The following is a 71,622-nucleotide window of genomic DNA, read 5'->3' as shown; positions in this document are numbered from 1 at the left end:
TGATAAGAGTCCTCCTTCTACAGTGTTAAAGAGGTATGTCTAGTGGCATGTACTGTAGGGACAGTGACTAATCCAATCTCATTATATTATATTAGGAGTATAAACATCTTCAATATTAGCTGAAAAGAGAAACCCAGATCAGCAAAGGCTGAAGTATATACAGCTTTGCAGAGGTTTATTAATCTTTTTGAGATCTAGACATCTGAAGTCCCAAAACAGAATAGACATAAAGGGATAAGAAATTAGAAATAAAATTGGGGGGGGGAGGGGGGGGAGCTAATTTAGAAAAACCACCCAAAGGACCTAATAATAAAAAATGCAATGACAGGCAAAAGACTGGAAATGTGTAATGGTTTATTGACAGTCATTGAGAAGTGCATTACACAGAACTTTGCAATATGAATAATACTGCAAAACAAAATAAGCCAGTGACTTCACTGAGTCATGATCTAATGGCTCCAACTTGCAGCCATTGCCCCTTGTCCTGTCCCCACAGACACTGAGAAGGGGCTGCCCATTCCCCCTGCATCCCATCCTTCAGATATTGATAAACATTAATAAGGTCCCCCCTTAGTCTTCTTCTCTCCAGGCTGAACAGCCCCAGTTCCCTCAGCCTTTCCTCCCAGGGGAGATGCTCCAGGCCCTTCAGCATCTCTGTCCCTCCTCTGGACTCTCTCCAGGAGATCCCTGGCTGTTTGATCCCAAGGAGCCCAGAACTGGACACAACACTCCAGGTGGGGCCTGAGCAGGGCAGAGCAGAGGGGGAGGATCCCCTCCTGTGACCTGCTGCCCACACTCCTCCTGATGCCCCCCAGGATCCCATATTTGACACTATCTTTGAACTCCCATTAACACTTTGCCATGTGCAAAAATTTGTTCCCCCAGCATCTTGGGAGTTGTGTGGCAGCTTCAAAGGACGCAGCCTTTTGCCATCAAACCAGTTGGGTTAAGAGCTGGAAGCTGCTCACATAGGCATGGGCACTGCAATGTCAGCTTTTACAGACAGGTCTGGGGGATGCTTCTGCTGCACATTTAAAAAAGGGGAGAAAATTCAGGTTTGATCTCTAAGACTGTGAAGTTGTCATGGTGAATGGCTTAACGCGCTCTGCTTCCAGTGGCATGAAGGGGAATGGGCAGAGCTTTTTCAAACCCAAAGAAAGGAGGAATGATGTGACCTTCTGAGTATCTTGATCTCTTATGACCTTATTTTTTTATCTTCTGACTGCCCCATCCTCCCCCCAACTCTGAACCAGGTGGTTGACAGAGAACAGCACTTACCGGTGCATATTTGGACACTGGGGTACAGTTTCATAACAAGCAGCCCTCCAATGTATTCAGCTTGACAAAATGACTGTGGACTAGTTTTGGAACTGGGTTTTAACCTGAACAGAGCAAAATAGAGCATCTAGGTTATTCCACTAATTAAGGCAACATTATACATTTATATAGCTACAATGCTACTTCTGCTCATTTTTCCAGATATGTGGACAATAAACACATGCATTGGCCAAATAATTTGCTTTTAGCCTGAACTGGTAAGGCAGAGAGGTTTTCTTGTTAATCATCATCCATTAATGCTTAGCCAGCTGAAAAGAACCCTGAATATGACACTCCTTGCTTTCCAGCACTAATGCTATAAATTGAGAATAATTAAAGGCAATCAATGATGAGAGAAATAGATGCTGGGATGCTGCAGTTTATTCTCAGTGTGGCCAAATATGTACATTTCCAGAAGGGAAAAAATGCTTAAAATTCAGATACAGATTTTTGTTACTTGTTTCATCAAAGGACAGAGGACAGAGACAGGAAAAAAAGAATATAAATGAAGTGGCAGAAAGATAAATAAAATGCAAATAAGCAACAAAACCAAATGACCTTAAACTGGGCCACCTGGACATCGTTTCTCCCAATTAACACAGATTCTTCTTCCTCATTCAGCATTTGGATTCTAAACTTTCTTTTTGTTATTTGTTTCTCTTCACATTTTTTGGGTTGGGTTTTTTTTTTTTTGCTACTTGAACCAGAGGAAAGAAGCATCAGTTTAACCAGGAACAATGGCTTGTCCTTGCCTACAGACCCACTTGGAAAGGTAAGGTACATGCTTAGTCACTCCAGCTTAATCTTGCTGAGTGCCTTTGGGAACCAGGAACCTGAGGCTTCAGCAGAGCCGCTGGCTGAAGCTCTGCTGGAGAGCTGCATGGCCAGCTGAGCCTGGAGTAAGAAAAGGGAATGGGTGTGAGCCCCTCACCTGCCTGGTGTCGGGGGAAACAGCGCGCCCGGGTCTGCCCATCATATTGCAGTTACCTGGAACCAGGAGGGATTTCACCCACTAAAGTGTGCAACCCTGGGTTTGTGCCAGACTCCAGAAGGAGCCAGGATAAAGCTTGTGGCTCAGGAAGCCGCCCTGTGCCTGCAGCAGCCACCAACATCTGAAGAGTGCTGGTCTCACAGGGCTGCACACCCAGCTCTGTGAGCTCCAGCTCCTGCCTCTGTTACAGGAGTGCCCCTCAGAACTGCCCGGCCTGTCACTTACATTGAAAAGCATCATTTGGAGATTCTGAATGTAGCACCAGCCAGATTTCAATCACTCCTTTCATAAAAGTGGGGTTTTTTTTCTCCCAACAATGGAATAAGGTTGTCAGTTTTTATTTGTGAGCTAGTTACTATGAAAATCAATTTACATAAAAGGCGCTTTTAAGTTGAGAAATACCCTCAAATGATTATGTTTCCTAGAGAATACCATGGGAAATTGGTTTTGGTCTGCAATATTTAATACTTTGATCAGGGACTTGGGAGATAACACAAGATCACTGATAAACGCTTCAGCTCAAAAAGAGAATGGAGATAAGTAACAATGAAGAGGAGAGGTCTATAGCCTGGAGTGGTCCAGATCCCCCAGCATATACTTTCAAACAGCCAGGGTGAAATCATACCTGTAGGGCCATTTAATTTAGTTTATATTGATAAGAAACAGCCCTCAGAACTTGGGAAGAAAGTACTGGAACAAGGATTTTTCAAGTAACTATTGAAATTGGGCAGCCTTGTGTAGCTCCAGGCTGGAGGTTGGTGTCCCTGCCTGTGGCAGGGGGTTGGAGTTCTGGGACCCTTGGGGTCCCTCCCAACCCAGACCAGTCTGGGATTCTATGATTCTATGAAATCAACTGCATCTGCTGCCATAGGATGATGCTGTTTCATACAACCCTTCAGCATATAATTGAGCATTCTCCATAATCAGTGTAGTTTACAGTAGCAGAATTTAGATAAGTGACTCTTTAATCTGGGGAAGTGTATAAGCAACACCCTGGCTAAAAACATGCTGCTCAGAAACAAGCCCTACCTTTTTCAACAGGGAAAGCAGTCAGTCAGGACAGATTTGGAAGATCACCTGCAACACTTTCCTTCCATAAGACTTTTTTGTCATAAAAATTGAATTTTTATCTATGCAGTAGTCCAAGCAAGATAGATCATAGCCATTTTTGATGGACTATCAGAGTATATCACAACTGGTCCCTCTATTTGGTCCTGTGAGCTATAAATCCACTTAATATACCTTGATTATTGATTTTTAACATTAGCTAATTAAAAAAAACCCCACAACTTTCAAGGCAATGCTGTTCTAAGCTGTTATACCCATTCAAAGTTAGCAAACACCTTGTTTTCAAATGTAATTATACAATATAATTGGAAAGGAATAACACATATATTATCTCAAAGAGCATGGGGGATTTTATAAAATGAGCTTAAAAAGTTGTCCTGGCACATTTTTACTAGAGATATCCATTCACAACCAATGAGAAATGCAGCTCCTAAGCGTCCTGGCTATGGAGGCCAGCAGTCAGTTTAGTTGACATGTTGCACATGGGCCTCTACTCCATGTAGTTTGCTCCCAATCCACCATAACTCATGTTTAAGGTCCATCCCTGCCCTCCATCCAATGCAGCGCTCAGGGTCTATACACTGAGCAAGTGGGGTGCCACCTGCTTCTCCTCTGAGCAAAACCTGTCCTCACTGACCCTGCACGTTTCTCACCTGGCAGGGTGTCTCCTCCCCACCACTGACCTTCAATGATCAAGCACATGACCAAATGTGGCAGCATCTCATGTTCACAGAAGACTATTTTTAAGGAATTTACACATTAGATGTGTTGCTTGAGTAGCACGAGCTATAATGATGTGCTGTTTCTATCAGGATAATGTATAGGGGCCCCACCACAGTGGCACCTTGCAGACAGAGGCTGAAGTCAGAGATTAACAGTTTACTGCTGCACTCAGATTTGAGAGATAAATATGAGGTGGGGCACGACAAACTGTGTGAGTGAGAGGAGTGGGAATTCAGGGAAGGGTGGATAAAAACCATGGAGAGCAAGCAAAGTGCAGGCTCATGCCTGCGAGTCAGGAATGGGCAGGAAGCAATTTTTAGAGGCATTTCAAGATGTTAAATGTGTTTCTCCTTAACATCAGGACAAAATGTGGTCTTTCAGAAAACTGAACTTTTCACTGAACAGTAGGCAAGAAATGGTAGCTTTCTGTTACCCAGCAATTTGGCTCAGCCCTGTTTGGGTTTAAGAAAGGCAGAACTTTCCCCCCAGCTTACTTGAGCAGGCTAGGTAATTAAACACAAGGTTTTCCTATCCTAGACTTACATCTGAGTTAGCCCAGCTAGTGAGGGGGTTTCCCTGGAAATTTGTTGGGGGAGACACCCATTTTTCAGATGTCTTGTCCTTTTTGAAGTTCCAGCACCTGAGCCAGTACTGGAGTAGAAGGGAGAGGTCACAGCAGCTGTAGACACCGGTTGCCCAGATCTGCTCTGTGTATGACAGACAACAGAACAGTCTGGTTTTCCTTGCTCAGCCCAAAGCATGAAGCTAGATGGTGGTTAAAAATCTCTGCTCAGCTGTTTCCAAGACTACTGCTATGTTAATGAAAACAGTTATCCCAGAAAGAGACAAAACCCTAAATGACCTGCAGAGGTACAAAAATGAGCATAATTATCAAAAATAATAATTCCTAATTCAGAATAAATGAATCATTTGTAGCACACCTCCAAAGACATTGCAGAGGTTACAAAACTCGGGGAACCTCATCAGCATAAGGAGGAAAAAATGTTGTTCTGAGAATAATTGATTTGCATTGGGCTCCTCAGAGGAGGTCAGACAGAGCACAGGGTGCATTTTCTGGTACATCACAGTGGCTGTGCCTGGCCAGGCACTGCAGAGAGCTTCAGCTCTAGATAACCCCCCAGAGCCCTGCAGAGAGGAGAAGCACATGACATTTCTTTGTTTCCCTTCCTATAAAAAAGGTCCATGCCCACCATTGTCCCTCAGGACCAAGGTTTGAGGGTGCAACATGCCAAAAAGCTAAGTGGGAAGCAAGGAAAAGTCCAGACCAAGGGTCACTTAGTCCCTGATGCCACAGACATGAGACAGGTCAGGGCAAGGTTATTCCAGCACAGTGTTTTATGAAAGAGAGCCTTTCCTGTGGCCTTCTACATAGCTGGGCAAGTGTAAGTGTAGGAGGTATAGGAGGAATGGTTTTAGAGGGTCTTCATCCCCAGCTTGTGTTTCAGTTCCCTACCCCTGTGCATTTCTGAAGATCTTATTGACTTCCACAGCATCACAGACTGGTTTGGGTTGGTTTTCAGTGGGGGTCCTGGCAGGACTGGAGACCAAGTTGTCCCACGTTCTCCAGATGAAATCCTATCTCAGGTAAGGGTGAGAGTGAGACCCACACAGGGGTGTGATTTTCTTCACTCCTGTGTCTCTGGTGGGAGACCAAGTCTCTCCTGCTGCATAATCAGAGGGGATGATTTGGGGCTACATGTTATTATTGTTCCTAAGCAACATCACTTACTGAGGGAACCCCTGCTATGCCAGTGCGCAGAGTTTGCATTGTACAGTGTCAATTTTGTCCTGGCAGTTCCTTGATTTTCTTTCTTTACCCTAATGAAAGGGAGGGGGGTGATTGGGAGGGGGGGTGCACCTCAGTGCTGGTTTTGTGGGGTTTTTTTAATACACTCAGTGAAACATGCAGTGAAAGCTGCATGATAATAGAGACTCCGAGATAACTGTGCATGCACAATAACCTGTGTTCACATTTAAATGTCTTAGCCCCAGAGAGTGTTTTTGTGAAAGCAGCATAGTGCAGGCCTATTTATTACCTGCCAAAACCATTTCTTAGAGTGAAGTCACTTCTGAGCCAGAGCTTTTTCTGCAAGAACATGTTCCTGTGGATGGATGTGGGGGTGGGTGGATGGGTGGGTAGGCAGGGGAAAGGGATGGGTGTGATGGGAGGACAGTACCTAGATATTACAGAATTGCTGTAGAAAATATCTTACTATTTATTCCTCAGAGCAGATGGTGCCAGTTGATTACCTTCTCCAATAGAAGCTGTACCTGTTAGTGGGGGTGTGAAAAAAAAAACCCCTCTCTGCAGTGCAAGCTTAGGGGAAGGCAAAGTATTGTTTAAAGTATTCAAGCAAGAACCTGCCCAGAAAGATTGAGGAGTGAAGGTTAAAGGTCCAGGGCAGGGGAAGCACTCTGTACAGCACGGGGCTGTTGCCCTGAATTGCAGGGCATGTCCATGAGGAGAGGGGTTATGTGATGTATCTGTCCCACAGGAGCAAATCTGCAGAGCCAAGAGGCACAGTGCCCGAGCAACCTGCCCCTCTGGGGCTGCTCTGAGTTCAGCCCCTGGCACCTCGCCCACCCTGCGAGCCCCCTCTCTCTGTCCCTTTGCTTCTCTGTCTGTTTAAACTACTCATCCCAAGGGCAAGCCTGCTTTGTGCAGCAGTGATCTCTGTCAGAGGAGCCCTTCCACTGCACCAGGTGGGGCTAAATTTGGTTTGATGCGCTTGCTGAGAGTGCCCTGTGTAATAACCTGCTGTGACCAAAACGGGCCCCGTCATAGAGGCCTCGTACTGTTCCTACAGCCTTATCATAGAATCCCAGACTGGTCTGGGTTGGAAGGGACCCCAAGGATCACACAGTTCCATGCCCCTGCCACAGGCAGGGACACCAACCTCCAGGCCTGGAGCTACACAAGGTTGCCCAGGGCCCCATCCAACCTGGCCTTGAACACCCCCAGGGATGGGGCACCCACCCCCTCTCTGGGCAGCCTGTTCCAGCCCCTCACCACTCTCTCTGTAAAAAACTTCCCCCTAAGATCTAATCTAAACCTTCCTTCCTCCAGCTTCACTCCATCCCCCTTGTCCTGCCAGTCTCTGCCCTTTAACAAGCCCATTCCCCTCCTGTTCCTCTGCTCCCTTCAGGGACTGGGAGGCTGCAATGAGGTCCCCCCACAGCCTTCTCTTCTCCAGGCTGAACCAGCCCAGCTCCCTCAGCCTCTCCCCATAGGGGAGCTTCTCCAGCCCTTGAATCATCTTTGTGGCTCCTCAGAACCCTCTCCAACAGCCCCACATCTTCCTTATATTTGACTGCTTTCATTTCCACAGGGTTGTTTTTTCCCAGTGGCTTTAAGGGGCTTATCTTGGGTTTGCACCGACTCCAGGAAAGCCGAATCCTGTGTCTGTGTAGGGTGTGGGGGGGATTTTGAGCAAGTAAGGCAGGAAAAGGAGAATTTCTGCTGTACAGCAGAAGAACACATGCTGGGTTTTTTCATATGTTGGCTCCTGGAACTTCACTGCAACAGTAAATAAATTGCCTCAGCAGTTTCTGAAAAATGCCATTTAATGTTTGTTGGCCCCTGGGAGTGCTAAACATCGTCACATTTGTTGAAAATGCCAGTAAAAGACTCCTGGGAATTTCATCCACATGTCTGTAGCTTTGATAAGTTTTATAACAAGCTGGTGTACAACTGCTCTGCTAGTATGAACCACTGTGTTTGTGAGGCACTGTGGAAAAATAGCAAGAAAAATACACTTTATCCTTTATTTCCATCAGGTAGACAATGGCAGGACAAGGGGGATGGAAGGAAGGTTTAGATTAGATCTTAGGGGGAAGTTTTTTATAGAGAGAGTGGTGAGGGGCTGGAAGGGGCTGCCCAGAGAGGGGGTGGGTGCCCCATCCCTGGGGGTGTTCAAGACCAGGTTGGATGGGGCCCTGGGCAACCTTGTGTAGCTCCAGGCCTGGAGGTTGGTGTCCCTGCCTGTGGCAGGGGGTTGGAATTCTGTGACCCTTGGGGTCCCTTCCAACCCAGACCATTCTATGATTCTATGATTCTATGTGGCACTTAGGGACATGTTACAGTGGTGGACATCTACATGTCTTTTAAATACTTCCAGGGATTTAACCAACCACTTTCCTGGGTAGTCTGTTCCAGTGCTTGATGACCCTTTTCATGAAGAATTTTTTCCAAATCTCCCATCTAAACCTCCCCTGGCACAACTTGAGGCCATTCCCTCTTGTCCTCTCCATTGTTACTCAGGAGAAGAGACCAACACCCAACTGGCTACACTCTCCTTTCAGGTAGTTGTAGAGAGTAAGAACGTCACCCCTCAACCTCCTTTTCTCCAAACTGAACAACCCCAGTTACCTCTGCTGGTCCTCATTAGACTTGTGCTCTAGACCCTTCACTGGCTTCACTGCTCTTCTTTGGACATGCCCCAGCACCTCAATATCCCTCTTGTAGTGAAGGGCTCCAAACTGAATACAGTACTCAAGGTGCAGCCTCACAAGTTATTGTTGTGGGTTTATTACCTGTTTCTTCAAACCTCAGCTCCATCCTCCAAACCCAAATATTTTCTGCTCAGATTATGATGAAATAATCTTTTGTAGGCTTCAGGAATATGTCTGGTTTGCATAAACACAAACATGAGCCAAAGGATTTCCCTAAGTGTGTAGTTCTAATTTAACTGCAAGATTATCTGTTGAACTATGAGATTCCTCATCACAGCACTTAAGCAGTTTTGAAGTCATTTCATTCTGCAAAACTGCTACATGGTTGAGTTTCATATTTATTTTACTCTTCCCCCTTCCCAGGTAGTGAAGATAAAATACACCTGCATTTTACCTGCAAAGTAGGGGGTCTAGAGGAGGAATGTGTAGACCTTTCAGTTTGGCTCTACCCCACTTTAGGAATATTTTTATGACAAAGCTATTCCACAGGTGCTAAATGTGCCCACTGGGATTCTGCCAGGGGAACAGGGCAGCAGAATTGTGTGAGATGGATGAGTCAGGCTTCCCATCCTTTCTGAAGAGACTAACAGCATGGCAGTTATTACATTACTACTATCTGCTTGATTATTTCTCTTATTGTTCCAGAAAGAAGAAAAGCTATGTTAGTCTAGCAGGTAAGGATGCCCTGCTTCCTCATAGACCCTATGGTTCAAATCATACTAAAGCAGGACTCTGAAGAGGGGATGAAAAAGAACAAGGGGATTAAAAGAAAGAACAAATTGCTGCTGAGTCTTGACATACTGAAGGACTTCAGCTTCACTAAAGCTTCATTAAGTAGAACTAAGGTGACAACAACAACACACCTGCTACCATTGTGGTGGTGAGAAGGTACTTCCATGTGCTTGTCAGGAAATAGAAGTACCAGAGCTGTTCACAGACCACACTGAGAAATCTCATGGGTATTGACCATTCCTGCTCATTTTTTAGATGGGTCACTTATTAGCAAGTGATGCAGAAGTGAAAAGCTTTGTTCTTAACATGAGCTACCTGAGTCATTCCATTTTCCCCCATATTGGTTAATCTAGTTTAATTTTCATCTCTTCACCTATCATAAGACAAGCTGGGGGAAAGGGTTGTTAGAAAAATATCTGATGTAATTTGTTTGAGATCTCCTTCTTTCATGGCGCTTTCTTAAAATTAGAGCCAAATTAACTGTGTTCCTAGCTATCCCAGTACACATTGATTAGACCTGAATTATGCTCAGTTGTGATCTACACTGAAATTTACATGACACATCTCTCCTGGAGTGAAACTAAAAGGGAATTTGAATCACTCCCTATTCCTTTCCAAAGAATACAGTCCATTAACCATTAAATCCAATAAGTTGTGGTCAATATTTAGAACAGATGAATGTGAAGATTAAATGAATGATGCAGCTATGAGAGTGAAAGTCTCAAGTACTTACCCAATCTGTGCTAACTGAATAGTCTATGCCTGTTAAAGGATAATTAATGACAAGCACCTCCTTTTTTCCTTTTCTTATTTGTATTATAGCAGTCTCAACAGTTCCCAGTCTCAATCAAGACAACATACTTCATTATGAAAGCAAATACTGTAAGATCTTGATTGGCAAAGCATGTATGTTTGGTGACTGCTGTGAGTGCCTGCAGTGATTTATGTATCACTGTGCAAAAAGGTGGCATGAATCTATGTGTTTTCAGGGGCAGATGCTTCCTTTGCAGACCTTCTGGTCCCATGCAGGTGACTGTTTTCAGCTTCCTAAGTTGCAAACGGGCGTTTGAACATCAGACTGAAAGGAGACTCGCATACAGTGTTATGGGTTGCTGCCTGTAAATGGGAAAGGGTCAGCAGAGGACCCACATCCCACAGGACATTGTGCCTGTCACACTGACAAAGGTTTACTGAAAACAAAGGTGGAAACCTAACCATGATGTTTCTACTAGGTTATTTGGGCCCAGAATCGTGTTGCAGAGGACTGTACAACTCGCCACACATGTGAAAAAGCAGAATATTTTTTCCTGGCTTTCTGCTACTTGCCACCTTCTTTGTTTCTTCTTTGACTTGTTTTGATGTGTTCTTTCTCCATTAGTTTTCAGAAATAATTCATTCTTCATTTGAAAAGGGCTGCATTAGAAAGATTGTGTGTATGTGTGGAATAGAGGGACAGAAAGAGAGACACACGTGGCCTTCTGTCTGGACCCAACCAGAAATAGCTTCTCCAGTAGCTATCACAGGAAGAGGACAGCACGTCTAGGTTGTCTCTGTGATGATATAAAAGAGCATCTGCCCCACCTGACATCAGCACACAGACAGCCTCTAATCCCACACGGCTAACATAAAAGCTCCATAACCTTGTGATGCTATTAAATGAAAGGGAGGTCATGGATGGGTTCTGACTAGTAGGAATCTTACGGATTGCTGTGGTGAGAGAGGGAGTGATTGCAGAAGTTCTGCTCTGCATGGATACAGCCAGCTTCTCCCACGGCAGTTCGGTTCTTCCCAGCCCTCTGGGCAGTGTTTGGCTCTGCAGCGTTGGTTCCCTGATGATAGAAATGCAACAACTGAGCCCTAAGAGAACTGGCATTGTCAAGCTTTTATAGATTTTTTTTCCTCAAATGCTTACACAGATATATATTGGATTTTTGTTTGTCAAGCATAAGTACTGTCAAATGTATCTGCTCCTCTTCAACTTGGGCAATGACAGCTTTCTGATCAAAGAAAACATTTGTTTTCTCTCCATCCTGAGGAATAACACAGTAGTGGTTCTCTTCCAAATAACACAACTCTTTCCTTCAGATATAAAACGTACTATAGCAAGCTTTTCAATTAGGGCCTGATCCAAAACTTGTAACTGCTGCTGGGGAAAGGAAAGCATTGCCTTCAGGCTCTTTCAAGCAGTCTTGTGCAGTTATTGACACAGTGGCCACACTCGCGTGACAAGGCCAGACTGTGGGGACAATATACACAATACAGCGTTTCCTTAGGACATCAATAGTCATTTTGGATATGGGGGGAGCTACCTTTTCTTCTTCTTTTCTTCTTTTTCTTCCTGTCAGTTCTGGTGATCAGCTGTAAAATGTGACAGTGATTAGATATGGCAGCTATTTTTCTGTCTCAGTGTTTTGATGCACCAAAACTTATTCTCTCTTTGATGCACCAGAACTTATTCTTTCTTTATTTCTTTTTTTTTTATTTTTTTTTTTCTGGTGGGGGTAGGTTTGGTGGCCAGGGATTTATTTGTGTCTTTTTAAATCTAAGACAAAGGTTTATGGCACCTTTGGGAAATAGCCATGTAATCCTCTTCCCTGGCAGGGGCAGAATTTTTAGCCTCTTTCAGGCTTCTCTGTTCAGCTTTTCCCACAATATGATAGCTGGAAGAACGTTTCTTACCACTGCACTGTCATGTTAACAGTGGAAAGGGAAAACTGCAAGAGAGAGACAGAATGTGCCAGCACCACCTAATGTGGGCTCTTGTTCATCCATCTGGGGCTCTCAAAGTGCAGGTCCAAGTGGCCAAAGTGAAGTCTCTAACCAAAACAGCATCATTCCCCTTATTGCTGGCGGAGGGGAACAGTGTGAATAACCAGAGGACAAGCACAGCTCCTGTGGGCATTAGGAAATAAAGGGGGAAAAAGGGCAAGTAATCCCTCAGATGGACGGGGGGGAACTCCCCAAGGGGCACAGACGGTGTCTTCTTCAGACTCCAGGAAGGCTGGATGCAGCCGGTGCACTCAGGGTGTGCCTGGGCACAGCACAGGGATTAAACTACTAACAACTTCGTCGCGGGGTCTGATCCTTCCCGAGCTGCGCATCAGCGGAAAGTTGGGCTTCCTGTTGCGCTCGCCTGCGGTCCGGGAGGGGATCAGACCGACTCCGCGATCCCTGGCTGAGCCTGTGCCTCGCAGCCGCTCGTCTGCGCATGAGTCGCCGCGGGAGGCTCCGCGGCTGGAGTATTTCAGGGGCTGGGCACCGGGGGAAGATGCTCAGTGCCTGAGGGAGGCCGTGCGCCCGGCGGAGGGGGGACCGGCGGCGGGCCATGGAGAGGGCGCCGGCGCGGGGGGCACCGCGGACCGCGGCCTGAAGCGAGAGCAGCGCGGCCGTCGGGGCAGCGCCCGCTTCAGCACCGCGGACAGCGCGCAGCCGAGCACCGCGCCCCCGGCTCCTGCTCCCGGCTCCGCTTCCCCGGCTCCCGGCCCCGCTAGCCGTGGCTTCGGTCCCCGGGTGCCCGACCTACCTTCGGCTTCGGTCTCCGGGTGCCCCGGCGCCCCTATCCTCGGCTCCAGCCGCGATCTTCCCAGCCCCGCGCTCCCTCGCTGCCTGGCACCGCTTTCTGGGTACCCCGGCCCCGCTTCCACCCCCCCCCCCCATCCCCGCCCGGGTCCTCTCCCCTCTGCCCCGGCCGTGTGCCCAGCCCCCGCTCCCCTCGCCCTTCTCTCTACACCTTCGTCTCTGCTCTCCGCCCCCTGCTCCTCTCCCCGCACCCCGCTGCCCCCGGCTCTGCTCTCTGTTCCCCCGGCCCCCTGCCCCCCGGCCCGCGCCGCCGGCATCATGCGCGGGCGGCCGCGGGCGGCGGCAGGCGAGGCTGCGGTGCCGGCTCGGATGCCCCCTTCCTCCTGCCCTCGCCCGCTCCAGGCGACCCGCTGAGAGATGGACTTGGCAGGCGTGCTGCTGGCGTTGCTCCTCGTGCTGGTGCTGGTCGTGTCTCTGCTCTCCAACCTCCTGGTGCTGCTATGCTTCGTCTACAGTACGGAGATCCGCAAGCAGGTCGCCGGGGTTTTCCTGGTGAACTTGTCCTTTTGCAACCTGCTCCTCACCGTCCTGAACATGCCTTTTACCCTGCTGGGGATCCTGAGGAGCCAGCAACCCCTCGGGGGCTGCATCTGCAAAGCGGTGGGTTTCCTGGAAACTTTCCTGACTTCCAACACGATGCTGAGCATGGCAGCACTCAGCATCGACAAATGGATTGCCGTGGTGTTCCCTTTAAGCTACACCAGCAAGATGCGGTATAAGGATGCTGTGATACTGATGGGCTACTCGTGGCTCCACTCCCTCACGTTCCCCTTGGTATCCTTGTTTTACTCGTGGGTAGATTACAGCAGCGTTTATGCTTCTTGCACCTTGCACCTGAAGGAAGAGACAGAGCGGAGAAGGTTTACAGTGTTCACCATCGTCTTTCACTCCACCAGTTTCATGCTGTCGCTGGTGATCTTGTGTTTCACCTATTTAAAGGTGTTGAAAGTTGCCCGGTTCCACTGCAAGCGGATAGACATTATTACCATGCAGACTCTGGTTTTGCTGGTGGATATCCACCCCAGGTAAAGCGTGCGCGTTCCTATTCACCCCCGCGGGTCACTTGCGGTAGGTACCCCGGGCGGAGAGGATGCCCTGCCGCCCCGGCCCCTTTTCCGGCGCTCCTGCCCGCCCGGCCACATGGCGAGCCCTTCCGCTGCCAGCTCCAGGCGCTGCTTATCGTGCCAGAAGACGGTGGCTGGTGCATTTGTAGCCTGCTCGGCTTAAAGGCTAGTCCCGCTGGGTCGAGCTCCCTCTAACAGGGAGCCAGGGCTGTGGTGAGTGCAGTCGTCCCCGGGCTCGGCGGGGCCGGGGCTGCCCTTCCCTCCGCCGGGACCTGCCGCTGCTCCGGGGCCGGGGCTGCCCTTCCCTCCGCCGGGACCTGCCCTCCTCCCGGGCAGGCTTCGGGGCAGCCGTGCCCTGCCCTCCTGTCCCCCGGGGCTGTCCGACCGGGAGCGAGTGGTGCCGCTGCCCTCGGCTCCTGCCGTAACCCCCGGCTGCTCTGTTCCCTTCGCAGTGTGAAGCAGCGCTGCCTCAACGAGCAGAAGCGGAGGAGGCAGCGGGCTACCAAGAAAATCAGTATTTTTATAGGGTCGTTCGTGATCTGTTTTGGTCCTTACATTATCACCAGGTTAGTATCGCCTTTTGGGGTGTGGTGGGGGGGCTCTTCGGGCCCGGTACGTCCTCTGATGCGCAGATGCCCGGGGAGAGGGTGGGGAGCGTCTGCGGCTGATGCTGGGGTGCCAGAGCCTGAGGGAGACCCGGGGCCGACCCTGCCCGCACCCCCAGCCTGCTGGGCGAAGCCTCGGCAGCCCCTGGCTCTCCTTTCCTCATTGCGGCCAGGTCTGGGCGCTTCTGCCAAGAGCCAAGAGGCTTTTAGGACAAGTACCAGGAATTAATCACATGCCAGTGGGAGATGAAATCAGTTTAAAAGACTAGCCACCCTTCCTGAGTAGCACAACCCGAGTAACAGAGGGGAGAGCAGACAGCTTTTCCTGATTAGCTCTGGGGTTTGTTTGGGGTTTTTTGTCTTTTTCTTTCTTTTATTTTTAAAGGCACAAAGCCAAGTTTGCTGCTATTGGAAGTTGAGGGGACATAATTTAAATTTATCCAGGCTGATAATTTGTCACATAAGCTTTGTGTCTGGAAACGTTAATGTCTGTAAATATACTGCTAATGGTGCAGCGTGGCCTTGTGATGAGGTGTAAGATTTACCTCCCAGGAAAACCAGTAATTAGACTTCTGAAATGTATAGGAAACATCATGCTCCTCATCTGGCCAGAATTACTGGCATCCACCCTGGTGGTTCACACCTTTTTAAGCAGTCATGCATCATTTTCGTTCTGTACTTGCAGAGTCTTGATGCAGCATATGGTTATTATTTTTAAGTCCTGCGTAGATCAGTGAGCTGGGAGCCAACGTAACTGTAATCATTTGCAGCACCTCAGGATTTGGCCTTTCATCTCTAAGCTAAAATGGGCTGCATCTTTCACAAGTGATGGGGTTTTTTACCATTCCCCACTTCACCGTGCACTCAGGACACCCTTGGTGAGACCTGACTTCTGTCCAGGAAGGTGCACTAGTCTGCACAACCACTCTGGTGAGGGCTTCCTCGAGCTTGCTGCCGAGCTGCCAGGGTCTGCAGCCGTGCCACCTTACAGCAACTGCCCAGTTTTAGTGCCCTGATCCTACACAGTCGCATATGTGTACATATACAGGCCGTTCACCAGCACTGGCATTGCCCTTTTCTCACGCAGGGAGGGGAACAGATTTAACCCAGTGCACAAAAAGGGTGGGTTTTAACCTTTAGGATGGCATCCATTTAAGTCCCCATTTATATGTTGAAAGGGGTTCCTGACTGATTGCCTGGATAACTGCAATTTTTTTCTGTAGTTGAAAGGATTATTACAAATATTAACATTACATCACAGAGTGAAAAGGTTAATTGATCACTGTTCAGTACATTCTGAGTCATTTTCTATTCACTTTTGCCATAATCAGGATATAATTATATTGAGCAAAGTGGATTTTGCCATCTTCTTTCCATCTGAGCATTACCAAGCCCAGCAAGTTCCAGCACTGACGCATTTTTCAAGGTGGAGATGTTTCTCAGAACTTCTAAAATGAAAGAACTTCTGAAATAAAAGTGACTTCCTTCAGACCTTGCATTTGGCAAATTCTAGATGGTGCATTTTCCACACGTCACAAGCTGGGACCTCCTGTGTCACCAGAGAGAAGACTGAGGGTTGGTTTATGCTGGTGTGTGCATCGAGGTCCAGCTTCTGTCAGAGTTATTTCAGTGGCAGCAGAATAAGACATATTTGAGGTGGACATCCTGAAAGTCTCTTTGCCTCACAGGCAAGCGCTGGGTAAAAGGTGGTGGGGGTGAGGCTGGAAGATGCCCGTTTCTCCATTCTTCCCCCACTCTGGCTTTCGGGGGGGCGGCCCTGGGGGAATCGCTATGGAGGGGATGTGAGAGACACCCTCCCTGTTTTGCTGTTCCTTGGCTTGGTGACTCAGGTTGTGCTGTGAGCTGGGTATGTGCCTCTCACTTCAGCAACGTGGATGAGATGATGATCATTAGCAATATATTCGTCTGTTCGCTAAGAGCCGACAGATGAATTTCATTTTCCTGTAAGAGCACTGAAAACAGGAAAATGACACTAAGATGCATTCAGATGGATATTTCTAAGGCTGACTTGATTTGGCCAGGCCCTTTATCTAATTAAAATCTGTGTAATTTTTCTTCTGTTGGCTTCAGTGGAATTATGTTTGGGGCCATAATACATTAAAAGGAACACATAGTAATACATCTGTTTTCATGATTGAAAGATACCTTACCCCCCGTATTTCATGTCTTTATAAAAACATCAACTGTGTAAACATCAAATGTATATTTCTTTTATTAGGACAGTATACAGGATGGGACAAACCAAAGCAACCATGCAGCAAGTGTCATTTATTGTACGTTCATTTATCTCTCACATTTTGTGTCTTCATGTTCTCTGGTTTGAATTTACTGCAGTTTTTTTCCAAGCAGGTTCAGTCAGAAGTCATCTGGGCTTTAAATGCATTTGTCACAGGAATGATTTCACTTTCATGCATACAAACAAGAAATTTTCCAGTCAGAGTTCAACCACTTGTTGGAGTGCTCAGTCCTAGTAGTGACAAATCAACTTGTCTGTGTGGAGGGACTGGAACAGCTTCCAAAGTTGAGAGCTCTGTCTTTGCAAGGTGGCCAAAAGGTTCTTCAAGCCTTGAGAAGGCTTGTGGTCTTACATCTTCAGACAATGATGTTTTAGGGTACAGAAAAGGGCTGTTTTACCTCATGCTGCTGCTGTTTCTTTTTCTTCTGGAATTAATATAGAAAACTAGAATATTCTTGCTCCTGCAAAAGGCTTCACAAAAGATGCACAGTTAATCAAACCTTCTCACCCTGTTCTTTCCACCTTCCTGGAGAGTTTGCCCATTGCAGATGAGCTGTGTGTGCCAGACACTCTGCAGGTTTGCTCTCACCTCCAAGGATAAATTGTTTACCTTAGTTGCAGTTTCTCCCACCCCCATGATTAATACACCCACCTCAACTGAGGTGCTGAGGCCACTAATCATCCGTGAAGCACAGACCGAGACACACAGGTCTAGAGACATCTGGCTGGTCATATAATGATGATAAAACTGTTGTCTCCTTGTTTTCTGTGGCCAAACTAGTGGTCAGCCAAGTGCATACGGAAGCTCTCAGAGGTAAGTAGATAGAAGCTTTTCTCCTAAGCATACTATGGGATTGCAAGCGCCACCCAAATCTCTCTGAGATACTGCTGTGGTGTTCTTCATGCTACAGTGGTCTAACATGAATCCTCCTTGCATCTATGGTGATTCCCAGCAGTGATGTGACACAGGTTCACTGCTCTGTATCAGAGCAGGTGGACTCAGCGATCTAGACCAGGCATCTTTTGAGATGCTGCATAATATTCAAAACCTTTACATAGGCTGGCAGGTATGACACAGAACCTAGAGAGGAACTACAGCTCCTAGGAGCAGCAGCCAGATGACAAGGGGATTACACCCAAATGCCTCAAGAGGACGGCTGTGCATAGGCACCTGCAATGCGTGAGCCTGGATGTCCAATTCATGTGTTTAAAGCTTGCCACAGGGGAAGGGTACTCAATTGTGTCACCAAGATTTTGACCACTTAGGAGTACAACTCTAAATTGAGAGCATGAGCAAAAAGCTGCAGCACTTTCCTGTCTCCAGGGTATGGGAGCATTAGCATTGCAGACACACTGTTTCTTCCTTTCCATGGAGGCAGTGGTGGTTGTCTCCCAGTGGCCTTGTTAGGAATGTTACCTTTGCCTTTATTGACTCCAATGAGTAAGTACAGGGGCCCTTCTCCTGCAGGGACCCTGGTCTGTAGGAAAATAAGTGTTCCTTTAATGTTTCATGAAGCATGAGTTGAGCACTGGGCTCGGCGTGAATATAACACTCAAGTGTTCCCATCTCTCTTTAATGTTTAACAGGTTGATAGAGCTCCTTCCTTTTGTTACCATCAATTACTACTGGGGAATTATAAGCAAGTGCCTCACCTACAGTAAGGCTGCATCAGATCCATTTGTTTACTCACTTTTACGTCAACAGTACAAAAAAGTTCTGATCAACATCGTCAACAGGATACTGAAGAGGGACCTGTACCCATCATCGGGGTACAACAGCTCCCTCGACACGGAGAACGAGTACTGCTTGCACAGAACAAACTAGCAACGGGAGAAGCATTCCCCTCCCACCGAGACAGGTGTTTGCTGCTGCTTGGAAAGCTGCCTGTTCCTTCTCATGCCAACAGCGATGACGACAGAGGCTCCAGGGTGTGAAAGCTGCAGTCGTGAAAGTCTCTTCCCCGCTCTGCGGCCAAGTCCCATACACAGCAAAGCCTTCTCCCTGGGTGAACAGAGCAGGACTGAGGGGTTTTAAGAGAGCTTTTACAGGCTTTAGAGAAGCTTAAAGAGCTTTTAACGTTTCATGGCTGAAGACTTGGTATGTTTGGGAGCATCCCACATCAGACGTGATATTCCAGCATCTTCTGGGACCATGGGAATCCCCAGGTTGGACAGCGTGGTTCAGAGTCCTCCGTGCTGCACATGGAACTTGGCAGCCCTGGGTCTGCTCTGTTAGTTTTGAACACTAAAAATAAGTCTTTTAATTGATTGATTTATTGTATTGGTGCCTCAAGTGAGTGATATGGGTCAGCACTTTGAATCTGAGATTGTTATTATTATTATTAATTATTATTACTATTATTTATTACTAGGCATCATGATTGTAACATAGCCTTTAGGAAGTGGTACATATATTTGATATGACAGTATTCTATCAAGCATAACCAAAGTCCACATATCTGAGTTACTAATATTTAGCACTTCAGTGGTATGTGATTACAATACTCGCAGCGACAGCAACCAAGACATATATGGAATTTAGTTAAATAGCACTGTAGTTCCATCACTGAGCTAGTAGTCCTATTCCAACAAGCTTTCATTCAGGAAAAAAAAAATCAGTTAGGCAGTAGAAGTGAGAGATACCACTGTATTTAAGGTATATTACTTCAGAAGCTATCTGTTTTCAAAGAACAGGCTGAAATATGTTAATTCTTTTTAAGGGATGTATAATGTGTAAAATATTTCATGCATTGGCTCTATTTGGTGGATTGTAATAATATTGTACAATCTTTTCTTTTATAATGATCAATTAATCTGGTGATTATAACGGATACCAAGAGGTGTCTGAGAGATACTATAACAGACCTGCTGCCAAATGCCCAGAAATGCAAAGCTGCTTTATTATTATATGTATTTTTCTCTTTTATTTATTTTAAAATCTAAACAGGCTTTGGTAAAATGTGGGAATTATTTTTCAATATCCCTTTGAGTATATAAGATGTGAATCAAAATATTCTATGGCATTCAGTAAGCTACTATTTTCTAACCAAGTACCTGAGGGGAAAATTAAAGCAATTCTAAAATATATTTTAAGAAAAGAAAAGAAAGAAGTCAGTAAAGTCACTTATTTTTTATGTAACAATGGACTTGACCGTATTAAGAATTGAGAAGGCTATTCCTGGTCAAACTAAGTATATGAGCATGTGATTAGGCACAAATATCATTTCCTTTGAAGTTAACAGCTCTGTTCCCATGCTGAAAATGAAGTACACGCTTAACTGTTTTGTAAAATCAGTGTTGAGCAGTCAGCAGGTGGGGAGGGATTTTCCCAGCATCCACAATGTGGAAGGAGAGAACCTTCTTGAAGTCAAGGGAAGGTGATGCTGCCTAACAAATACAATGTTTGCTTATCTCCTGCTTCTAACCTCTGAGGCCTTTCTGATGGGTTTTGGGGTTTGGTTTTGGGGGTTTTTTTTGCCATGCAAGTACCTTAGGCCTCTGTGTTTTGCATCTATAGTTCTGCCTGTGTTTAAATTGAATGTACTACAATGGTTTTGTCTTCTTAGTAAAGTATTTGTACTCTCTCCCATTTTGTGTAAATACAGTATTTCAGAAAAAAGAAAAAGAAAAAAAAGTTGCCTGTGGAATCTTTGCAGTTTTAGTGTCTTCTTGTTCTCTGGCACACGCCTCCCCCCTCTGCCACACCATCACAATATCCAGTGCTTCAGGCTCTCATTTCAGCTGCCACATAAAGTCCAAATGTCTCAAGGGGTGGTGAGAGAGATGCTAAAATTTCAGTTATTTTTCAGTTAGCTTTGTGCCAAAAAAGTTTTGATATATCTGTGAATAAAGGTGAATTTACTGATGCCTACAATTGTTAGCTTACCTTTCATTTCCTAAAGAAAACGGCACTCACTTTAAGAAAGGAACATGGTACATACAGTCTCGTGTATTAACTTGTCACCCCCGAGACATACAAATGAAATACAGATTTACTTTGGGTTTTTCCTTAGTACCAAGAAAAGAAAAAAGAAACTTTAAAGGTATTACAGTAATAAACTTCTGAAGCTATTAAAATACAAGCCACATTTTAAAGGTATAGAACAGAACATCGTTAAACTGCTACATCTGCTATTAAGTTAATTAATGAAGCTTATTCATGTCAGTTGAGAGTGCTGTCATGCACACACTTCACAGTACCACTCAACCTCACAGAGCATTGAACATTTCCAGATCACATTCTAGATGTAATTTCCATGGAGGATTAGGAAGCCAAGAGGTACAGTATGCTCCAAATGCAAAGGCACCAGAAGCTAAGGGAGGGTGAGGACACCTGCAGTCCTCTCACTCTTGCTTTCCAGTGCATTTTAAGTGCCTTGTTTAGCACTGCCAAAGGCATCTTCCTCTGCTTAGTATGTCAAACAAGTTTGGCAGGTAAATTTTCCTTTATCCCTTCTCCTCAGCACCCCCCACCAGAGAAAGGCTTCTCCAACACAGCAGGAAACATTCAGTGAGAGGTCTGCTTCATCCCCCCAGCTGCCTGATTAGCTTAGTGCTGCATTCACCATGCTCTGGGTTACTTGAGTATAGGAAGGGGGAAGCCACATTTTCCCCTCCATTGTTGGGGATGCTGCAAAAAGGATCAAAAGATTTAGTGTTAGACTGGAGATGAGAACTTAATATCTTACATGGTGGGAGCATTCACCAGGGACTGCCAGGTTGCACATTCCCTCTGACTAATATTGTAGATAAAGCAAACTTTGGATACAAAGTCCTGACAGCAGGGTTTAGTTTGCACCAGAAGGTTTCCCAAAAAGCTGAAGTGTAACATCCAGAATGGCATCCTGCCATTGGCACACTCTTGCCAACCAGAAGGTAGTGCTCCAGAAATCTGGATTTCCTGCCCAATGGCCTGGAGTGGCTTTTTCCAGGAGACAAGAGACTGGCAAATACCCAGAAGGTGTGCTGTGAAGTTGGAAGTGCCATGGGGCAAGCAGGAGCTGCTGGATACTGCAGGAGCTGCTTTCACAGCTGGAGGGGTGACCCACCTGTGCCTGCTTAGGGGAAACTAGGGCAGGTTGTTAAAAGAGTGTGTGAGAGAAGCATTGCTTTCTTTGAGGAGCAGCAGTGCCCAGAAATGCTCCTGGGTTCTTCAGCTCCTGGTTGTAATCTGCATCAGCAAAAAAGCCCTCTCCCCTTCAAACTTGTATTTTTGGTTGCAGAGACTGGAGTTAAGAACTGCACTGTCCTTAGGTGGCACCCTTGTCCTAATGACAGGGTGAGTGTCAGCTCTGCAGTACAACAAGCCTTTAACTAGTCCACGTCACTGAGGAGATCTTCAACTTTTACTTGTTTCTTTCTTAACACATCTCCACCAAAGTATTTCTGAGCTTGGTAATCTGGATGTTCTCTGGGAAGATGCAGGATGGAGTTTGGAATGTGCCTGTACAGAGAAAAGAAGCAAGTCTGTGTGCCCTGTTTCTTAGGTGAGTACTGTGACATCCATCTATCTATCTATCTGAGAGCCACCTCTTTCCAAGAAAAAAAGGATTTTAAATTTTTTTTTCTGGCATCTGTATTGCAAGGGAACTCTGAGACTGACAGAGTTTGAGGCACTAAACGTGAAGCAATGCTTAGGCTACAGATTCCCAGAGTTTTATGTACCAGCTGCATCCCAGCCTGCTAAATCCTGACAGGATAGATGTGCTCTAGTCCAAGTGCAAAACCAAAACTAGTTTTCTTGGGTTGTGCATTGTTGAAAACTTACATGTCTCTGAGCTTAGATGGCAGCTGAGCAATGAGGACCTTGGGTTCTGTACATTCTCACTCCGCTAATTCCTTGAACTCACTGAAGAGCAGGCATGTTTTCCAGCTAAATCAGCACCTAATAAACTTTTGCAAATAATTTGTGCAGCTCAGTGATTGCTGAATACATATTTACCTTGCCTTAGCATGAGTACTGGTGGTATTGGACTTAAATTTCAGAGCTAATTGCAACATTAGGCTTATATGGTTAAGTATGTGGGAAGCAAAAGCCTTTAATGCAGGCGCTCCTGCACAACCAGAGAGCAGTCACGTTCTTTGTGGGTTAAAATCTGAGCTCTCTGAGAAATTTAGCAGCATTGAGCCTTGTTGAATAAAAGGACCTGTGACAAGATGCTCAAACTCATCTAGGTAAAGTGCCTTGAGAAAAGCCCCAAAAGCCAAAACCAACAAAGCCCCAACTGAAGAGAACTATCCTACGTGAACAGGAAGGTTTAACTGCATCACCTGGAGGGCATATTTGCTGCTGTATTTAAGGCACTTTTCTTCCCCAGAAATTAATTTGGTGCACTTTTGCATGCAGAATGAACGAGCAACTGTGTGCCTGTCTCAAAAGCACCGAGCATGTTTCAGAATAGTGCAATGCAAATGGCTGGTTTGGCCTGGTTCAGCAGGACACCTGGCTTGTGGGAGGTGTTAATTACACAAGTAAATTAGCGTTTCTGCTTTTTATTTTTGGAAAGCGGGTCCAATTAATATTTAATGGCTCAGCTGGAGACACAGCACAGATGACCTTAAGAAAGGTTGTAAATGTATTAATATCTCTCAGTGCCAGCAGCTTGGGAGAGCAAAATGTCACCTGGCGTGGTGTATGCAACCAGCTCCTTCCCTGAGCACAAACCACGTTTTCCTGTGGCTTAGGGAACACAAGCCAAAGACTGGTCCCGTTTCTGCATATGCCTTGTTCTTCTCCCTTTAACAGTAGGTTTTCCTTGCCAGGACATGAGGGTGCATGATGCTAACTAGGTGCTTCTCCTCTTTCCTGTAAGTGAGCAATGCATGAGCCCTGAGTTGCTTCCAGCCAGGCTTCTCATACGTTCTCTATGCAAATGAAACATATTGCAGAGCATGTATGTTAAATGCCATAGGGTCCATATAGTTAAAGGTGGGTTTGAGTGTTGAGAACTACAGATCATTCCAGTCCACTCACACTGCTTTTTAAGACAGATGCCTTTAGAAATGACACAAACTCTAACTGCAGCATCTTAATTTCTGAGTGAAATCCACTCTCTCATACTGCCTATGCAAGCTGCTGAGCAGGCCACTGGGGACAGCAAAAAGCCTCCAGATTGAACCCACACAGGGCTGGACAGGTTGGACACAACCTGTGACTTGTGTACGTTTTGTCCAGTTCACTGCATCCTGTTGTTTGCACATGGCATATATATATATATGTGTGTGTGTATATATATATAGGTTTGTACCCAGCAAATTTAGATCAAACTATCCAGCATGTGTTTCAGTTTCCTAACTGGAAACTTTATCCGAATGGATTGGAACCTTGAAATGCTTTCCATGAAGACCCCTGTTCCTCATGCTAACCCCAGGGTAGCTTTACATAACTCACTTTCTCACTTTCAATTATGATTTTTTTTTTCAAACTCCAGGCTTAACACTCTAATTGTATTTCAGGGGAGCTTGACCTTAAGTGGCAGACTCATTACTACCTTCTTTTCACTTCTATAATGCCTGTCTTTACATATCCAACCACTCTGTTTTCTTCACTTGCAGCTGTCAACCCTGAGGCTCATTTTTAGAATGTTTTAGCAAAAACCCAGTAAATTGCTCAGTCCCTTGCTTCATGGCATGGGACCAGAGAGTGAGTTTCCACGTGCATCTTCATAAGAATATTTTAACAAGTTTTAGGTCTTCTGTTTCCTATTTGTCCTTATCCATGATAAAACAAAATGCCAGTTGGTGTTACATGACCTTTGCTTTACCAGTGACTGCTCATCACTCCTCACAGGTGCATAACTCAGACTGGCTTTCAGCTTCTAATCTGAATTTTCAGCTAATCAGGCTCTTATTGTTGTTGCTACTGCTGAAGCCTGCTTTAGGCATTGAAAATGTCTTTTGGGCTCTCCACAGAGTAGTCTGAATACTTCATTATCTTTTTATTCTCGCTACCTTGCTGAAAGCCAGGGAGGTACTAGCACTGCTTTTCTGAGGAGACCTGAAGTTACAGACAAATGAAAGATCATGTAGCCAAGAAAGGATTGAATTGCATGAAACACAGGCTGAGAAGATACCTAGGAATAGAAGACAAACACTTGCATCCTTAATCTGTCTGTTGTTCTATTGCTCAAAGTTTCTAAGGCACATAAAAAGTGTTTTTCATGATGGCTGGGGGGACCTCAGAGTTGACAGTGGAGCTAAATTTCTGAGAGAAAGCTATTTCAGATACAAGATCAAGATGTTCCTCTTCGTATCCTGAGGAGCTTGTCACACCAGCACTATGTGAGAAGGATTGACAGGAACCTCTTACTCATAAAACACAGCTCCATGTGTTGAAGCCACAGCTCCCTTTCATTCTTCAATGGTTTCCTGAGGCTGGGATCTCTCTTCTCCTCAGTGGGGTCACTTTGGGCGGGCTAGAAGCTGGGTAGAAGGGGGTCCTGCCCTCTCTCTGTACAAAGGAGCTTTTGAGATGCTGTGTAGGAGAAAGCAGCGTGCTCAGTGTACCTCATGTTGAAGTTTAGCAGGTAGGGAACTTGTCATAAAAGGGAAGATGATGCTCCTGTTCTGAGGGCTGCTTATATGCTGCATCCCACTCCTTTTGTTGGTGGGTGGAGGCATAACTGAAGGGGAAAACGTTAAGGGCAAGACCCTGGCCTCACTGGCTTCAGGTGGAGGTTGGCCAAGATTTTACTTGGAGGTTTTAATCAATAAAATCTGAATGTGCAGAAATCTTTCCAAAAGACCATTTAAGAGCTGCTCAGTTAAGGAGTCTATTCACTGAAGTAATCACATTATAAAAAAAACCCAATCCTCAGGTAGTGATGGGGGGGTTCCTCAAATTTGAACCCAGGTATTAAGCAGGCTGAGAATGCAGCTAGCCTGGCTATAGGGCAAGCTGCACTCCAGTCCTCTCACAGGCACACCTTGAGCCTGTTTTCTGACTAAGCTTTCTCAAGTCTCTCTATATCCCCCTGCTGTCCCCTCTGATGGGTGCCTGGACTTGCTGAGCACTCGTAGTCACGCTGCCAACAGATTTTGGCATTTATAAGCTCCTTTCTTCCAGGCCCAGAGAAAGCACAGTGGCAGTGGCTCTGAAAAGCAGGGAGTTGTTCCTTCTATAAAATCCTGTTTATTCACATTATTCACAAATTCCCACCTAGTCAGGTATTCTCATCTCTGAGTTTAGAGCTGAACTCACTGAGGAACAGCAGCATTTTCCCTTTGCATCTCTGCTAGTCTGTTCTCCCTTTGCAACTGCTGAAAGCTCAGTCAGTCCCCATGCCACCTCCACCTTCATCATCTTTTAAAGTCTCTACCTGCCCTCTGGTTGCTTATGTCACCTGAAAGCCAAGCTATTCAGACCTGTCCCTTCCTTGATGCGTTCCCTCAGGATACTGAGGTGGTGTTCTCGCGTCTCCTGTGCCTGTGGTTCTCTGTGGGGTCTGTTGTTGGGGTTATCCTTTAATTAGCTTTCCAGTCACAGCATTTTCATTTTTTTTTAATTTTGTGCAGCTGAGCAGGATTGTAATGTGCAAAAATAATTAAACTGGAAAGAAAGCTGTGCCCCTCACTCTTTTGGTGCTCATTAAAGGAAACGGGCAAAGGATTCAAACCAAGAGTCTTACTTGAAACTATTCTGTCCCCTGGGATTACAGGGTACCAATTTCTGCAGTCAGTGGCTCACAGAGCAATGTAACTACTGTTATATTTTCACTTTCAGATACAAGTTACCAGGTATCCATTTATGGATGAATCAAGAAGGTGTTCAGCATGAATTCTTCCTAAAAATAATATTCTGTCTTTTGGAGCTTCAATAAAACTTCCCACTTACCATTCCAGGAAGCCTCAGGAAGGGAAGACTGGATGAACATGCAACCTACCCAATGTGGGCTGGTTCTGCAGTGGCTAAATGTCTATTACCTTGGTAGTAGCTTCTATTTCCAACGCTGATGCTGTCAGGTTGAACCCTTAGAGTGTCAGTCACCCTTTGACCTTCAATTGTACATGATGTGAACCTGAAAAAACACAGATAAATGGATCTCAGGACCTTTTGCCTTGTAATTTCCCAGTGCTGCTGCATTGATTTGATGAGTCTTGAGGCCACTGTTGCTGGGCAACTTGAAGCTAAACAGGTCCAACACAAGGTGAAGTATGTAAATGGCTGGCTCTGAACTAGCAAGGTTTCTTGACATCCTGACACCTTCCATAGGGGAAAGCTGGAGGTTGGACTTGCCTCCTGGTGCAATGTAGTTTCCTTCAAGGAGAATGAAGGGTCTTTTGAGCGCTGTACCTACTACAGTAATCTGTAGGAGAATGGAAAAATGCCTCTTCTGTGGGGATTTCTCTAGATAGCTGTGCTCTGAAGGGTTAGCAGTGGTTCAAAGGAAGGCCTGAGGTAGCCAACATTTTGACAAGTAGAAGTAATCTTTTTGATGAGATGATGGTGCTTTTTATTGCCTCTAATCACAGTCAAAGAGTATAATTCAGTGACATGAACAATTGAGGAAAATTCAAAAAATACAAATTCTGAGTTGTCATAGGGACCTAATAACATGGGCAAGGCTACTGATGACAGCTTTTGAGCTGCTAAGGGCCTTGTCCTAAAGTTTTGTAGGCTGAAGGAGTGAATAACAACCCTTTCCCACAGCGTTTAATTTTCTATGTAGATGAAAAGGCATTTCTCACATCTGTGCAAAACTTGGCAGCTCTGGATCAAATCATTAACCACATCACCATGATAACAGTAGCACTAGATGAATTCACTCTGGCACAGGTTTTAATTCAAAATATTGGCTCTTTTGAAAAGCAGGGAGAAGGGTTTGACTAATTGATGGAGCTGTTGCCAGAGTTTAGCCCATGGCTGGTACTGCAGAGCCTATAGGCTCTTACACTCCCTGACTGCCATTACTACTCTCTTGACCCTTCATAAGTGTGGCTTGGCCTGTCCTATACCACTTAATTTTTGGAAGTGTCATACATACTTTAAATATTTGTAGATGACCCCTGAATAACCAATTAGTTATTATTTGGCCAAGAAAACCCCACTCTCAGTAGCTTAACTTATTTCCTACAGTGAGTCAATGCTTAAGCCCCCATCCTGTTTGTAACTTCTCTCCAAATCCCTTCCAATTGGTTAATGCTTTTCTCAAAATAAAAATACTCATGTTTTTCATGTCCTTGGATGTACAGCAGCATGACAGAAGAGTGGCACATAGCAGTGCTGTGTGGGACTCTAGCTGAACCCTAGAAGAAGTCACATGAGATGGCCTTGAACACATCCCTCCCCCTCACCCCCCAGATATTGGTACAGATGACATTTGGTATAGATACCTGTGTCTGGGTCCTTAATGACTTTCTTACAAACAACTTAGGGAGTCGAGATGCTGCATACAGGTCTGGCATGGCCATGTAGAGTTCATCAAAGCTGGGACAGCAGTGTTGAGATTGGCTTGCTCTCTGTAGAGCAAGCTGGCTATTTGCAGAGCCTCTCTAGGGGTGGGTATCATGCTGCTGAATGTGCTGGCTGCATGGGGTCCTGAATGGTTGTTAGGATGGTCTCCACTCTGGTCTCTCTACCTTTGCTATCCCTATTGAGCACCTTTGGTCTTTGGAGGGGTGCTGAATTGCCCACAGAGGTCAGATAGAACTTTGCAAGTGGAGCTTGCCTGGAATGTAACAGGCTAGTGACAATGTCTTCTAAAGATAGTCTGGAAAAAATGGACATTGCAAGGGTGTTAATTTGGTCTCTGTAGTTTCCACTGGTGTTCTGTAAGCTCTTTGAATGAAAGAAAAAATAAGGAACTCTGCTAAAAGGCTCTCCATAGAGGGGGAGCTCAGGCTGTGCCAGTCTAAAGGCTTGGAACCTTGAGATACAAAGGAAATCTGAAAATGTTTCAGAAGTATTACAGCCCAGATGTTTAGTTGGACATAGACTAAGAGTCTTCCAGTTTAAACTGAAACTGACTCTTAGTCTTACAGTTTAAACCCATCACTAGACTCTCAGTGTACTGATATGTGCCTGGATACCTTTAAAACATCCCATTTTAAATGGTTTAACAGCCTATTTCTCCTGACTTTGTGAGGCTTGGGTCTTGGTTTGACTTAGGAGTTTATTTCTGGAAACAAAGGAGAAATCCTCAGATCTTCCATGCCAGTATCATCCATACATGGCTACTGGTCCTTGCTGTCTGAGCTTGACACCCAGTTTACTCAAGAGTGCCAGCCTTGGTGGGGGGCAACTGGAGTTATTTTGGAAAGGGCCAAGGATCTGCTTTGATGAACTGGGGTTTAGGTGTCTCCCCCATTGGGCATCTACAAACTAAAGCACTTAAGTCACTTTTTCAAAGTGCTTCCCAGCACTGCAGTGAATGTGCAAAGCAAGCCCTGGAGGACTCCTTTTTCATGTTTGGCATTAATGTTCTGTGAGACAGAGAGAAGAGACGAAGTGAAATGAGTCTCAAAATAGGGTTGTCAAGCTCCTTTCTGTTAGAGCTTACATTAATTTTTAATACTCCATCTGTGATCAGAAGAGAAGAAAGACCTTTCGTTCTCAGCACAGATCTCTTCTAGGCACACTTTCTTTTCCTTGTAGCTGTTATATATTTATTTCTATGATTCACTGACTTATTTGTATTCTTTTTCTTGGTTTGCAAGGGTTGTGCAAAGTCATCTTTGGTCTCATCTTGAACTAAGACCACAAATGCATTACCTGCAATCCCTCAGCATTAATCCTGCTTTGCTACTTGACATATGGGAGCAACAATAAGGAGTCTTTAAGGGGATAACAAGGTCCCTGTGTCAGTTAAATCCCTTTAATGATTAGGTTTAAATAATATTGGGTGCTTATAGCAGGGTTTGGTGATCGGTGCATGTTATTTTACACATGCTGTCCTGGATATACAATCATATTTATTTCTGTTGTCCTTTGTGGTCTCATTCTACCATCTGGTGCCAGGTTCCCTTCCAGGTTTTTATGTATCACTTGTGCCTTTGATCATGACTGAATTTTAACTACACATCACTTTCTCCTGTCAACAAAAGAAACTTTGAGGGGCTTTATTTCCAACTAAATAAATTAGTTAGCCCAAGCACGCACAGAGATCACATGAAGGGTGTGCTGAAAGGCAGGCATGCATTCTGCTGAATCTTTCTAGGATGGTAAGGCCTTCTCCTTTAATTGCATTCCTCTGCATTATGACAGGATCAGTTCAGTGGATCACCTGGAAGTGGTACAAGGAACTAATTTTGTGGGTCACTGACTCAGTTAATCTGTAACACGACAGAAGATGAAACCAGAATTTAATTATCACTGACAGCATCTCAGTATCCTAGGATGGTTTAGGTTGGAAGGGACCTCAAAGATAATCCAGTCCCAAGCCCCTGCCATGGCAGGGACACCCTCCACTAGCCCAGGTTGCCCAAAGCCCCATCCAGCCTGGCCTTGGACACTGCCAGAGACCCAGGGGCAGCCAGAGCTGCTCTGGGCAGCCTGTGCCAGGGCCTCACTGCCCTCACAGGGAAGGTTTTCTTCCTAATATTTCATCTAGATCTACAATCTTTCAGTTTAAACTCATCACTGCCCTATCACTACTTGCCCATGTAAACAGTCCCTCTTCAGCTTTACTGTAGCCCCTTTAGGTACTGCAAGGCTGCAATAGACCTCCCCAGAGCATTATCTTCTCCATGCTGAAGACCAACTCTCTCAGCCTGTCCTCATAGAAGAGGTGCTCCAGCCCTCTGATCATCTTTGTGGACCTCCTTTGGACTCACTCCAACAGCTCTGTGTCTGTCTTGTACTGGGTTCCCCAGAGCTGGGTGCAGTAAACCTGGTGGGATCTCACCAGACTGAAGTTAAGGGGGAGAATCACCTCCCTTGACCTGCTGGTCATGCCTTGTTTGATGCAGCCTAGGATACAGTTGATGTTTCTGCTGTATTTGGAAAAACTGGGGGAGAGAAATTGTCAAAACATGCCAAGATTTCAGAAGTTTAAGAGAATTAAAGTCCAGTTTTAAAGTCATAAGAAGAAACCTAATATGGGTAGACCAAATCTTTCTGTGGAGGTCTATTGGAATATTGCACCTCCCCCAACTCCAGGGTGCTGGTACAAATATGGACTTGGTCAATAATGATCAAAAATAACTACTAGAGGCTACAGGGAATTTGAGAAGTACTTGAGACATGTAGAAAGTTACAGTCCATGATTCATTCTAGGTTAAACTCTTAGTGTACAGTGTAGGAAAACAGCAAAACTCATGTTTGTGGGGTTTTTTCCTCCACTGTCAGTGTCTCCATCAAACTTTTGTTTCTCAACTTTTATGTTTCTAAAGCTGGTTTAATCTTGTGGGTCATAAGGGGAACAATTTGAAAGTGAGATAAAAGGCAAGGCTGAAAAAAAATCTGTTGAGAAAGTTAAAAGCTCCCCAAGCAGAATGGAGCTGGTCCCAGAAGACACAGAAACATCCTAAGATATCTGCTCCTCCTCACAAATGCAGAGCTCAGAACAGTCTCTGTATCTTCACAGTAAAACAGCCTTCTTTCTTACCCACATACATGTTGATTTGAATTAGAAATTGTTGTGGTTTAACCCCACAGACAGATAAAACAACCACACAGCAGTTTACTCGTTCTCCTCCACCCAGTGGGACAGGAGAGAGAATAAAGAAAGAAAAGGAAAACTTGTGGGTTGAGATAACAACAGTTTAACAGGACAGAAAAGAAACTGAGCCAATGACCCACAAAAGTAGTTCCTTGTACCACTTCCAGGTGAACTGATCCTGTCATAATGCAGAGGAGTGCAATTAAAGCAGGAGAAGGCCTTACCATCCTAGAAAGATTCAGCAATATACATGCCTGCCTTTCAGCACACCCTTCATGTGATCTCTGTGCGTGCTTGGGCTCTGTGTCTGTCTTATACTGGGTTCCCCAGAGCTGGGTGCTGTAAACCTGGTGGGATCTCACCGGAGTGAGAAGTCAGGGCGCAGTCAGGGCATAGGGGGATGAGGTCTGGGAAGGATGGGTAGAACCATTGGTAGTGTGTTTTGCTGGGTGTTTTAAAGCAAGCTGCTGCTGCTTTGCAGGAAGCTGCTGACTCCCTGCCTGTCCTGACAGCAGCTCCTGTTTGCCCTGTTCCGCAGAAAGCGAAAGAGGGGAAAGCAAGCAGGATGGGGATAGGCTTCTGTTGTGCAAATGGAAATATCTCCTGGCTTATTTTAAATGACTGTAAAGTTCTAAAACTAGGCCTGCTGACTCTGTGCTGGAACAGATGTGATGTGTTGCCATACACCGTCCTGGCAGCTCCACTAGCACCTGGCACAAGAGAGAGTAACAAGGCATCATGCAGCAGCACTGTGATCTGCTCTCCGTTTGTTTATGCCCTTCAGAAAACAGTTACCTAGACAGCACCACTGCTGTTTATTGTTCAACATCCTATGGCAGAGTCAAAGTGAAAGGACCAGGTAACGGCAGCCAGCCTGAGTTTGATACATCCCTCTAGTAAATTTCTCTGGCAGTAGTAAGAATCATGAGAATGCAAACAAGTTAAATGGGCTGTACCTAATCCTTCTCTGAGTACCTGCCAAAGACACAAACCAGTCTCGGTATTCAGCCCTGTCTGAGGATTTCTGGATTGCTGCTGTACTGTGGGCTGTAGGCTAGCAGGAAGGTCTGGTCAGGAAAGAGGTAGTCAGCAATAAGAGCTAGTAAAATTATTTAACTTAATCTTATTGTAGTCACTGCAAGTGATTAAACCCAGATGCTGCTGCTACATCTGCTCATCACTCTGGGATTTGCTTTTTCATTTTTAGGATTCTTTTAGAATTGGAGTGAATGTATCATATTTAAGCCTAAGCCATGGCTTGATGTCAGCTCCCTGGAAAGCCTACAAGGTTTACTAAAACCCCTGAAATCAGGAGGCAGAGATGGGAAAGTCCCTGTACTCCAAACCATCCATTCCCTGGATGCTTTTTAATGCTTTTGGGGCTTGGGCACCAGTAGAATACCTGCTTGTTGTCCCGTTTGATACAGTCAGTGTTAACACATAATGAACATACAAGAAGGATGAGTGATGTATGCAGAAGATTAATAATGGGCTGAAAAATAGTCAAACAAGCTAGAAATGCTGGATGGTTAGAAATACTGAATGGGTGGGAGGAGCAGTAGCTGAACTGCTGTCTGCCTCAGAAAGATTCAGGTCTACAGGGGAACCCAGAGGAGGCACCATCCACAGGGGAATGCACAAAGCTTCTCAGAAAGGCACACTATAAAGCAATGCATAGACAAGCTACAAATAACATTAGATGGATGCAATAATTGTGAGAATAATAAATTCTATAATGTCTATTACAATCATTTGACTCAGGGAACTAATGACTGGGCATTCCCAAAGGACACTAAATCACTATTCCCAGTGTGGTGAGACTTTGTCTCATTAGTATTGGAGATACAGTGTGGAGCACAGTATGAATGTAGAGTATCACAGTAGGGTCCTGGTAAAGTGCACTTAAGTTTGCTGGTATTTTAAAACACGTGATCCTAAAGCATGTGGCATCTGAACTGGGACTGGTGGCCTGAAGTGCAGTAGAAGGGAGGAGACACTGATGAGGATGTAGTGCCTAGGCTGAAGGATGGGAGGCTGAATGAGAAACTACAGGCAGAAACAAAGCACAGAATCACAGAATTACAAGGTTGGATAAGACCTTTAAGATCATTGAGTCGAACAATTCCTGTCCTAAGCTAAACCAGATCCCCAAGTATCTGATCTACCCTTTTTTTTAAACACATCCAGGGATGGGGACTCAACCCCCTCCCTAGGCAGCCTGTTCCAGGCACTGTCAACTCCTTCAGTGAATTTTTTTTGCTAACATCTTGTCTGTCCCTGCCCTGGCACAGCTTCAGGCCATTTTCCCTTGTCCTATCTCCTGTCACCTGGCTGAAGAGACCATCGCCCACCTCTCTACAACCTCCCTTCAGGTAGCTGTAGGTGGTGATAAGGTCTCCCCTCAGCCTCCTCTTCTCCAGGATGAACACCACCACCAATAAATTAAAAACAAGCAAAAAAAAAAGAAGAAAAGGGGAAAGCTGTCTGGCTTACAGCTTCTGAGTTCTGCATCAGAGCTCACCCCAAAAAGCACTGGGGTGTGTGGGGGAGAGGTCACTCCATATTCTGAAGGGCTACAGAAAATTACCAGTCACCAGTACTTCCAAGGACTGCAGGCCAGCTTCTGCAGACATTCTCTGCTGCCTTTTTTTGCTGAAAGGATTTTAGCTTCATCATTAGATAGATCTGGGCAGCCTAAAGTTCTCCCTCATCCTCTTTAACACAAAAAGGTGTGTCCCAGGCACAGAGCAAGGCTTGGGCTCGGGTGCACCCTCAGCTGTACCTGAGCACATCAGGTGCAAATGTGGCAGGCCAGTATTTGGAGAAGCTGACCTCAGGCTGCCAGGGAGCTGGGCAGGAGGTGGAGTGCTGCTGCCCTTGCAGACCATGGCTTCAGAGCTGTGTTTATATTCTCTTTCTTTTGTCAGTATTTATTTACTGTGAGAGAGCAGACATGTTGCTGTGTGATCAGGGCAGGAAAAAAAAAGCAGCTAAATGATATTCTACTCCTTAGAAGTTTGTTCTTTGAACCCTGGTGAACTTTGGTCCCAGGACAGACTCAGCAATTTCCAGATCTGGTAGGAAAAAAAACTGGATGCAAGAAAAGCCACCCTCCCTTGCAGAGCCCAGCAACAAAGGACATACTTTACTGAGGAGCTTCCCAACCCATCTAGCAGTGTAACTTCTTCCAAATATAATGGGACAGCTATTGTTTTTCAAGACACATACAGCTTTCTCCTGCCCTGTCAGCCTCTTTTGTGTGTTTCCCTACAGGAGGGTTTATTTGATTACATTATCATATAGCACCAGAACTCCCTGCCGATCTCTCTGATAGAGACCAGCAGGAGCCCGTGTGCTTTGACTGCAAGGACAGATTTCTCCTCCCTCGTGTGTAAGCAGGTATCTGTCCTCAAAGGAACATGTGCTGCCTGGAAATCTGGAGGCTTTGCTCTAGGTTTTCAAAGAAAAAATCCTTTTCCTACGATGGAAAAAAATAAAGATACTTTTTTTTGTGTGTAGGTAACAAACAAGGTGTTCACATCTGAAGGCAGCTTCTCCACCATATCTGAGGAATAAAAACATACAATGCAGCTTTATCTGTTTTTATAAAACTGCAAAGATCTCAACAAATCCTAAAAAATCTATTTAAGATAAAATGAATCTACCACCCAGGTAAAGCCTGTATTGTTGCTTTGGTATCTTCCACACATTTTTGTGAAATTATTTTTTTTTAAGGACAGAAAAGACTGATATCCCCCCAAGTTTGCTTCTGTAAGCTGGATCTGGAGTGAAACACCCAGGCAGAGTGTCCTGGTGGCTGCGTGGTGGGTTCCCACTCCCGCTGTGCAGGAGGGGATGCAGCTCCGAGCCCCTGCACTCTCATGTTGTTTTAAACGAGCTATGAAATACTGTCCTGTGGGAAGAAAGTTGCTTTTCATTGTGGCTGCTTTTCCTTGTCTCTTTTTTCCCCCCCTGCTCTCCCCAGGCAGTCGCTGTGGACTCCAGTGAGACTCGCTTTAAGGAAGCTCCCACATCCTTTGGGAAAACTCCTGCCTGAAGACCAGAGGCGTGGGACACTTGGCTGAGGAGCAGGCAGGCACATCCCTGCTGGGACCCCCCTTCTCTCAGAGTGTTTATGAGACTGCACACCAAGCCGCAACAGGGAAGCGATTGGAAGGCGGAGGGGAGGGGGGAGCTCATTCCTCCTCCCTCTCTGTCTCAGAGCCCTTTGCTTTCCAAGCTCCAATGCTAGCTGAAATCTGACGCCTGGACTGCATATACTGTGAGACGTGGGCATGCCCTCGCAGTGCACTGATTTCCTCTGCAGCTTGGAGAGCCAGAGCCGCGCTGAGGCTCCGAGCAAGGAGCTGCTCCCTCAGGCAGAGAGTGCCACATCACAGTGCTGCCTGTGCAAGGGGCTCCAGCATGGTCCTGAGGCTCCTGCTCCTCCTCGGCGGGCTGCTTAGGGCCACCGAGCCAGCACCCCGCTGTGAAACCGGCCAGGAGACCCTAGGTAAGGCTAACCACCCCAAAAGTCCCCCTTCTTCTCTCCTTTCTTCTCCGGGAGATGAGCAGAGAAAAGGGCTCCAGCCTCAAGGTGAGGGACACAGGGGCCATCACTCTCCCCTGTAGACCAGAGCATCAGCTCTTTGAAAATCTGCGGACTGCCAGTGATGAAACTGGGGCTGTGGATGGGAAGGCAGGAGGTGGTGTGGCTCTGCGACAAGCAAGCAAGTTCGTGATGTAAGGGAACGTAACGTTTCCCCATCACTGTCTTTTTAAGGCCATGTGTAGATGTGTGTGTGTCTGTCAATTTACAGAGTTCCCAGTCAGCCAGATCCCCCTCGCTGTGGCTGGGAAAGCAGAGGATTTGCCCCATTCCTGGCCCTGTCTTCAAGGAACGTGTTAGATTGCAGGAAGATGAACTTTTGACCTTCTGTGTGCTTTTCTGCTAAGAAAAAAAAAATCTTCTCCTTACATTTAGCCTTAGGTCACTTATTTTGAGTCCAAAGTATGAGAAGATTTATTATGATCTGACAGCTGTAGGGTGTGTTTTAGCTTGCTATAAGCAATATGGAATTTGTATAAGTTGATTGGCTGGAAAAGCAGATTTATTCATCAGAATAAAGGTTAGGTAGGAATATGCTGCTAAATGGACTGAAAGCTTTTGTTTCAGTAAACAACTGATTTAAAAAAATAATATCTTTTGAAAATACATGGTGTTTTTAATGAAGTGGGCTTAATTCAGATTTTCATTTACGCAGGGACAGGGGAGAAGTGAATTCTTTCATATTCCAGGAAAACTTTTCACAGGGTTCAAACCCAAAATGACTCAGAAAAAAAGTTTATTTTGTGGGAATGCAGGAAGGGATAAATTAACCTGAGAGTGACCTTAGTGTTACACAAGGAAATTCAGCTATATTTCAGTGTTTAAATATAAGCTGCAGACTGTCACTGGCACTGAACTGCTGCACAGTGCAGTCCATGTGCCGTGTGCTGCATATAATTTGAGAGTGCTGTTCCCACGAACATCAAAGTGAGGTCTACCACAGCCTGAAGGGATTTTATTTTTGGATAAAGCTGCACAAAGAGAAGTGTTGTGGACTATTTACAGCCAATTACAGGAAGAGTCTGTGTGGTTTGCAGCATGCCCTTTCTCTGTGAGGTACGATTCTGCTCCAGTTCCAGCTGATCAAAGTTTTGCCATGGGGTATTAAGCTTGGCAACCACAAATGTAGGGATCATTGAGGGGTAACTCTGCTGTGTCAGAGCGTTTTGTGTGTGTTGGCAACTGTTTTTTCTTTAGAGGAGGCCCTGAGGAAAGGCAGGCAGTGGAAATACACCTTGCATGTGGTGGGACTAGTCTGCTGAGTGTGGTCCTGGAAGGATGGCTAGTGGTGGGGAAAGGGAACTGCCAATGTCAATACTTGGTACGCAGTGTGAGCAAGGGTTGTGCTTCACACTGGAGGCGTGTTGGACCAGGGAATAAAGTAGCAGCTTGGACATTGACAGACCCTGCCAGATTTCTCTGGGGACATAAGGTCATGTCAGGCCACATGAAAGGAAAGGAGACTGCAGTGCTGAGCATGTTCACAAGGACACCTTGCAGGGGTCTCCTCTCGACATCCAGGGCAGTAGGTTTTGTTTTCAGCTGTAGCAGTGAGAGCAGCTTTAGAATCCCTCATGCAGATCTCTGTGGATCTCTGGCAAGACTGGTGGTGCCCCACAGGAGGACACCAGCCCCGAGCTGCTTCAGCAGGAGGGAAGAGCAGCAGGAACCCCTGTCACTGGCTCTGTGAGGCTGAGGCTGGTTTCTGCAGGCTGCCTGGCCATCCCAAGTAGCGTTTGCTCTGCTGTGACTCATTTTTCTCTTTAAATAAGAAACCCAAATGAAACATGGCTAATGATACTAAGATCCTTACAAACTGCTTTGTGCTTTTCTGGTTAGTAAAATAAGGAGCTGATTACTATCAACCAGCCCCATGGTGTGACACAGGCATCTCACACACACGCTGTGGGGAGCTTCAGAAGCAGCAGCTGGGAACCACAGCCCTGAGAGAGGCCCTGGTCCCTTCTGTGTCCTGTATCCTTGGGCCCCAGCAAGCCTCTGCTTCCCCCAGCGATAAGATGCTACATTTCCCCATGGTAAGGCAGCACTTCCAGGCAATAATGAGTTTAACTGACCTCTCAGCCTCTACTTTCCCTAAGAATTGTACTGCTCAGTATGTTTACCCTGAACAGCAGCCAGAATTTGTAGGAGGGAACTAGTATCACAGGTTCCTGCTGTATCTGCGAGTTGTGCAAGTCTCTGCTGCTGACATGCTCCTGTGGTAATTAAATGCAGCCCTTTACCATCACTGACAACACAAATAAGAACAAATAGAAGCAGGCTGAGGTCACATGAGACAGTAACAGCAGGTGACTTTCCTCGCCGTTGGGGCCAGCGCCACCAGTGAGATGCTACCGGGGGGTCAGGATAAGGCTGCAAAACAAGAGCGATAAAAACCTTCCCTGATCGCTCATGTTCAGAGCGCTTTACCGGGGCGTCTGGGGTAGCGCTCGAGTCCGTGTGCGAGTCCCCAGGGCTTACAGGGGGAGCGGGGAGACCCCAATTTCCTGGGTCGGGTCCCCGCTGCTGGGCGCCGCAGCGCAGCCGGCGGCGCCGCCGTCTGTGGTGCCGCCGTCTGTGGTGCCACCGTGTGGGCTCCGGGTGCGAGGGGGGCCCTGAGCCGCTCCCCGCTCGCTGTCCCGGCACTGGGAAGCCTGTCTGGGCTGGGGAAATCAGCTGGAGCTGTTTGATCTGAAGCTGCGGGGGGTGAGTTCACGGGGGATGGGAGGGAGAGGGGAGTGATGATGAAGAGAGCTGGGGAGGGAAAATTCAGCACCGTGGGGTCGGGACACAGGGCTCACGGCAGCTTTTGGGGCACTGGCTCCATGGCATCAAGGTAATTTTCTTCTGGAAAGTCAGACGGATTGATAAAATGCCTTTACTTATAGATGCTTTGCCTTTCCCCTCTCCCTCCCTGGCATTCCCATCTCCACAGTGTGCCATGACTTACTGCTAAGAGACAAAAGGAAAAGCCTTTGCTTTCCGTGAGCTTCACGGTGGTCCCAGCTTCATCAGACCATTAGCTCGCTCGCTGTGCACTTCTCTAATGCTTGTTTGCTGGAGAAACCCACGTCTGAGGCACAGCCCCTGTGGCTGTCCCTGCTGCCATGCATGTGGCTGCGCTGGGTGACCCGGCAGCGGGCTGGGGTCTGCTCCTCTGCCCCAGAGCCAGTGGTGCTGCCTGGGTCCCTTGCCCTGCTGCTGCTATCGTGGGCAGGGACAGCCTGCGAGCGTGGCCACAGCACTGTGCCACCACGTGTGGGAAAGCCTGAGCTGTGCTGTGTCTGAGGTGGATGTGTCCAAGGCTTGTCAAGACAAAAACATTCCGAACCAGCGCCTACATCATGCTCACAAGATGAGAAACTCCAGCTCTCGTGAACCTGGTTTTCATCACCAAGTCATGTGAGTTGCCCTGGGTTCCCACCACTGACTCCAGTATTTCTACAGAATTACTATTTCAGCAACACTGATCTTCAGCTACATTGAACATGGGAAATGAGATCAGGAAAAGCCACTTATGTGGGGAAAGTAAGTTTATATTGAAAATGTAATACCCAGGTGTATCCTTTTACTCCTGAAATTTTTTATCCATGATTTTAATCTGAAGGCAAAGTTTTCTTTAGAATACTTGTTCAGATATTTTTAAAGCTTGGATGTGTAAATACGTAAGAGTGAAAACTTGAACACATCCCACGCTGCCCTTAAGCATGGCTAGGCTTTTAGCAAGATGCAGTAACACTAATGATTGATCCCCTTTAATATTACTAGACGCAGAGAAGCTGAGTATGAAGGCACCACGCAGAAGTCACCTATCCTGTGAACGTGGTGTTTGAGGCTGGTGGGTCACATCCTGATCTATTTGCTGGGTGTTTATGACCCAGGGCTTTTGTGACTGCTGACTCTTTTGGACAGTCACTCTCCCAGTTGGGAGCAGCTGTCACAAGTCAGTGAAGATTAAGGATTTAGGGTTGCTCTGCCCACCACAGAAATAAATCTGAAATCTTAATCCCTTTGTTTCTCCTGTTGTAAATTCATTGATTTAATTGGCACTATTTCAGTTTTATAGGGTTATAACAGGACATCCCTATCTAGGAGACAATATGTGATTAAGACATGGATTTAAAATTCCAGTGTTATTAGGATTTTTAGTCAAGGCTGTTGATTTAACTGTCAGTCTTTTGTTACATAAAAATACCACATTTGGCTAAAACTCCACTTACAGAAGGACCAGATGTGTTGTGAATTACAGTAGTTGTGGCACATCTAATCAAAAGACAGAGCTATGCTAGAGGGCCACATAGTTTAAAGAAGATGGCATGATGTTTTGGCAGATGTATGGGAACAGTTACAGCACCAAAGATAAAAACCTTAATTTTTCAGACATGATCCTCTGTTCAGTGGCATTTAAGAGTTGGGCCAGCTCAAAGGTAGACATCTGACTGTGGTAAGCTGTTGACCAAAGAGCTGAGTACTGCATCCTTAGGCAGTGGGAACTGAGTTATAGAGTCTGTGGTAACAAAGTGAATCTATGGAGGCATCACAGCTCCAGATTACTAGACTAATAAGTGGTTTCAGCCTTCTCCAGTCACCCTGGCAAAAACTTTATCCTTCAGGTGATTAGTTGCAGAGATCTATTCCACCTTCTCACCCCATCTGTTGCTTTAATGCCAGAGCTCCCCAGATGTGAGATGATTTCTCCTTAGTCTGTTGGCCAGACACTGAGAGATGGTCTCTAGATTTGGTCTCCAAATTGTCCAATTGCTGTTCAACAGCAGCCCAGCCACATGTGCAGCCCAGAAAGTCTTCAGTCAATTTGGCAACTCCTGGGCCATTCTGCTGTCGTCGTTGCTATTTCCTTGTGTTTTCTTTTCTCAGTTGGTAGCTTTCCCCTTCACCACTGGAAAAACATCTCAAATGACATCAAAAAAGGGCACTCAGAGGGGTTTTTGTTGTTTGGGATTATGCTTCTGTTCAGGATTTTCAGCTGGGAGGACTCCCTGGAGCAGTGTTTGCTAGCCAGAGACACAGCAGGGGTGGCACTGGGAATCATGTCACCAGAGGCACTGAGACAGGCAGCATAGACAGGCAGGCAGACAATAATACTCTTCCTCGGTCCTTTTAGGCTCCTACAACTGCTGCCCTGTTTGAGTTGCATCTGGACAGTTAGAAACAAGGGAGAACCACTGGTCAGCACTGAGGCTGGCTTTGAGCCGCTGCCAAGTGGCAGCCCTTGGTGCGCACTGGCACAGCTTTTGACTGGTGGTCTGCAGGTTGCATGAACTCACATCACCCATGGGACAGCTTCAGCATCTTCTTGCAGGGCCCAGACCAGTCTTGGGAGAGAAACAGTCCTGGAAAAGCTGACTGTAGTGTCCTCACTGTGGGAACACCTTCAGCAGTCCCATAAAAACGGGTGTTTAACCAAGTGCCAGGCAGCAGGTGGGTTAGAAAGAAGGGTGATTGATAAGGAACACTGGCTTGCATCCCCCTGCTGTGATCTTGCTCTGCAAAGTGAAGGTAGATTAGGCTTTAATCTCTTTCAGGTGCTTTCAGGCTTCTTCATGTGAGGGAGCAGGGCTAAACCAGGGCTTGTCTTGCTGCCTGCATGGGCTTCTGCGTGCTGCTGCTCCCTGTATGCAAACACATCCTCTCCTGGGGCAGATACAGCAACTGCTGGAGTGGAAGATTAGCAGTAGGAATTCAGCCCTCTAGTCACAAAAGCGTTGATGTATCCCCTAGAAGGAGTCAGCTACATGGGCCATTTTCTGCAATCACTCCTCTCTCCTCCAGTTTCCCTGGCATTTCTCCTCTGTGGCTGGGGTCCTTCTCCACTCCTGCATGTGCCTCAGCTTTCTCTCCTGGGCTTTCTGCTCTACCATTTTCCTCTTAGCCAAGATACTCAATGGTCTCCTTCCTCTGCCACTAGTCCCCTTACTTCTCCACTCCTCCTGCACCCTCCTCCTGGTGATCCTGATGGATCCATTAAGTTATTCACTGTAATTACTCTTGTCCTCGTGCTGTAGCTGGGAGCTGGTTCTAGAGGCAGGCTGTGCCTTTGCCGTTTGCAGGTGCTGTTGCAGGGTGGCCCGTGCCACTCACAGTGAGTTTTGTCTCTTTAGTGTTATTGGGCAGATGTTCATTGCAAAGGCTGACTCCATGGACCATGTAGAACCACAAGGAGACTGATACTAATATGATCAGAAACTGAAATGCTTTGGGTTTTACTATAAACAGACTAAGATGAATACATGTGTTTTACAGTTTAAAACTGTATTGTAAGAAACCCCAAAAGCTGGTAGGGGGTGTGCTGGTCTGTACAAGATAAATTACCTAATCTTGTTCGATCTGTCAGTCATAACAATACAATTGTGTAAGCCTCACTGAATGATTTAGATATTTTAAAGTTAAGATTGGCCTTTGGACTTACTCCATCTCCTCAAGTCCCCAAGTCTCCTGTTGGCTTTGCTTTCAAAAGGGCAACTGGCCAAGCCATGGCACTGGAAGTAACGGTTGAGCTCTATTGTCTGGGTTAGGGTTAATCACAGCAGCTTGCTGCTTTCAGTGCTGAATCATCAAGGGGAAAAAATGTAAGCTTGGCAGTAAAATATGTATGTGCTGCATTGTAGATTTTCAAGCTTGCCGTTGCAAATTAAAACCAGAAGGGTATGTTATAGAGAGGCCTCAGAAAGCTTGAAATGGCTTTTCTCCTCTTCAATAAGTTATTTTATCCATAATCTTAAATAGAAGCTGTGCTACTGAAAGGACTTTTGTAGCTCTAGTGGAATAGCTGGAGTACAAAAATAAGCATAAAACATTGAAAAGGCTGTTCTGGGTCAGAAAGAAAAAGGTTTCTCTGTATCAACCTGTCTGTGGATGGGACTAGGAGGCAGCACTGTCTTCCTCTTAGCCCAGGGAAGCCTCCGCTTGAAAAATAGGAGATGTTTAGGCTCTTTTAAGCACAGAAGCAGTGACTGAAGCTTGCCAAGTTAATCTGGAGACCTGAGAAGCTCTGTATATCATCACCTGACATCCCTTTTATGACAAAGATAAAGGGAGTGGCTGAACCCTTCTCACTGGTATTGCCAAAGCCTCAACAAAACCAGCCCTAACGAGTGGGAACACAGATTTGCTGGTGATTTCTGTGTGCAGAGAGCCTGACCCCCTGGTGCTGGGCTCCAGGAGCAGAGCCTGCAGCTCAGGAGCTGGCCTCGGAGGCCTTCCAGTCGCCCGCTCTCTGGGCAGGCAGGCTCTGGCCCAGCTACGTGCATCCACACTTATTTGTGTAAGTACACACACTGGAGAATTATCTTTGGCCCTTGCAGAGCCACACCCTCCAAAACATATGCAAGCATTGGCATCAGGAAACATAGGAGAAGTCCAAACATCACATCAGCGCACACACACATAGAAGACTTGCTATAAAGCAAGGTCTGGTGTTTGTTAGACAGACCTTTTCTCTCTTGATTTTATGTATATTAACTCCTGATAACCTGAAAACTCTGGCTGCATCACTCCTGGGTGTTTACATGACAGAGCTGTAGCTGATGTATGGCTCACGTGGCAGCTTGCAAGGATGGTGAGGTGGGGAGAGGTGCTACAGTTTGGGCAGAGGTGGCCTCTGCCAAGGCAGGAGAAGCTGCTGAGGCGTCTCTGGCAGAGAGAGACAGGGATAAAGCAGTATAGTGTGATGCAAAAATATGAGGCTTAGGGTTAGGAGCCAGGAGGAAGGAGTCAGTTTTGCTGCTAAACAGTGAGTCTTGGTAGCTCTGTTTGTGAAGGACATCCAAGGCTGAAAGCAGTGGACAAGATTTATCCTGTGTTAAAGTATCAGCCCTGCTTGTTGCATGCTGAAATGAACAGCTTCAGTTGCTGTGCAAAAGTTTTATATGGATTTGGGTTCCTCATCTGAAAAAGAAATCTCTCCTGTTCAGTCAGTGTCATCATTAATGAGCAATAGCCACATCGCTTAGTGGATTGCCTCTCCCTGGGAGTATGGGAAAAATAACGACGTGTGGAAGACAGGTCACAGGCAGTGTGAAACCAGAGCTGTCTTTGCCTCCCCTGTGCTAGCATCTACCTCTCCTCAGAAAACGAACCAGTCCTTTTGTGAACCCAGCTGCAGCACAGGGCTTCACCAGATTCCTCACGTCTCGTCCACCAGCTCTCCTGACCCCCGTCCTTCTGCCAGCTGGGCAGAAAGAGGCATCTGTGAAATGCAGCAAGACTGCTGCTGCTCCGAGAGCCAGAGCAGGGGCAGCAGCAGCACCATGCCTGGCTTCTGCCTGCTGCCTTTTCCCTTCGGTTTCCTCTGCTTGTTCCAGCGTGTTGCCAGAATACCTTTCTGCTCCAGCTGAGCAAGCAGAATGCCGAGACACCACTGGGAACAGGGCTGTGCCACGTGTCAGACTGGCTGACTGATGGCTGTAGCACTCCTGCACAGCAACAGCGGTCTGGGGGGTTGCCTGTGCCTCAGTTTTGTCGTTTGATGGGTGCATGTCAGAGAGCCAAACGACAGTGACATCTGTAGCTTGGACAGAGAGCCAGCGGGAGGGAAATGCCTCTTCCCTCTGGGGACACGTGAGCAGTTCTAGGGAGACCAGTCACACTCCCCAGACGAAGCCATGAAGACCTGCTCTCAGCTCACACAACCCCCAGTCTAAAATAATAACTCCAAGACAGTCGTTTTCTGCTGGGGAGTGGGAAAAAAGTAAAGCTTGAAATATTTCTCAGCCACCCTTCAAGATAACGAAGGGGCTCACTGCTGGTGACGCCGGTGAGAACCAGAGATAGTGTCACGCAGCTTGTTGGGACGTGGCTGAACTCACGCCAGTTCCAGCTACATTCAGTGTATTGGGCAGGCTCCAGACCTGTGTCCAAGGCATCACAAGTTGTTGTGGGTGTGATGGAGTTGGGGTATAAGATTATCCAGATTCAGGGAGGTAGTGGCATCCAATTTTATCAGCAGGATTAAGTGCTGGAGCTTTTATTAACAAGAGATCAGTCCTTTCTCTTTCCCAGCTAGCATTGTACCAAATGCTGTTCCTTGATTATCCCCAGATGTAAAAATGCATGCAGTGTCTGGCTGAGACAATGCTGCTTTGGAAATGCCTTGACCTTAATAACTAACTCACTGAGGGGCTTGTGCCTACCTAAGGGAAGCACTTAACAGAAGGCACCGTTGATGAACCAGGTATTGTTGATTGCTATTTGCATAATGTACCAGGCCAGGAAAGGCATGAGGAAGGTTAGAATTTTCCCAGCCCGCTGTTTATCAGAACTTACTGCTGTCAGAGGTGGACTGTTGCTGCTAGTCCTGATCCCTCCATTATTTTATGAGGTAATGTGGATCAATGACAGTTCATAATGCAGACCCAGACTCCTTTCCAATTAAATGTCTCCCTCCAAGACGGAATTCCAGGGTTAATTTTGATCTCACTATAATGCTTTTATTTTGGCTAAAGAATGATAGATTCATTAGCAACACAGATGCAGATGATTACATTTAAACAAATATTCTGGGAGTGGAAGTATAAACTTTACTTAGTAGGAAGAAAAGAAAACGTGATGAACTTGGTCTTACAGAGACAAATGCTCATTTCACTGGGCAAGAAGCAGGATCCCTGTCTTCCGTGGAGAGGACGAAATGGCAGCATAGCTAGAACCCCAGTACATCACAAAAAGAGCAGACCAGTTGGTGTTTAAAAAGCTTTGGTAGCAATACTTTTGTTTTGCTGCCAGTATCAGAGAAGGATAATACAGAATCATGGGCTGCAGGAGTAAAAGTGGCCTCTCCTGGGTCATCCAACCATGTTTCTTCCAAATCAAGAGAGCTTCTTTTATTTGGCCCAGTAAATAGAAAGCCAAGGGACTGTGATTGCTCCCTGCAGAAACACGATGAAGGCATGCACCAGGGAGCAGAGAGAGCTATTTATGCTAAAGGACAATGCTGGCACAACAACACATGGGTATAAACTGTCCACAAATACTTTCAGGCAGGAAATTAAAAGACAATTTCTAGCCATTAGGGGAGAGAGCTTTTGGAAAAGCTTTCCTGTGAGAGTAGTTGGGAAAGGAAATAATTAGTTTTAAGATGTTATTAAAAGGATTATAAAATGCAGTTGACAGAGATAGGATGAAGTAGGGTGGGAAGAAATATGTCCCTTCGTATCCACCAAAGGCTTAATTGCTTTACAAGAAAGGTCCACACAGCATTATGTGGGACCAATGGATTTGGTAGGGGGAGATCATTAAAGCATCTTGGTGAAATTTCCCAGGAACCTAACCTACAGCTTATCCTTGCCTAGAAATATTATCACATTGTCAGACCTGGGAAGCCCAACGGTTTTTTCCAGCACAGGCCTGATTTCTTACACAACCACAGGTCAGACGTTCAGATCCATTGGCAAGTCCTCACTTTTGACTCACTGCTCAGTGTGGTTGTCTGGCCATGTCCTGCCCCTGATCCTTGCAGTCTGTCCTGCCTTCTTGTTCCATTACCAGCTCTTGGGCGAGAGTCTCTCTTTTGTGTGTGTGGATGGAGGTATATAGGGCTCCATATGCCAGCAACTAGTGTGAGACCACGGGTCAGAAAGTATTTGCAGCAGCTGGAGAGAGCAATATGTGTGCCTTGTGTGCATCAGTGTGTGCAGTCACTAGCAAACACCAAGCCAGACTAGCAGTGGACAGGACAAAAGATCTGGGAGATGGGTATTTGAGTGGCTGTGGTCCTGAGCTGGATACTGGACAGACTGAAGGATCTTGGTGTTGGCCACTGAAGGAACCAGGAGGTCCAAGACACCTACTGGGGAGACCACAGTGCCTGGGACTTGGCTACCAGTGAGACCTAGGTCTGGGTGGGCTACCAGAGAGACCAGCATGTGTGTCAGTGCATGAGGCACTGGAAGATCAGTGGATCCAGGGTCCAGCCACTGGATAAACTGAGCCTAGCTCCTGGGGAATCCAGTGTTAAGATGAGCTGCTGGAGGGGAGGGATCCATCTGCATTTCTTTTCCAACAATGTTTTTTTGTTCTGGTAAGCCAGAAAGGGGAACAAGATGATGCTTTTGGTGCTGGTTGAGTTTGCCTGTACTGTGTTTGCTCTTTGTGTACATATGTAATACATGTCTGTTGGGAAAACGTGCTTGTCCCTGGTATGGCTGGACTACAAGACACAGAGCTGCAGCAAGCAGCTTTTGTGGGGCTACCAAGTTAGACAATTCCTAACATGGTGGATGTCCCAGAGATCCCTGCTCCATAATGCTTTCTTTCTTCTCCCTTTATATTTGCAGGTCAGTGCCAAACTGTCCAGAAAGGTATGATGTGACTCTGCTTGCTGTCCTTGGAGAATCTCGAAACTTTAAGTATTTCTTCATTATTTCCTGACAAGTTTTCTCATGTTGATGCTATAGTAGGTCTGGTTGCTAGAGAAATTCTCTCTTTCACAGCAGGTAGGATTTTGCTGCTGTGACAAGGGAGAGAGTGATGTCACACGTGCTCTGTACTCAGGAATCTGAGTTTTTCCCATGTTAGACACCAGCAAATTCACACCTCAAACAGAGGGGGTTTCTCTCTTATGAATTCTCTGGTGTTTAATAAGCTCAAACTGTATTCTTAATTTAAATCAGATAAAATTTAATTGAGTTTGAGACAGCCTTCTCTTTAGAAACCAGGCTTTATTAATTTTGGTGGTTTCCAAGCTATTTGTTAAATTAACTCCCATGTGGGCATAGTACTCCAGTGTTTTCTGCCCAGGGATTTGTCCTTTCATTGCTCTTCAGGTATTGAATTAACCAAATAACTCTTACTCTAGGAACAGTGCTTATCAGTGAGATAACCCCCGATGCCCCATCAAATTGTCAGATACCATTTGAATTCTGAATTACATCTACTTGCATCAAACAGTCAGTCTCCAGACCAAGCATTCTTTCCACGACGTGTACGTGGCTTTAGACATCAAACTCATTTGAGAGTGCTGCAGGCTGCCTCCAGCCTGTCTGTGAACAACAACCAAAAAATAAGTTCCTTGAGCATGTGGTTTGTTCTGCTGTCTTTGAACTATTCAGATTGCCTGTCAACCAAGTCGTTTTTCATGTTTTCCTCTCCTTTCCCTAGCAAAATGCGTGAACATTGCCCTGAGTTCTTGCACCGATGTTGCCTACACTCAAACGATGTACCCCAATTTTCTGGACCAGAAGTCTCGAGAGGTGATTGAGTACAGCTCTGAGTACATCCTCATCAGTGTGCTGCACAACTTGCTCCAGGGGGAATGCAATCCAGACCTGCGGCTCCTGGGCTGCTCGGTGCTGGCACCGCAGTGCGAAAAGGACAAAGTTATAAAGCCCTGCAGGCATGTCTGTGAAAACCTGAAAAAGAATTGCCTCCCTGCCTTTGATGCCATAGACATGGCCTGGCCCTACTTCTTAGACTGTGACCGCTTCTTCGCTGGGGAAGAGGAGGGATGCTTCGACCCGCTGGCGAAGCTGCGCGGTAAGGAAGGAGGGAAGGGCTGCTGCTGGCACATCTTACTCCTCTAGATGGGAAGGGTCTCGCCTCACTCAGCTTGACAAGTCTGTGGTACAAAACCTCTCCGCTTGTCTTCTCAGCTTGTCATCTTTATAGACACCTGTAAGGTGTGATTAATTCTGTTCCATCTATTTTAAACACTTCATTAAACTGTGCTCAAGAAGCATCTGCTTCCCTCCCTCGTATACAAAGAGCGTCAAGGCAGGCAGCTCAGAGCTAGATGTTTGGACTGCTAGTGTGCATTTAGATGAGCCCTGCCCTGCGTGAGAGCTGTCTATACGTTTGCAATATTTCACTTGAAACCTGAAACTTGACTGCACTCATAAATTCACCACTACTTGACAAGCTTAACAGCTCATTAAAATAATCTCATTAATGACTGTCATGGATTTTTGCGTGCATGAAGAACACCCAGATAGCTGAAGCAGCTGAGTCTCTTACAATAATGATTCTGATCCACCAGATTCGAAGGGGAAAATCTGTACATTTTGTGACTGGAACATGTGACAGCATGCCAAAGGCCTAATCAGAACTGGAGGTTGCACAAAATATTTGTCAGTGTGCATATGCATTAGTGTGTTTTTGCAAACCAAACATGCCACAATAAGCAGTCTAGGATGCACTACATGGATTTAAGGTTGTGGCTGTGGCTGCATTTTCCATAACCGTGCTACTGAAAGAGGTATTTTGCAGAGAAGTGCAGGTGTTCACACAGTCCTCTGAGCACCAGGGTTTTAAATGTTGTGCTGCTGTTTTTCCTTTGCAGGAGAAGTGGATGTCGAGGAAGATGTCCCTTCAGGCTTGCCAGCAACTTTTATTCAGTTCAAGCACCACTCCTACTCCCAAATGGTGAGCACGTTGAAGAAGACTGCTTCCAAGTGCTCCCATATCGCAACAACTTACAGCATAGGCCGCAGTTTTGATGGGAAGGATCTTTTTGTGATTGAGTTCTCAACCAAGCCTGGACACCACGAATTGCGTGAGTTCTCTCAGTGTCGATCCTGTTGCTTGAGGGGAGTCTGGACTGAGTGAAAACCTGTCAGCGGGCGATCACTCAAACTGGAAAAAGCACTGATGTGAGAACATGGCTCCTACTCTCTGTTCCTGAATTGCAGCAATAGCTGATGCTTTGCTGTCCAGTTGCAATTTCCTAACTATCTACCATTTCTGGCCATGGTTGGCATGGATACCTGTGCACTTGGTTGCAGTGGCTATTATTTGTGCCCAGCATACAAAGAAGTTTGGATAGTTTTCTGTTACTGACCTGCCCTCTCCATCACCTGCCATTTCCTCACTGTACCATCAAACCCTGCAAGCCTCCTGTCCCTAGTCTAAAAGTAGTCCTTCAGATCCTGAGAGCAGCCAAGTCCTGCTGAGAAGGACTTGGGGATTCTGGTAGATGAGAAACTTCCCCTGAGCCAGCAGTGGCTCTTGCAGCTGGGAAGGGCGATGGGATCCTGGGCTCCATCAGCAGAGGGGTGGCAGCAGGGACAGGGAGGGGATTGTCCCTCTCTGCTGCTCCCCTATGGAGAGAGGCTGAGGGAGCTGGGCTGGGTCAGCCTGGAGAAGAGAAGGCTGTGGGGGGACCTCACTGCAGCCTTCCAGTCCCTGAAGGGAGCAGAGAAACAGGAGGGGAATCAGATCGTTAAAAGGGTAGACACTGGCAGGACAAGAGGGATGAATTAAAACTAAAGGAGATCTTAGGGGGAAGTTTTTTCCAGAGAACAGGCTGCCCAGAGAGGGGGTGGGTGCCCCGTCCCTGGGGGTGTTCAAGGCCAGGTTGGCTGGGGCCCTGGGCAACCTTGTGTAGCTCCAGTCCTGGAGGTTGGTGTCCCTGCCTGTGTAAAGAAAAGAAGTTTCATGTGTCTTTTTAAGTTGCTACTCCATATACAAGGAAAACACAAAGCCTGTGAGTCAGGCTTTAAAATTAAAACTGCCTTGTAGCCTGATAAAAGATGGTCGTTTAGCTGGTTACCTAGTATTTCCTTCTAAATCTGTTGCTTCATGCTGCTCAGGAGAGCATAAAAGAGGGTGGAAATAGCTCTAGAGCTGGAGGGTTTTGCCAGCCTGAGCAAGCTGGTGTAATAGCTCTGTGCCAGCCCTCCTCCAGTGTCTAGTGCTTGAGGCAGCCAGGATCAAAGACAAAGATGAAGGGTTAGACAGAAAAGGGTGTCTCCAAAGTGCATCTATTTTCTACTTTCCATTAGTCTCTAAGGAAGGATGGAAACTGAGGTAATAACTGTGGGGAATTGTGAAGTTGTATGTTTCTAATACTCTTATTCCAAGGCTACAGAGCCTAAATGCCACTTTTTATGCACAAGCTAATTTCCATCCCAAATAAAGGTAATACACTGCCCATCTGCAGATCGTTTCTAGGATCTGTGACAATATAAGGCACTGACGGCGCCCAAAGAAAAGGAGAGTGCCAGGGGTGTGCTTTGTTCCTTCCCAGCCATGGCTGGGTTTTGCTTGCAGCATTCTCTGGTCATAATAATGATGAGTCCAGCAAAAGTTGAGAGCAGCAGTTGCCTCTTATGGTTTGGGATCCTGGAAGTATGGACTTGCTTTGTTTCACACTATTTAAATTGTCACTGAACTGACCTGTAGTGGAGGGAAATTCCCCTGGGACTGGTGGGCTATGTACAGGAACGCATGCATTAAACTCATGTAAATAAAGCTACTTGGGGCACTCTGCTTCTGGAAGCCACCCAGGTATAATCAAATTAAAGCATCTTCTTACTTCGTATTCCACAGTCAAGCCAGAATTTAAGTACATTGGCAATATGCATGGAAATGAAGTTGTGGGGAGAGAGCTGCTGATATACCTCGCGCAGTATCTGTGTTCAGAGTATCTTCTCGGCAATCCTCGCGTCCAGACCTTGATTAATAACACCAGAATCCACCTCTTACCTTCACTCAACCCCGATGGGTATGAACTGGCTGCAGAAGAGGTAAAAGTCTCTTTATAAGGAAATGTTCCGTGCTTGATGTTTCTGAAAGTCCCCAGGGGAAAGGACCAACTCGGAGGGGAGCATCGTGTATGGGAGGGAGTGTTAATATTGGGCAGCCAGAACCCCGGGCTGCTTCGGTAGGAGGTTGCTTTCCAAAGGCAACGTGAGCAGAGCTGAGAGGAGATCAGAACCGTGTTTGTCATTTTTGCTCCTTGCATGTGATGACGTGGGAATGACTCTTCCTTTTTCACACATTTAGCACTCTCTGCTCTCAATTCTAGAACAAAATGCCCACTGACTCACTTTAACGACTGGGAAATTATCTCAGAAGGGCAAGTAGTTGAATACCATCAAAAAGATACTCTTCCTCTTGCAGAAAAGCAGGTGTCATGAAGTGCAGGTATTTTCTCTACTGTCAGGCTTTCCTCACGGATGGCACTTCTCAGGGATCAGCTGGCGAATGAAGGAGACCTGTGAAAGCAAAACCTCTGTGATGTGTTACCTGACTGCCCTCTCCTCTCCAGCTCGCTGTTACCGCTACCACTACCCCCTGGAAGACAGGACCTTTCTTTTTCTGCATTGCTCACCTAGCCACTTGGGTCTGTTGTGTTCGTCTGGGGCTCTTGCATCCTGCCTGATCTTGTCTGGGAGCTCCAGCTGGCTTTCCAGTTTCTCCTCCTGTAACTCGCTCTGCACGCTGCTCTGTGCTGCGTAAGAAACTGCTGCGCTCCTCTCATGAGTCACACCAGTGGCGGGTGAAATGCTTCCTGTGTACTGGCTACTGCGCCCGTGACCACGGGGGTAGAAATTATTAATAACTGTCATTTTGCTTCTTTTAAAACTTCCCTGTGAATAAAGTGGCATTTTGAACCATTTCCACAAAGTGGTGTTTCGAGACAGGGATTTATTCTGAGGTTGTCTCCTCTGCTGTAACGTAGGGAGCCGGTTACAATGGATGGGTCATTGGACGACAGACAGCTCAGAACTTGGACCTGAACAGAAATTTCCCTGATTTGACATCTGAGGCTTACAGAAGAGCTGGAATTCGTGGGGCTCGCCTTGACCACATCCCCATTCCGCAATCCTACTGGTGGGGTAAGGTATGAGTTACAGATTTTATATATCACATCTTCTACAGAGCGACTCAGGAATTGAGAAACTGAGATTGATTGGTCTCTAGTAATCAGGTGTTATAAGTAGGACTGAACTGGACAGGCTCAGAACTGGCACAAAAAATATTGGTGTAGGTCTAGCCAGAGAGGCAGGTGTCATAAAAGATTAGGAAAAGCTGTGGATAATTTGGATTTGCAATTTTGGATTAAGAACAATGACTGTTAGTCAAGTGTGTAATGATTCATCGTTAATGATGTAAACTGCAGTAGTGTGTTCAAAGACCTTTCATGGACCTGGCTCTCACTGCACTGAGCTCTGCCCAGGTTTGAGGCAACAGTGGCTCCTGCCTTGGGAAATGTGCCAGCAGGACTAGGGCAGTGATCATCCCCCTGTCTCTGGCACTGGTGAGACCTCACCTCGAGCACTGTGTTCACTTTTGGGCCCCTCACTACAAGGAGAACATGGAGGTGCTGAGGCATGTACAAAGAAGAGCAATGAAGCTCATTCCTCAGAGCACCAAACTTCACAGAACCTCTAGCTGGGTCTCCTGACCCCAAAGTAGGTCCTGACATCTCCATACCTATATGCCATGCAGAGCAAATGAGAGAAACCAGTTTGCCTGTGGCCTGCATGGCACCACAAAGTCTCCTTGAGGACTGGGGTTTCAGATGGTGCAGAAACCTGGCAGTGAGCAGTCTCACAACTGCGAGTCCCCCCCCTCTGCCCAGCCAAACCAGCTCACCCACGATGAGCCCCAGTTCTGTCAGGCAGGTGAACCCGTGGCTCTTACAGCAGTCAGCTTTGTGCATGCAAAAGCATTAGACTGGATGTTCCAACACCAGCTGCTCAGCTTTCATTTACTTAATAGTGTTTATTACCTGCCTTATTAAAGTCATTATCTGAGTATTGCAGGGCATTGTATAAAGATCAGAAAATGGAAAGCAAGGTCCCAGCCAATCCCATAAACTCAGGAGAGCTCCTGTCTCCCCATAACCCTTGCTGTACAGCATGTTTTGTTCCCCAGTGTTATGAATTATTGTAATAAGTGGTCTGTGAGCTCAGACTGAGAGACTTCAGGCTGCATCTGAAATAAAGTCAATTAAATTGGCTTGGTTCAAACAGAATTTTGAAGTCTGTGCCAGTGGAGGCTGGCACAGTCCTTAGGAAAATGAGTCTGGTTGCTTCTAAAAGGGAAAAAAGAAATCTTTGAAAGCCATGGAGACAGTGACTAATTGCAGTATAATTGACAGAAATGAGATTCAGGTTTAAAAAAGGTAGTGGCCGTTCCCCACAGTTATGCAGAAATAATGTAGCTGGTTTTTAATTGTGCCCCAAATTGTTCTTGTGAGATGGATACTTCAAAATTGATATCCTTTGACTTAAAATCCAAACCCACATTAAAGGAAAAGTCTATGAATAGTCAAAGGCCAGAGTGACACAGATAGCATCTGATAGAACCTGGTGGAGCTGAACAAGGATGTGCCCATTTCAAAGCCTTAATTACTGCACGTGATGTCAATGACATGCTATTAGGGTAAAAGCAGTGACACTGAAACTCCTGGTTTTCCACAACACTTGCTGTAGTAAGACATGGGTGCTGTCACACAGTGGTGTCTTCTCAGTCGTGCAGGTATCTAGTGAGCTAGTTGGGGGCTGGAACTGCAGTTAGGTGCTCTCTGAGTAAAGCTGTGTGTTTCACCCTTGCCCAGTCACCTGCAGAGGCAACTTCTGATTCCTCCTCCTGAGGCCCTGGGCTCTGGTCTGAAAGCAGGGCTCATCCTGGCGTCAGGCACAGCTTCTCTGGCTGGGCAGCGGGACCTGGGGTGGCTGAGGCAGCACAGGGAGCTGCGGAGAGGTGAGGGCAGCATCCTCCTGGGGACTGCTGGAGCTGCGGGGCTTGGAGGATGCAGGCTTGTTGCCAGCTCCTCAGCCACCCTGTGAACCCACAAGCAGGGGCCCGTGGAACAGGCAGTGCCACTGCCAGCCCCTTAGAAACCACCTGGAGTCTCCTGCTCTTCACAGGAGATGGGGTCAAAGGATGAACAAAGCTCTTCCAGGGTTCAGGTGAGAGTGGCTGGTTCAGGCACAAAGTCCCACAGGATAAAGGTTGATATCAGACCATCCCAGGGCTCTGTACAAAGGAAAGAAAAACAAATGCTTCCACTGAAGCAGGTGGCATCCCTCAGATGTTGCCAGGTCCCTTGTCATGAAGCCTAGTGGGCTGTTTTCTTCTCTTCTACCTCTTGTCCTGTGCGTGGGTCTGTGAGACTACAAAAAGTGGAGCATTTGTCTTTTTGCTTTGCAGTCCTCTTTATCTGCTTTTTTAAAGAATGTTTTTCAGGTCCCACCCTTCCCAGAAGCTCTGTGTGTGATCTTCCCTCCTATACAACCCCCCTCGGTTTGGTTTCTGGTGTGCAAAGTGCATTCTGCACATTCCTGAGTTGGTCAGACTTTGCCTGTTGTATCTCCTCTTATATTTAAATTGCTTCTTTGTAATAGTGTGGTTGAAAGGTTTGGAACACAAAGTTTCAGAGGCTACCACTGGGTTTGTAGGGTAAAAAAATGCATTTTAAGAAAAACTGAAAACTGGGAGAACTTAGATAATAATTATGGCATCAGAAGGGAGGTAAGTAGCCTCCTGCCCAGGTCAGGAATAAGTGGGGTGATATCTTCTTAAATGGTTCCAGATAAAACTGTATTTAGGCAAGCCTTTCCCTGATATCCTTTGCTTTCTCTCTCATTGCTGGGGCAGCTGTAGTACATCCATGGTGCAACTATGCTACACGGTGGTGTTTCTGCTGCACACCGATGTCTGCACTACCCACTGTTTCACCACAGCCATCGCCTAGCAGAACAGGGACTGATCCAAAGCAAGCAGGGGTCACTGCTGTCACAGCCCTGATGTACAGAGCTTTAGTTGGGTTGGGTTGGGATTTGTTTGTTGGGTTTTTTTGGAGGGGTGGGGTTGGTTTGGGGTTTTTTTGGGGGGTGGGTGTCACTTTGGTTTGCTTGGGGTGGGTTTTGTTCCTAAACGTTGCTGGCTCGATTCGCTGTTCCCGGGTATTAACCAGGCTGGGATCCTGGCAGGGGGTTATCTGATGCCCGACGGCATCCAAGAAGAGGGTGATGCGCAACATCAGCAGCCCTATAGAGATGCTGCACTCAGGCCATCCTAACAGACCTTGCTCGTTCTCCTGAACCTGTCCCCTGCCCCTGTGCGAGCCGGAGTCCCTGCCCGAGCCGGAGTCCCTGCCCGAGCCGGAGTCCCTGCCCGAGCCGGAGTCCCTGCCCGAGCCAGAGTCCCTGCCCGAGCCAGAGTCCGTGCCCTCGGGCGAGCTGCGGGGTGCGGGGAGAGGAGCCTGTCCTGCTGCGGGTGGCTGGGCTTGCAGGGACCGGCCACCAGATGACACTGTTACCCCGAAGAATTAACTCGCACCGCAGCCGCCGGTGACATTGCTCCTCGGGAAGAGGGGATACGGGAGCCCCCGGCGTGCCGGGGGCAGGACGGGTGCCTGGGCGTCTGGGCATCTTCCAGAGCCCAGTGCCCGCTCCTTTGGCCGCCCAGCCTGGGCTATCAGACAGAGAACTGCTGGGCCTCGGCTGCAGCAGCAGCTCGCTGCAGGCAGACTGCAGGCACTGCTGTGGTGTTCCTCTCTTTGCAGGGCATCCTGGCACTGCTGTGGTGTTCCTCCCTTTGCAGGGCATCCTGGCACTGCTGTGGTGTTCCTCTCTTTGCAGGGCATCCTGGCACTGCTGTGGTGTTCCTCCCTTTGCAGGGCATCCTGGCCCAGCGGTCCCTGGGCAAATGAATCGATGTGTTTCCAGCATTACAAACCCAGCCCCAGTTTACCCGTCCAAAGTCATTCCTGCTGATTACTAAATGACACTGGATCAGGTGTCTAGCTTGCAAACAGTGGTACAATGCTAGTTTGTCAAGTCTAAAATGCTGCCTGCATCACTTTGAACTGCTGAAAATACCACTGTCATAAAAATGGTACCCTTCTGTCCAAGTTTTTCATTCTTTCCACAGCTTTTCCAGAGCAAACAGGATGTCTCATCTGTGCCCTGGAGCAAATCGATGCTCTTCTGTCATTTACTTTGGGATGGAAGAGTCAAAAAGCCTTATCATTATGCTTTCCAAAACACTCCCTTCTCCACTGGGCTTCACCTTGCCCAGCACCAAATCTTTCTGGAGCTGCATAACTATTCATATGGGATTTTTTTCTCTTGGATTTCAGGTGGCCCCTGAGACAAAAGCAGTCATGAAGTGGTTGAGGTCTATCCCATTCGTGCTCTCTGCCAGCCTCCATGGGGGTGAGCTGGTTGTGACCTATCCTTATGACTATTCGAGGCATCCCATGGAGGAAAAAATGTTCTCCCCTACACCTGATGAGAAGGTAATGTTGATTTTGCAGGGTAAACGTATCAGAGAGGCTTCCACATGTGGGACAGTGGAAACCTTTAGAGAGTAACAGACTTAGATGTACTTAGATTGCACACAGGTGTCTCTGTATGTCTGTATCTGTACGTATGAAATACGTAACAAATCCCATTTATACACTTATTTCATGTGCTTTCAAATACAGGATCATTTACACACTATCACCTTGATCTGTAAGGATTTATCCATGTTTTGTAGGGCCAAATGTGATTTCACAAGGCACATGTTAGGAGAAGCCAGCCTTTTACTATTTGAAGGGTGAAGGCTATGATATGATATTTTTACCATTGATTTCCAGAATAAAAGGAAGAAGCCCGACCAGCAGTATTCTCTGTAGAAATCTGTAGGGGTGAGGGAAAAAAAAAAAACAAAGCCCGAAAACCCAAACAGGCTGCCTGCCATATGGTGGCAGCCTTGTAGCATTTATTCCAGGTCAGATGAATGGGAATGTTTTTATCCTCTCTGTCCCTGGAAAGTTCCCCATTTGGGACTCACAGTAAATCTTCTGTGAAATTTTCTTGCCATCTTTGCTATTTCCCTTTGGTTTTGCCAATCTAGTATTCATTGCTGACATGCCCACTAGGAGCACAGCTAGATTTTCAGCCTTCTAGTGCGTGTTAAAAATGTCCCCGGTCTCTTAAGAAAAAGTGGGGTTTGCATGGTGAACAGCAGTTGGGAGGAGTCAGAAGCTGATCTTTGACTTGAAGCATCTATTCTCTTTGAGCATGTATCTGGGAGGGTTTCTTCTAAAGTACCCTGGGGAGGCCCCAGCTGGAGTCCTGTGTCCAGAGCTGGGACCCAACACAGGGAAGATGTGGGGCTGTTGGAGAGGGGTCAGAGGAGCCACGGGGATGCTCAGAGGGCTGGAGCAGCTCCCCTAGGGAGAGAGGCTGAGGGAGCTGGGCTGGGTCAGCCTGGAGAAGAGAAGGCTGTGGGGGGACCTCACTGCAGCCTCCCAGTCCCTGAAGGGAGCAGAGGAACAGGAGGGGAATCGGCTTGTTAAAAGGGTAGACAATGGCAGGACAAGGGGGATGGAGTGAAGCTGGAGGAGGGAAGGGGGAGAGTAGAGACTGGGGGGAGGTTCTTTGCAGAGAGAGTGGTGAGGGGCTGGAACAGGCTGCCCAGAGAGGGGGTGGGTGCCCTTGTGCAACCTTGTGTAGCTCCAGCCCTGGAGGTTGGTGTCCCTGCCTGTGGCAGGGGGTTGGAGCTCTGTGACCCTTGGGGTCCCTTCCAGTCCAGGCCATTCTATGATTCTATGACAGTTCTCACCAGCACCTATTCAATATTTAAATATTGATGACTATTGAACAGTTTCTATATAAATACTTTCTTTCTTTTCTTTCCTGAGCTGTACAATACCTACCAACTCTGCATGTGTGACAATGATTTAGCAGTAAAACAGATCACACCTGGTGGGTGGTAATGAAAGCTACAGAAGCTCTTGGTGAGGAGTAGCAGAAATCATAAACTTGTGCTCTTAGGATCCATCGCCTGGGCTAGGAGTATCCTGATTTCCATGTAGATGGTGGAGGAATGCAGCCCTGTGTGCCTTATCAAGCACTTCACCTGTGGGATGGAAGAACAGCAGTCCCTCCATCATCTCCAGTCAGGGACAGCACATGAGTTTTGAGTGAAATGATGCAGTCACACACAACGTGCTCCATCCCAATGCAACACAGAGGTGGGCAAACCCTCCTGGCATCCCTGGCTTGTTTCAGTGTGGGATGCAGGACTTCATACGGCTGGCTGCAAAGCCTGGGAAGATAACTACAGACCTGGAAGTTTCAAACACACAGGGGAGGGCTGGGGATGTCCTCAATTAAACCAATTTTTCAAGTGAGTCAGCACAGGAAGCTTAACAACACTGCCAATATCACTTCAAGTTTTACCCAGCAAGTTATAAAACCTGTACCTGTGAAGTGACCTGCATTTAAGTGATGTCATCTGCAGTGGCTGCTGGCAGGGAACCTGCATCCTGAGGTACTGCAGCTTCTTTTAGCTGCCATACATTAGCTGTAACCCTTGTTCTGACCACTGACCTGTCGAATTGGCTGTGTAAGGGGAAACAAGGCAAGCCTGCACCCTTGGCTGGAGCCCGGGCTGAAGTGCTGCAGTGCAGATAGAAAGGCTGAACATTAAAATGGCAAATTCTGTGAAGTGCATTCAAACCAGGTTGCCCTGTTTGAAAATGCATCTGGGTGCTGCGTTCTCTCTCTGTCCCTCGTGGTGTATGTGCTGTAGCACAAGCATCCTCTTGGCAGCTGCTGCGGGTTTCAAGCCATCACAGGATGGGGCAGGACTTTTGGGACCAAGGATTCTCAAAGCTGGACCTCACACCCACATTCCTGCGCCTGGTTCAGTTCACCTAAACCAGAACTTTCTCAGTTTTGGGTTTTGTGGAGATGGATGTTCTAGGAGGCTCTTGTTACTTTGTGTTGCACAAGGAGCTGCAAGAATGACAGTGTTCATGGGAGGGGAAAGGTGTACACCAAGTCATAGAATCATAGAATGGCATGGATTGGATCAGACCCCAAGGATCAGATTGCTCCAACCCCCCTGCCACAGTCAAGTTCACTCTCTTTGTTGTATGGAAACACTCTCTTCCTCACACACACACACACTGGAAAACCCAGCCTGTGACAGCTGGTGGGATAAAATTGCTGGGCAGAGTAACAGCACTGGCCCCATTTTACCAAACGAAGCATCACCTTCCAAGGTCACAGGGGTTCACTCATGTTTTTTCCACTGTTTGGTGCACTGTATTACACCTGTTTCATGTGCTTTTGAGATCCACAACTAGTCATAGCTTAGCTGCTAGTTGATAATAAATCTATAGCTACCCCGGCACATTTTAACTATTTTTGTTAAAGTTTAACATTTTTTTTTAATCAAATTCATTTGATTTTAGATATCTCACTTTCTCTTCCCCCTCCCACCCATCTTCATTCAATTGCACCAGTGGACAGGCAAAAGCCTGACACTGCTTAGTAGAAAACAGAAGAATGACCTGGTCACTGGAAATAAAGCATCTGCAGATGTCTCTGGGAAGGGTGAGGAACACATTCCTAAGTCACATGGCACCTTCTAACCTTTTAGCAATTATCTTCCACAGAAGATTCAGAACTGGGAACAGAATCCCTGCAGAAGTTAAAGATATTGGGTCTAGCTCCAAACTATTGGCAGTGAAATGTTGGAGAAAAAAACGCAGGAACCTCATTCAAAGAAATGGCTTCTGCAGATCACTGCTGTTTCTTCTGTCTTCAGTACATGTACCTGTCACTTTTCCATTCTGTGAGGTGACTCTGCTGCTCTTCATCACTATCAACACTCTGAGGAGATCTGTGGTGACACCCTCTACCACCACATCCTATCCTTCACTTTTTAGGAATGGTTTCTGCCCCACGAAGAGGCAACTGTCATTGAGATCAAACTGGCAGGTTGCCCTGTGTGAGTGATAAGTGCAAAGCAAACTGACACTGTCTGTTTTAAACAGCAGCAGCCAGTGCAAAGCCCTGGTTGGGCTGAGGCTGCTGTAGGTATTTTGGAAAGGGTAAAAATAACAAGAGGTAAAACATAACAAGGAGAGCCAATTTCAGCTTTAAAACCTGGGACTCTCTGCTCCTGCCCCAGGTGAGAGATTGAAGCCAAATATCACAAAATCTACTGGCATTTAATGTTATCTCTAGCAGGATATATTGGATTGCAGAGGAGGACCTTGGAGATGAAGCCAAGTGAAAACTTCCTGGCACAGAGGTTCAGTCCCTCCATCAGCCTCAAGGGCGCACGGTGGCTCATTTTCTGGGCTCCCAACAGCAATGGTTGGGAGCAGCAATGACTGCCCTGACCCTTTGCAGAGGCAAACACGTTTCTAACCCTTGTGTTGCAGATGTTTAAAATGCTGGCTAAAGCCTACGCAGACGCACATCCCGTCATATCTGACCGATCCGAGCTGCGCTGCGGCGGCAATTTCGTGAGACGCGGAGGTATTATAAACGGTGCTGAGTGGTACAGCTTCACTGGAGGTAAAGCCACTTTACCATCATAGTGAGTGAGGTAAAACCTGCGTGACCTTTATGAGACACGAGAGTTTGAAAGAAATCATTTTATCCATTTCAGTTTGCTTTAGGTCAGACCCCCTGCAAGAGGTAGCGTGTAAGGGGTTTATATGCTGGTAGGGCTTATACTCAGGCATCACAGGATGTATTCAGCCCCGACAGGACCTAAGAAAAGTGTCACATTTGTTATTGCACATAATAACATTCTAGTTTAAAAATCTGGAATGTAGAAATAAATTCTTAATGCTCCTCTCACTCCTTAGTGCCACGAGTCTGAGTCCATCCTGCAGACTACGCAAGCGCAGTCGAAATGAAATCTTTTTCAGGAAAAACTGCAGCAGAAACAAACATCCCATTCATTTGTGCTTAGATTGTTAATTTGATTTCCCCAATAATGGAATTTAGTTTTCTTCAGGATTCCGGAAATAGAGGCATGGATGAAATATCACTGATCATAAGATTTTCAGCAGCGCTTCAGTTGTGCTTTCAAATAGGAGTCAGCTGGACCCCCAAATAATTATGTTGAAAGTAGGCATTTAGAAAGCTTTGGGGCATGAGAACTAGGTTTAAATATCTTAGGCTTACATTCTTCTGAAAATTATACCCAATGTCTTTTGTACAGAAAACAGTTTTGAACATGCTAATGGCAAAAGGTCATCTCTGCCCTGGTGACCCTCAGCAGTCACCTCTGATACAGCCGATTATCCAATTACCATGATTAACCAATTCTTATCTCTCTCTCACTACTTCTTAATCGGGTGAATAATAATTTAAAATTATGATTTTCACCTGAGAGAAGTGTCACTGTCATTAGTTGGTTTGTAGTTGAAATGAGTTGCAGCATTCTGAATGTGTTGAATACTGTGCACGCTCGTTAGAACATACTAACACACACCCACCAGGACTGCACTCAGCTGTCCACAACAGCAAAATCCCAGTGAAAGATTACATTGCTTGGTCATGATCTCTCTCCCATTTTCTTTTTAAACCTACAGGTATGGCTGATTTTAATTACCTTCACACAAATTGCTTTGAAGTTACTGTGGAGGTAGGATGTGAAAAGTTTCCTTTGGAGGAAGAGTTGTTTACAATCTGGCATGAAAACAGAGATGCCCTTCTGAATTACATGGAAATGGTATGGCTCTGCCTTTTCAGCCCTCTGCACTTGCAGATTTTCTTCTTCATTCTTTGTCAATACTTGTTTCTTTACTGTTTTCTAGGTAGTTACTGTGATAGCACCTAATCAATCATCACACCCCACCATAGGCTCTGGTGCCTCAGTTTGTCTAGCAGGACACACAATTACTACTTTGCCTAACATAGAATGGCCTACTGCATGGCAGCAGCAGCTTTGGATTCAGCTGAAATAGGAAAGTTCTGAGTTTCTTTCTAGAAATGCTGTTTCCACACTTTTCAGTTTGATTTCCTGAGCAAAGTAGTTAAAAAAGTTCTGAAGCCTGATCTTCTGAGGGAAAAACTGCATGTCCGTGAGCATTAGAACATACCATTTAAAAGTCATTTTTAATAATAAGTTTAAGCTCAGCAAAAACAAATATCTCACTGACAATAAGCGAACACAGAGACAGAAGTTGCTCATCTTTCTCTCCACCATTAGTAGATTAGCTTTCTGTCATGCCTTATTTTGACAGAGTACACAGTAATTTAAAATGGTTAGGAGTGTTTTTATGGCCTTTCTAAGCAACGTCTTGCTACTTGTGGTAAGTATTATCATTCAATAAAGTCTACAGTGCAGACCACCAAACTCATTTCATTTTACAGCTGTCTGATGAAAATGAGTTTTAGTGAATCCAAGTGGAGCTGGGTTAAATCCATATATATTGCAGTTGAAGTCTTCAAGATGTAAAGATTTTTATAGTGTGAGATACTGTAGAAGTCTATGATGGAAAAGCTTTTTGAGTAAATGCAGGACAGTAAGCAAAACAACTTTGTAGATAAGGATTACTGAATTACTACCAATAAGGATTAAGTCTGCCATAGCCAATTCAAACTTTTCTTATTCTGATATACACCAGGCTGTTTGGTGTGTGTGCAAATCTACTTGACTTAACAAACAGAAGTAGTATTCATTTTCGTAAACGCCAATCTCTTCTCTCCATCAGAAGTGGTATCAAAACACCCCCCCAAACTTATGTGTCATGGACTTGAAGCAAGCCCAAGCATAGCATATTTACTAAAACAAAACAAATCATCATTGTTAAAGGAATGTCAATGTTGTCATTTTTATCCCATCATGTTGTAATTGCAGAATTATTATTGGAGTTGGATGAGGTCATACTTCTTTGAGTATGTCTACACTGTAAATTAAGTTTGGGTCTGAAATGACTCTTCTGAACAGATTTACCCACTGTCCATATGATAAATCCTCAAGTCCATGCTGAAAAGCAAATTGCAGTACTTCATCATAATAGTTCTGAAGGGACAGTTTTCAAGTCCTTACACTGAGCTGCTCCTAAACCCTCCAGTGAACAGCTCCACTGGGTACAGAATGGCTGTTTAACAACAGCCTCACCTTAAAGAAAAACACCTGCTTCACTAGACTAGACCTTTTCTTTATCCAGCTTAGTATTGAGAATGACTGTAAAGTTGGATATTTTAACATTTATTTTTTTAATATGTCTATATTCCAACAGGAAAGCAAATTTTTCCCCATTGTTTTGGTGCTTGGTTCTTTGTTTTTATTCTTCTTTTGTGACAAAGGATAATGGGGAGGGGAAAATGACAGTAACAGAAAGAAGGGTGGGAGGAAGTGAAGAACAGCTCAAGCTGGTCACAGCAGTTCAGGAGAAAGACTGAAATGACATTAGTTTGCTTTTAAAAAGCTCATATAGAATTTCCAATATAAAATGGAGTTTTTTTGGGTAGGTTGAAAGAAAAGAAAATCAAGAGGCTCAATGTTTAAACACTTGGATTTTTTTTCTTCCTGTTTTATTTATTTTGTTTTACTGCACTTCCAATACTGAGCTGTTTGTGCACCTCCCTGTGTGCCAGAATTCATACTGCTCTTTAGTTCGTCACCAAGCACATTTCTCATCAATTCAGGCAGTTGGGTTCTGTACTTGTACAGAAGGAACTGCCACCATGACATTCTGACATGCAATGAAGTGCAGGCAGCAGAGTGATGATGAGTCACAAGTAGCTAAAGAATTCCCTCACTGATTCCTAGTCACTGATATTAAATAAGAATATAAACAAATCAATAATTTTATTGAATATAACATTTTTATTAATGTGTATCAGTGTAATTGAGAATTATTAACAAATACTGTGTTAAAGATTGTACATTAAATAAGACTAATACAGAAGTATCCATCTTATTTTATGTTTATGCTTCTGCTCTATTTTCAGTGAGTAACTGTGTCTATCACAGGGCAGTTTGGCAGTTTTGGTGAATTATCTCTAAGCAGTTTTGGATCCTTTTAGAAGTGGTGAAAGAAAACAAAAGCTATATATTTCACCTACTACTAAAGACCTGTTTTCTTTATACAACCTGCATTAATTGATTCTGCTGCCAGGATGGCGGTGTATTGTCTGAAAGCTAGTAATTCTGCTTGATTCTGACTTATTTAGCACATCTATTCGTGCTGATTCAGGCTGAATTGACTTCACTTGTAACACCAGTGATGCCTCCACACTGTGTTTAGAGCATCAGGTTGATTTTTAAAGCCTTAACTCTTCATTTCTTTTGGGGTTCTGGGTCTAGAGCTGACATTCAGAAACAGTCCTTAAATACTGTGGTCAGACCCAGAGGTGCCAGTGATCTGTGCAGGGAAGGGTCGCTCAATGCAGAGCCACTTACCTAGCCCAAAAAAAGCTCTTGTTCAGTTATCCCTTTCCCTTGGAGCTCCCAAAATAGAAGATGTGATCTGAAGAGGCATTAGTGTCCAAAAGCCTGTATCATGTGTTGAAACTCTTGAAAGTTGTTCCCTCTTTACAGGGCTTTCCTGGCAGAAGATGGGGAGGTGGTACTGCAACAAACTAATCCCATCTAACTTTGCTTTGATTTGCCAGGTTCATCGGGGGATAAAAGGAATTGTGTCTGATAAGTTTGGCAACCCAATAAAAAATGCTCGTATTTCAGTCAGGGGCATCCAGCATGATGTCACCACAGGTAACATTTTTAATCTGAGCTTTTTCCTCTGGCAGGGTGAGAGCACTGAGAGCTTGACCTCAGCAAGTCGTGTCGAATTTGATAGATATGTCAGTGGAGACATGGAGAGCTGAAGGCTCAGCTCTCAGTTTGCTTCTAGAAGAGCAAAAGAGAAGACATGTCAAACTGGCTGTTGAGTCTGCAGTGCCTTTGGGATGACACAGTCCTTGCTGTTACAACTGCCACCTGGAACTGTCTGATGCCCGTCAAAGCCAATGTGTCTTCAGCAAGATTCAGAAATGCCCCTTACATCTCCTGTCTGGGGAAACAGGGCAATAGCCCTGCTCAGGGGCTGCAGCTCAGCATGTGGAGGTGTGGAGCCCTGATAGAGTAAGTTAGTTGAAATATTGTGGGCACAAGGTGTGCAGGATCCACACAGATTTTAGCCACTGAAATATCTGCAGTGACGGGAGGGGCTGCAGCCTTTTCTGTTCCTGCATAAATACATGCACTTTTTGGTCAGTAGTTACACAAAATGCAAATACAACCCTAGAACATTGAATTATGTTCACTTTATACATGTCGCCAGCTGGTAAACATGTACTGGGGCATATACAGCTGTTAATTTTCACAGTCATAAAGTCCTGAGCTTTTAGGCTCTCACTGAAATCAATGCTCTCGTTTTATTATTGATTTCAGTGAGACCAGGTTAGGCCATAGGAGTGCAAAAGAGAAGACATGAATGGTCGCATTTTGCACTAATGATAGTTGCTGAATCAATCTGGAAAGCCAGGATGGTTTATAATGTAGTGGATGCTTTCCAGCTTTCAAAAAACCTAACGTTAGAGAGCACACAATAGTGGAGACGATGCAGATTCTTGAGGCTGGTGGAAGACTCTGGCACGAATTAGGGTCTTTTTCAAACTTCTCCCCAGTAAATGGCTTTGCATTGACAGTGGACCTGTAAAGAATTAAGGATTAAGTAAAAAATGTGTTTACATTTGAAGGAAAAAGGAATATTTGTTCTTGAGTGAGGTGGAGTTAAAGATGTCTGATGAAAATGTCTTTTAATTTCGGTGTTAGAAAGGGCTGAGGGATTCCATGAGAAAAGAGCATTAATGCAATATTACCTGAGCTGAGAAAACTGCCCTTCAAAATGAGGGAAATATAAAATGAGGAATAAATATCCTGGTTTAAAACTCCCAGCTTTTGCCTTCAGGCCCTAACCTTCAGCTGGAGGAAATTTACGCCTGTTTTATACTAATGGCAATTTATACCAGCTGCAGCCCCAACTCTGTAGTCTTATGTGCTATAATGTCTGCAAAGTAATTGAATGTAATGTAATGAAAGGATGGGTTTCTTAGCTCCTTAGACATTATATATCCACAGTGAAGCTTGGATTCTGCTTTCACTTTCTTAAATTTCACATAAATTAATTTGATTTCTTCGGAGTTATTCCTTGCACCCCTGGGAAAGCAGCATGAAGGAAACCTTCCCTCTGATCCAGGCAGAGCAGTTACCAACAGTTTGTATGTGAGTTTTGCCCTGTTAGTGCCCAAAGCCCGAGTTTTCACAGGTATAGTCTCTTATTGTCCTTCAGGTGGTTGCATCTGAATTTTTTTCAAACTCTGAGCCACCTCAACTCTGACATCCCTTGAAAACCTGCCCCTTAAATGCGTGTGCATACGTGTGTGAGTGAGTATGTAGCTATAAGAGATGCAAGACTAAAAACTCAGCTCGGTTTTGTTGTCCCATTACCTTTCCCAAGCTGCTGATGGAGACTACTGGCGACTCCTTCCTCCGGGGACATACATAGTCAGTGCCCAGGCAGCGGGGTACAGCCGGGTGATGAAGAGGGTCACCCTTCCCGCCAACATGAAACGGGCTGGGCGAGTGGACTTCGTGTTGCGACCCGTTGAGGCCTGGCCCAACAAGCTCCTCCGCCGCTCAATGGAAGACACGTACGACCCGTACGACCCACTGGAACTTTTTGACCCTCATGCCCAACACGGGCAGCCTGAGGCTCGAGGGGTGTCAGCACCAGGCAGGGAGAAGCCTTGGTGGTGGTCTTACTTCAGCTCTCTAGACCTGCACAAACCGTTGTGGCTGCTCAAGCAGCACTGAAGGGCGTCGTGGTGCCCGGCTCACCTGGCTCTGCTGCCCTTCCACCCAACTCCCAGTGCCCTCTCTGCTCTTGGCAATATTTAAATCCATGTCATTTGAAAATACAAAGCTAATTCAAGCACGCTTACTTCTTCTGTTTCGTCCTCACACAAAACTGAGTGTGTTCAAGTGTTTTTATATATTAAAACCAATGGTGTACACCTGTTCAAAGGCCAGGTTTTATGTAGCTTTTTCTTGGGAATGCTCTGTACTTCTGCCTGTGCAGTCAATCATCACATTCATTATTTATTAATACCTGCAGGAAAATATTCCCAATCCTATAATGTATTTTTGTACATGTCCTAACATATTAGTGACTATATACCAAAAACCACTTTCAGAAACGTTCAGAAAACTCTTTTATTTCGTCTTTTTACCTTATTTTAGTATATTAAGTTCAGTTAATTAACTCTTCTAATACACCTCACAATGATTTTTTAAAATCCATTATGTAGTATTAGCATAGATTTTGGGCAGAACAAGAAAACCATCAGGTATTAGGAATTTGGAAATAAATCTGCATCTGAATAAACAGCAGGTTTGGTAGGAGAGGTTGCTCATAGGTGGATCACTATCAATTCAAAAACACTTTCCCAAGAAAATTTTCAGAAGTTCTCATTTGAAAACACACGTATTAAAAGTGTTGAATCTTTACAGAGTTCCTCTTCTGAAAACTCCTGTGCCCTGAGTAGGCCCATCAAATCAAGAAAAATGCTTGGAAAGTAAAATCTGTTCCAGGGAGTCTGACTATCCAATCTGTATGATGTTTAAAAGTTAATATAATTTGAAGAGGTTTTAATCTGTGTAGATAGATTTTTAATCTTTCTTTTTTTTTAGATTTTTACTCTATTTCAGCAGAATACTGAAAAATGCTGTTATTGCTGGAAATACACTCATCCCGTGACATAGAAAAATACAGGAGAGAATTCGTGAGCAATTAAAATGCAGCATGTTACACTAAGGTTGTTAACATCGTGGTGTCCCTGCCTGTGGCAAGGGGTTGGAGCTCTGTGATCCTTGGGGTCCCTTCCAACCCAGCCCATTCCATGATTCTATGACCACACATTGTTTTGAGTCTACCTACTTGTCAGTGAAACTTGTAGACACCGAAGAAATCAGAAACTTCAAGCTGGTTGGGTGAAGCAAGGCGAACAGAGGTCCTCCTGTCCTCTCTCAGGCAGCAGGTGTGATGTTTTGGACAGATTCAAAAGCAGAGCCTTAGCTTTGATGAAGCACATAGGCCCAGCTTCCTTTTGGCTTGAACCAGTTAACGCATCCCCAGTACTTCTTCCTCGTGCCGTGGGGTATGAAGAGCTGATTGTTTGGAGCTGCTGTACTTCCTGCAGAAGCTGCTGGAGCAGCTCTCTGGGTTGCCCTTTGATTTCTAACAACGTTTTTGCTCCTCTTAGATAAAGAAGCCCACATTGCATGAATCCTATAGTCCGTGTGCACATACCTCATACTGTAATTGCCGAAGAGGACCCAAGAGCTGATCTTAATTCTGCAACCAGATGCTGGACATGCCTAAATGCCTTATTCCCAGTCATAATCTGATTGAAGTTAGGAGCCTGTTATTCATGTGCTTGAATGGCTGCATGTCTGGGGACTACGTAAAAATGAAAGAAAACAATTTCATGGCATTAAGAGAAAGTAATTATATGGGAGTGAATGTACTGCACGAAATTGGGTAAGTGTTCCTTGCCCAGGCTTGATCTGTTAAAGAAACCCTGAATCCTAAACAAGCCAAAGATAAGCCAGCCAGAGATACACCTCCAGACTTTATTTCCAGTAACAGGCACTGCTACTGTTTTCTGTGGTCATTTTTTTTCAAAGCCACCATCCTGTGAAAACAGTGACAAAGCTTAAAAATCAGAACAATATGTCAAATTGCTGCCCATTAGCAGCTCTTTTTATGCACATAATGTCTTGCACACTTAGAAAGATGCTTCCTTTAAGTATCTCCTAGATTCTCACAGGGCTATTTAGAATATTTTCAAGTAATCCTTGTAAACCCAAGCCAGATGAAATGCAGAACAGAATGACTGTGCAGGAAAATCCACTCCTTTCCTGAGTCCCAGGCTGAAATAGCAGAGGGCAGTCAAAGGCAGGGAAAGATGATTTTCTCAGAGGATTATAAAGATGTGTTATTTACACTATTATGCCCTTAACGTGAAACCACTATGATAGAGCAAGAGTAACCTCCTGTGTCTCTCTACCACATCCACAAAAAGAGGTGTCCACTGGAGAGAAAGTCAAGATCAGATTGGTGCAAGTCCACAGACAGCAACCTATGTAGATGGGATGTATTACAGCGCACTGGAGCAGCTCTGAGAGTGTTGGGAAAAGGTAAGTCTCCCTCTTCTGGAACTACTTTATTTCTTTTGTGAGATAATATATTCCATTTTCAGTTCCTTGTAGGTAGAAAAGACTGCCAGAATTCCCTGTGTGGCTCTCAAAAATCCATTTGAGTTTAAATCAGATTTTGGACATCTGTATTGGTGATAGATATGTAAAAAAGAAATGGAAAAATCAAAGAAAGAGGAAGGCAGGAAGACAGGGAAGAAGGAAAGAAGGAGAGAAGGAGAGAAAGAAAGAAAGAAAGAAGGAAAAAAGAAAAGAAGGAAAGAAGGAAAGAAGGAAAGGGCCAATACCAATTGAGCCAAAATTAGTATCACTTTTCCATTTTTATTTGAGATACTCTAGATTCAGTTCTACATTTGTCTAGGAGAGAAAGTATTAGATTGAATTTGTAGAATACAGACTAGATTACATAAATCTTCATCCACATTTATTTCCATCAGGAAATGTGTGTTCAATATCAGATAGTTTTGTTGAAAAAACCCCACCAAAACTCCCAAAACCTCAAAACAACCCATCCTACAACTGCAGTCTTGTCAAAAGGATTGTCAATGGTGGTGAAATTTAAGCAGCTATAGGCAGGTAGTTAATGTATGGAATTAAACACAGTGATCAGGTCTGTCATGCACATCTCTGGAAGATGCTCATGTGCTGAGTTTAACGGAACATAAAGTTAGGAGCATATTAAATATTTTCTGGATAGGGGGTGGGATTGAAATGCTTTGGGGAAACATCCCCTCCCACAGCTGAAGTATAATTAGGAAATAAGTGAAAACCAAGCAAAGTTCCCTGGCAGTCTTCATCATGCTTCCACCCTGCCCTACAGACTGGGCTTGGCCTTTTTCCAGTGCTCCTCTGAGCGTGACAGGTTCAGCAGCCAGACGGTGCTGTCAGGAGTTATAGTGTGTGTTCATGAGACTCCCTCTCCTTTTAAGTCAGAGACTACATAATTTTTTTCAATTACCTTCCAACCACATATTGAACAGTATTGATGTATGTTTTTGTAACATCCTCCTTAATAATTCATTTCCTAGTCTCCACATTCACTTCAGAGGGGATCTTCTCTAGCATGGAGCCAAACTTTTTCTGTGCAAAGCAATCCCATTAATAAACGTTCTGACCTGTCAGCTGTCCAGACCTCATTGGTCTGCCAGCAATGAATCTCCCCAACAAGTCAAAGCATGCAAATCTAACTAGCAACATCACAGGCACAAAGAGCAAAGAGAAAGGTCTCTCATACGTGCAACTCCTTTCACATTCATATTGCAGGAAAAAAAACAAGATTACAGACAGAGAGACATCCCATGATAAAGTACAAAGTGGGTGCATGCGTGACACCAGCGAGGCTGGTGTTTGTTTGTTCCATTCACAAAGGTTTTTTAGATCAGGACCAACGACAATAAACCAAGACAGAGAAGTTTCCAGCTGTTGACATCTTCGTCTCCTGTAACAAAACGATGTTCTCATCTTGGGCCACCCACATGTAGGAGGGAATATATCCATTTTCCTAAAGATAGAGAAGAGGAGAAGGGTGTCTTAAGCTAATTGCCCGAAAACAAAACTATCAAAATCACTGGCTAATAGATGCTCTTCCTGCTATCATTTTTCACAGTGTTTATATAGTTCTTCCCCTTGCCATGCCTCGGTTTAGCAGCTGAAGGGAAACACTCCAAAACAATATTGCAGCCTGTTTTGAAGTCCTGAGAACCAGCTGTCAAGCAGAGCTTGCCAAGCCAGTGCCATTTCTTTGTGTCTGTCTCCCTAGTATTGCACTGCAATTCACAACCAAGCCAGGGGTGTCTTGAACCCTTACAAAAGCAGCCAGCAAGTTGGGAAAAGACTGTCTGTCTTCATGGTGATGCATCCAGCCTGGTTGGAAGGAAGATCTCAGTGATG

At 45.7% G+C, this 71,622-nt stretch overlaps 2 protein-coding genes across 2 annotated transcripts; both read left to right on the top strand.

Annotated features, from left to right (window-relative positions):
* Nucleotides 1–13,240: 13,240 nt before the first annotated feature.
* GPR78 (G protein-coupled receptor 78) lies at nucleotides 13,241–18,634 on the top strand (the record flags this gene model as incomplete). Its single annotated transcript, XM_084266793.1, has 3 exons — nucleotides 13,241–13,908; nucleotides 14,400–14,513; nucleotides 18,397–18,634. 3 exons carry the CDS (start codon nucleotides 13,241–13,243, stop codon nucleotides 18,632–18,634), a joined length of 1,020 nt encoding a protein of 339 aa, XP_084122919.1.
* A 17,197-nt stretch (nucleotides 18,635–35,831) lies between these two features.
* Nucleotides 35,832–67,329, top strand: CPZ (carboxypeptidase Z; the record flags this gene model as incomplete). The annotated part of the gene is made up of 11 exons (XM_084266637.1): nucleotides 35,832–35,919; nucleotides 47,304–47,327; nucleotides 48,127–48,501; nucleotides 49,304–49,516; nucleotides 51,292–51,488; nucleotides 52,427–52,588; nucleotides 56,840–56,998; nucleotides 60,929–61,064; nucleotides 62,093–62,232; nucleotides 65,127–65,226; nucleotides 66,974–67,329. The coding sequence occupies 11 exons, from the start codon at nucleotides 35,832–35,834 to the stop codon at nucleotides 67,327–67,329; spliced, it is 1,950 nt and encodes a 649-aa protein (XP_084122763.1).
* Nucleotides 67,330–71,622: the final 4,293 nt, after the last annotated feature.

Source organism: Gallinula chloropus, assembly GCF_964237585.1.
Source record: "Gallinula chloropus genome assembly, chromosome: 7".
Lineage (NCBI taxonomy): Eukaryota > Metazoa > Chordata > Aves > Gruiformes > Rallidae > Gallinula > Gallinula chloropus.
The sequence above is the reverse complement of the archived record's forward strand: the minus strand, read 5'-3'. Positions and strand labels throughout refer to the sequence as shown.